This window comes from Glycine max, chromosome 18, assembly GCF_000004515.6.
Source record: "Glycine max cultivar Williams 82 chromosome 18, Glycine_max_v4.0, whole genome shotgun sequence".
Lineage (NCBI taxonomy): Eukaryota > Viridiplantae > Streptophyta > Magnoliopsida > Fabales > Fabaceae > Glycine > Glycine max.
In genome coordinates this window covers 36928812-37000900 of record NC_038254.2, presented here as the reverse complement: position 1 = coordinate 37000900, position 72089 = coordinate 36928812, and the positions used below count along the sequence as shown (strand labels likewise).

Here is a 72089-nt window from a genome sequence, read left to right as displayed (position 1 = left end):
AAATTATATATAATTAAAAAAATTAATATCATAATTGAAATTAACCAAAGTGTTCATATAATTATTTAGAATTTGTGCATTGAAAGCTTACTTTGATATTTGTGATTCAATATGATGTATGCTAGCTTATATATATAGAGGTAGTTATTTATATTAATAATTTATGTAAATAATATTGTAGAGTGTTATAGTATGATTCCAAAAATTATTAAGTGTTGGAGTTTGAGAATATTATAGTTAAATTTCATGAACATGTGTATGTTGTACCTTATGAATATCATTGGGAATGTTATGAGATGGTTGATGTGATGTTATGAGATGTTAAAGTGTGGACATGATATTCAATTGTGAATAAGTGGATGTGTTAACACTTTATGTTACATTAATTATATCGTGAGCTATGAATTATACAATAACCCGACCAATGTTTACGCGCAGTGTTAAAGAGAAAGTGTAGGTTCCTAGTTAGGAACCAATGTTAAATTGTAGCGCAATTGTGTTAAACATGTTTGAAACATGAGTGCGAGGTTGTGGTATTGTATAATTCATGAGCAGTGCTTATAAATGAAATATGTGATGAATTGTGGATTAATATGTTGCCTTGAGATTATAATATTGTTATTGAGATTGAGTAAAAGTGTAAAGTAGAACAAGTGTTGAATTGTGAGATACATGAAAACATGTGATTGTGGATTGTGACATTATGAGATGTGAAATTGTGAATGAGATTTGGTTGTGAATAAGTGTGTGATTAACTCTTGATGTGACATTATTTGTGTTATAAGCTGTGAATTGTACAATAACCCGACCAGTGTTATCTTGAGAAAAGTGTAAATGCACAGTGTTAAAGAGAAACTGTAGGTTTCCCTATTTAGGAACCAGGGTTAAAGAGAAAGTGTAGGTTCCTATTTAGGAACCAGTGTTAAATTGTAGCGCAATATGTTGTACGTGTTTAAGACACGAGTGTGAGGTCGTGGGTATTGTATAATTCACTAGCACTGTCTGTGTGCTAAAATGATTTTAGGGGTTGGACCTGAATCAGGAGGGAGAGGCCCTGACAGACTCTTCAGAGTGTAGGCCTTGGGGGTCACCGGGTTTGAGTGCTCCTTTAAGCCTATGCTGATCCCATATGGTTGGAGCATTCTCGCAAAACATCGTGACCCTGACTGGTCTCCCTATGATCTTACTTAGTGAGAGTGACCTGGCAAACCCATTGTGTGGTGTGTCTTGTTATGTACTCCTAAGCGCCCCAGGGTGGTTTTTCACTGACATGGTACCACATTGCATATAGGCTTGAGTCTTAGCATAACTGTCTCATGCGCTTGCTAATTGTTGATTATGAAATTGAGGTGTTATTATGTCTTGATCAGAGCGTGTGATTCTTGTGTAATGAGATTGATGATTGAAAAGTGTGATTGATGGATGAAAAGTGAACTTTGGATGACAAAGTGGTGGAATTACGTGAATTACGTGTAAGTAAGTTTTATTTGGTTTATATGACATGTATATCTAGTTGTCTTATTTCTCTATTAGTTAGGAATGTGATAACTCACTCCCGGTTTGTTGTGTGTGTTTGGATCCTGTGATGATCTTGAACTCTGTGTTCGGGGGAGCAGATAACTAGGTGAACTGCTTTAAGGGATATTGTGCTGAATGACGTCAAGACACAACGCTCTGACAGGATGTGACATTGGGGTATAGGGTTTTATAATAATTGTATGAAGTCTCAGACGGCCTTGTTTGAGCCGATGACTTTATTATTTATTTGGACAAGTTTGAATATGATGTAGAAGAAAGTGATTGTGAACCTTTTATCCCTTTGAAAGGCTTGTATTTAAAAATGTTTAAAAAAGGATACTTTTAATTAATATTTAAATTTTTATTCCTTTGTTAGTATATATGTGAGGGGTTGAGGGTGTTACCTTCCACCTGATAGTTCATCACATCAAGTAGACAAAATATATCATAAGATATAAGTCTCAAAGTTCATAAATGGAGAGAGCTACACGGTCAAAATAAGCAAACTAACCATGAATGCAGAAACAAATATTGAAATAAATAATACCACTATTATGTGTAGTGGAGCTTTCCAATTTTTGTACCTAACACTCGATTTTCTAGTTAACCAAGGCCAAAAAGACCACCTAAATGAGACTTGTCAACCACTTGAGAGCCTGTAGCAGATGCAATACTGTAATTAATGAAGCTTCATTGTAAGAACTGTGGAAAGCACCTGTAGCAGATGACGAGAGTGATGAGCAAAATGATGGCAACAGCGACGAAGTCTATTTCGCTGAAGCCTTTGGGAAGAGACGGCACCGCGAGGCGCCATTTGGTGGAGGAGATTCTAATTGTGGTGCCTAGGTACGCCGTCAAGCCTCTGGCAACGGTAACATTGGAAAGCACAAACCAAGAGAGAGCATCAATGAGTTCTTGACAAGTGTTAAACAGTATGACCTGGCAAAAGCTGAGGCTCTGAACATATTAAACATTGGGCCAGCTGCTGATTTTGAACTATACCCAATAAGTATCAATATTTTGATTTTCCAATTTATGTTACACCTAAGCATTTAGTTAGAAGTTTTTAGCTTTGCAATTTTTTAGCTATGACCACATTGTCAACAAATTATTTAAATAAATGCATACGATCTGTATGTCTATCAAATTGATATAATGTATCAAATTTTAAAATTCAAATTTAAATTGAGATAGACTAAATTTAAACAATAGGGAGAAATAAAAAACTTAAAAATAAATTATTGTGACATACAGGAGAAGTTATGTAGCTTATCATGAAAGAGAGTGAGTAGTTCCTAATATTCTCTTGTTCAAGAGTGAATACTTTTATAAGGGTGAATTTATGCATCAAAATATAACATGCTTGTCCCGAGTAAAATTTTAAAGTGAAGCTTCATCATCTTTGAATTCCAACATTGAAACGGTTGGGCTAGCCCATGCATTCTAGCTTTAATTGATGTACATGTGTGATGTTATAAAGTTGGAAAGCCTACACTACCCCTCTAAATCTACCCCAAAGTAACTTTTTAATAAAAATATTTATTTTTTATTTTAATATTATTTGTTAATTAATTGTATTACAAATAGTTGGATTGTTTCATTGAACTTGATTTACATCATGGAGGAGGATAAAAACAATGCATATATAAATTTAACCTACACTTCTTTTTAAGTTGTCAATTAATTAAAAATCCCTTTTTAAAATATTTATTATTTCCTATTAAAAATATCTATTATTAAAATAAAAAAATTAATATTTATCATAATTTATGATTTAATAATAATAATAAAATACACTCCCAATATATATACATATTATTTTCTATTACTTTTTTAATGCAAAGCTATATAAAAATGCATAGATATTGTATTAGTTGGTACTTAGTATTTATATTGCTGTCTCACTTGACCAAATTTTATATATTGTTCACCAAACAAGTAAAGTAAATTATATCTTCCCCCGCTATTGTTGGTTTGTATTCAATGTTCTGTTTGTTCCAACATATCACAAGTAAATTATATTGCTTAAAGGTTCTTGTGGCAAGTCACTTACTTCTTTCCCTCGAGGTGAGTTTCTTTTTGTTCCAGCATATCACAATCCTCGGCATTTTGGCAACTATTTGTTCCAAGTGATCCCAGATTGGATCATTTCCTCCCTCCCCTTCAAGATGATGATAATTCATAATATGAGGATTTTTACATTGGCGTTGTCTATGTTTTGTTTCTTTTTGTTCCCCATGATTGTAAGTATTTCCTCACTATTGACATTGTTATTCTGTAAATTGTACAGGATGTTTCTACTCTACAGCAGTTGGAGGATTGAGATGCTATGAGAATCGAAAGAATAAGATTATTGCAGTACCTGCCGAGGAAGAGGAAATTTGGGGTGCATTCTTCAAGGTAACGAGATGACATGAGTTTAAATATAATTATCGGTGCTGGTCTCAGTTCTCTTTGCAGAATATTCTTTTCATCTGTTTAGAACAGAGAATTAGTGATCAGTCCCAACAGTAATATAAGGTTAATGTCAGTTGAGACTGCATTAGGTACAAAGGGAAAATGTGAGGTCAGAGACAATAGAATAGGAGTTCATAAAAAGCCCACACATACAGCGAAAATTTCACTAAACAGAAAGTGTAGTGTCCAAAATGAATGGGTTAGACTAATTTAAACTTAAATCTTCATATCACTTTTGAAGGTAATCTTGGAGCTTAAGAAGTTAGAGTTGAACATGCATTATGTAACTAGGATTGCCAGTTGCAACTAAATTTCACCGAGGTAATAACATTGTAAGTTCCTAAGAGCAAAATTATAATCTAAGCAAGTTCGGTTAGGCTCTCAAGTGGTTGGCAAGTCTCGTTTAGGTGGTCTTTTTGGCCTTGGTTAACAAGAAAAACGAGTGTTAGGTACAAAAATTGGAAAGCTCCACTACACATAATAGTGGTATTATTTATTTCAATATTTGATTCTGCATTCATGGTTAGTTTGCTTATTTTGACCGTGTGGTTTTCTCCATTTATGAACTTTGAGACTTATATCTTATGATATATTTTGTCTATTTGATGTGATGAACTATCAGGTGGAAGGGTCAGCAGTCCTTGCAGGCACAGAGTAAAAGATCCATTTTCAAATAGAGTATCGTGTGATGCATTAATGGAGTAATGTGTTTATGTGCTTGTGACGGTAAGGCTTGCATGCGAGGCAATGTAAATACCTTTAATGATAACTATGAAAGAGTGTGACTGGTAGTATTGTTTATTATGGTGTTCATTAGCTAGGATTTTCTCTGTTTCTCTTGTACAATTGCGCTTTCTAATGTAATAAAAGATATGCTTCTGGCTTGAGATTCTCTAATATTGATTCTATGCAAAGTGTGTCCGTATATGATGATTGGTAAGCTTCCAGCTAGTAATAATTTAAGGGAAAATAGTACTTGGACACTCATGTTATAGCAAGGCAAGGTTGAGGAGGGCAGATTGCAATGCCAAGGTGCATCCCTAGTTACCAAACAGGTTATAGCCTTTCTAGTTAGGCTCTCAAATTGGCACCCTAGAATTGTGTTCTTATTAGAGGTGTTCATGTTAAACATATTTACCTACAGTTGAAGATGATAGGTACATATTAAAGACATTTACCTACAGTTAGAAGATGTAAGTAGAAGTTAATGACTTTTACCTACACGCTATACATAGTAGGTAAAACCTATAGTGACAGACAATTAGTCGTCATTATACGCCTCCTCAAAGTTGACGGAAGAAACGTCCGTAGGACAAAGTCTATCATACATTTACCTACGAATTTTTTTATTTATAGTGACAGTTTTTGTTCGTAGGTATGAGTCATTTTTCTTGTAGTATTGCAAAATAACAAATAACAAATGTGAAACCAAGGCATTAATGTACCCAAGGCATTAAAAATTACAAGATCATGTCATATTTTCTTTTTAGGCTGAACATTCATACATGTAATTTTTCTAGTATAAGAAATAAGTAAAACATATTAACAAATGCTAAAGATTTTGTTTATAAGAATAATTTGTTCAATAGTGACCAAATTTTGCTATCTTTATAATTTCTTAGTCACTGTCTCCAGTCTATTGATTCTCTATTCAAGATCCATTAACCCCTCAATAAATTGCCTTGATTCATTTTTCCCATTTCCATCTCCATAGTCTTCCTCCAAAGCCTCCATCTCATGGGTCAACAGTGTCTTGAGAAGGATTTCCAAATTGAACAGTTTTCAAAGGAGAAAATTAAGGTGAAACATCAGCATCATTACCATTTGTATTTGCTTTTCATACATGAGGTCCATGATGACAGAGTAGCTTTAGACTACTTTTTTGCCAAGTAATATTGGTTGCAACTTTTTAAAGTAATTTTGGGTATGCAGTAATTTTTCAATGCAATAGCTTTGGTGCTAGAGAATGCAATCACACAATCTGAAACTTCTTGATTCCAAATTGCGTAGGCACTCTCTATGTGGTAGGTACTTTTGTATATTACATTATTGCAAACAAGCATCGAAATACTCATGCATATAACAACCAAAACAATTTTCATTTATCCAAATTACTCTCACATGGTAACCAAGTTTCCTTTTTTGGATTAAAAGACCTAAACTTACCAACAAATTGAACATGATAAAGGGTGCCAAGGAAAATTGCCCCTAGTAGAGTCCAGGGAGAATCTCACACCGTCAATTTTCAATTGATTAAGCTTGTTCCACCTAAATAGCATAGGTTCTTCATTGGTAATCAGCCTAGGCTATGGTTGCTAATTTGTTAATCTCTCCTACACCCAAGTTTGGACCAAGTAGTAAAAGGGTGACCAAAGAGTTAACTACAATTCCAATTCTTCATTACCAGTCAAACAAACTATTGTTTTCTTCGATAGACCAAAATCATTTTATATGTTGGATAAAACTGTTGGTCACAAAGCTGATTCTTTCCAGCAAGATGAACAACAATAAGGAAAACAAACTTTCTCACCAAGCCACTAGGAGAGAAGCCAATCATTGTCAAGCAAGTTGCAAGGGATGTTTCATGCTCAATTTCACTCCTACTATTGACAAAAATCAATCCATGCTAATGTTTATATAAACCCCACTCTTTTCACTCCTTGGAGATTGTTGTTGTCCTGTTCTATGTATCAATTTCTTCTCCACCTTCATCATTTTCTAGCTTTGAAATGGGGTCAAGACAGGATCACCAACAGTTGCAAAACCCTCCAACACCATCACATCCTCCAAGGTGACATTTTTCTCACCCAAGGAACACAAAAAGGTATTTCTCTATGGACACAAGTTCTCAACAACCCAAAACACATGTTTTCAACCCAAGTGCTTCATAGTAAAAAATGAAAACATGTGTTTTGGGGTTGTTGAGAAGTGGTGTCCTGAGACAAATACCTTTTTGTTACCTTAAGGTGAGAAAAAAAATACCTTGGAGGATGTGATGGTGTTGGAGAATTTTCCAATAGTTCATGATCCCGTCTTCACCCCATTTCAAAGCTAGGAAACGATAAAAGTGGAGAAGAAATTGACACATACAATAGGAAAACAAGCTACAATGAATAAAAAGGATGGGGTTTATACATTAGCAAGGGTGGATATTCGTCGATAGTGGGAATGAAATGGAGCATGAAACATTCCTTGCAACTTGGTTGGCAGAGATTGATTTCTCTCCCAATGGCTTGGTGAGCAAGTTTGTTTTCCTTGATGTAGATAATCAGCTTTGCGACCAATATTTTAAGCCAACATATATATAAAATGATTTAGGTCTGTTGAAGAAAGCAATAGTTTGTTTGGCTGATGATAAGAGGTAACTCTTTGGTCACCCTTTTACTACTTGGTTCATATTTGGGTATGGGAGAGATTCTCAAATTTGCAACCACAGCCTAGGTTGATCAACCATGAAAAACCTATGCTAAGTAGGAGGCACCAGCTTAATCCCTTGAAGATTGAAGAAAGGAGATTTGCCCTAGATTCAGCTAGGGACTACTTTCTTTGGCACCCTTATGTTCAATATGTTGGATAAATAAAAATAGTTTTTTTTTGCTATATGCATGAGAGTTTCAGTGCTAGTTGTCCCACAAATGTATTACACAAAAGTACCTATCATATAAAGAGTGGCTATGCAATTTAGAATGCATCAAGAAGTTTTAGATTGTGTGGCTACAATCTTTGGAACCTAACGCATTGCATGGAAAAATTACTACATACCCATATCTAACAGGAATTTCTATTTTCCTGCTTGGCTTTTTTTGAGGGAGATGTCACCACACGTTATGCAAGATGGTGGAAGCAGTCAATACTGTATCATCATTGTGATTTTGCAAAAAATATTACTCGGTGAAAGAGCAGTTTATGCAATGATGCTGGTGTTTCCACCTGAATTTTCTCCTTTCAAAACTATTTTATTTGGAAATCCTTCCCAAGACACCGTTGAACCACTGATGGAGGCTTTGGAGGAAGATTATAAAGATGGAAATGGGATAAATGAATCAAGGCAGTTTATTGGAGGAGTATTGGATCTTGAAAAGAGAATCAATTGACTAGATACATTGACTTAGAAATTAAATATAACAAAATTGTGTCGTTGTTGAACAAATTATCTGCTTATAAACCAAACCTTTACCATTTGTTAATATGTTTTACTTATTTCTGATACTAGCATAATTAAATGACATGAATATTCAAAAAATCAAACTAGAACATGATCTTGTAGGATTTAGCAATATGTTTGTTTGTGTATGAAAGATATGTATTTTTATAATATCTTTCGAAATCAACCTATGCTTCGACATGGTATGCGTGCACACATGCACAAGCAAAATTTATCTATTATGTTAGTTGAAATTGGAGGTGATGACTCCACAAAAGTTAAGGAATACCAAAGAAAACAACTAGCGATGATAGTTTCCTTATTTCTCTATGTGCATAAGGGAAGAAAGGAAAGGGCACGGTTACAAAGAATTTGGTGATTTTCTGCATTCAAGGCCCTTGGTGAAGAGTCACATGTCATGACTCTTGGTGAAGAGTCACATCTCATGTTTGTTGCGCATCTATTCATACTTTCACTTCATATGAGTGGACACAAAATCTCATGAAAGGATACAATATTTAAATAATTTTGAAAATTTTACATAAACACCCACCATTTTCAAAATATATCTGAACCAAATGGTTTTAGATTAAACATACTCAAGTTAGTGCACAAATCACGTTCATCAATTAATCATACAACTTGATGAACAAAATATATCTCACCTTTTTTAACAAAACAACCAAATCCCATGATTCTGAAAATCACATGGTTTTAGATAAAAGTGAGTATTGGTTAAACAACTTAAACAACAACAAACATACAAATAGAGAATCAAGAAGATGAAAGTATAAAAAAAAATTGTACATAGTACAAACTAAATATCTGTCACCACAAGCAACCAATAAACAAACCAAAGATTTAGATTTAAGAATTATGTATCCCGAATTGGCTCACAAAATTCCAACTCAATCCAACATTTAATGAAGTCGTAAATGCAATTTTACTATGGCTGCACGTGAAACTACAGGAATAACAAAAACCCACTTCCTACTCTTAGAGAACTTGTTCAATGTACCTTCCTCCATTACTCACACCATTTGTTGAACATATGTACCTTTGGTATCATTTTATTACCTCTGTTGTTCAAGAGAAATCTGATTGATCTTTTAGATGTTTCAAACTTTTTAAAGTTAGTCCATAAGGAAGGAACTTTGTCAATGATTCAAGATAGAATCATTAACTTTCATCTACATCCATATTGTGTTTGTTCGTAGATATTAAGCATACATTCAATTTATGCACTTGTTTCATAAAAGGCCTACTATCAATCATCCAATAATTATAAAAATAATTGACAAGAAATTTCTTATTTGTTCCCATCATGTAGTTTAAAAAAAGTGTTAAACACGTACCTTTTAAGATGTGTCCCATTCAAATATAACCATCATACTTGTTTTCTAACGGGCTTTAGCAATGATCTCATCTTACCTATTGGTTGGGATTGATGTGTCCCCTTGTTTCTTGGTCTCAAATTAAGAAAATCAAACTAATTTCACCCCTATTTATTGATGTCATTCCTAAAACAATCTTCATTTAATTGTAATTCAATTTTTATGGAGTCATTTTTATTAAGGTATCAGGTTTGAATGGAGGACATTTTAAGAATAACCTTACTTTCTACTTGAGATTAGTAAAATTAAATGATTTCAACTAACTTTCTTAATCTATGGGAAGTAATTATTTTTGCTTATATATGAGACCAGAGAGAGTATTAATCTTTGACGTATATATATATATATATATATATATATATATATACTATAATTCCTTCCAATTCTGTGAATTTCAATTGGAAACTACAAAAGTTTATGTCATGGTGTTATGTTATTTTGTGTCTACATATTTCTAACTTAATAAATATAATATAGATATCGATATAAGTAATTAAATTCATTAAAAAAGACTAACCTAATTTATGTATAATGTGCAACCATATCTACTCATCATTCAAAAGTAAATAGCACAATATACGAAGATCTTTTATCCCTACCAAAAGCAACAACAAGGAATTTTTTCTGCAACTCAAAATTAATTTTCCTTCTAAACTGATATTAACACTGTAGATTTGTCAACAAAGGCGTACTTTACTAGTTAATAGACTTAATTGTACATTTGATGTCTTTACTTTATCGGTTTTCTTAGGAATGTTCATAAACTGATTTTATGAAATAACTTTTTGAATAAATCAAGCAAAAAACTGAAAATCAAATAAACCAAAAGTTGAACAAATTAAAATTTAATAAACCCATTTGTTTTGGATAAAATCAGATTTTGGATTTCATTTTAAAATTCAATTTAATCCAACCCAAACCAAATTTATACATAAATATATATATCTGATTAAAAATTTATATTAAAACTCAAGTTTACATTTTATTTTCTTCTATAGAGTATTTATAAAACTATTGCATAACTTATACATATAATAAAAATAAAAAAATTATAAACTTTACCAGTATAAAAAGTCATGTATGTCTAGTTTAGAATAAGGTATGACTCAAAATCCAAAGTTAATCATATAGAGAGAAATGTTCATTTTACTAAAGGATGTTCATACAAGACAAAAAACAAAAATCATTACACACTCTGGTTTTTCCATTAGTTTTCTCAGCAAATCAATGAGTTAAATTATAAGTGACCCCAACTTTTAAAGCTTATGAAGCCTATTTTGCAATGTTATCTCCCAAATTTGAGTATCATCTCTACTACAATACCAGTTATGAAAACAATGCACGAATTCTAAAATGCAACACTTAGCAGAAGGGTCAATTTGTAAAGTTCATATAGCAATTCAATTCTAATCCATATATAACATATTTTATATATATTCATATTCCCCAGGAGTCTACTTTTCAAATATAATTTTATTTTCATCAAACGGTATGTGAATCAAACAAAGTAAAAAACTGTGTGAAGTATGTCAAAGCTGAAATTTGTAAAACAGCATGTGTGCACAAACTTTCAACACCAAATAATATAGAAATAACTCTAAGAGCCCATACTCATGGAGGATAACCTCCCAAACCAAAATTGACATTAAAGAAAATAGAAACTCTCATTACCTTGAGAGATTTGAAGTCTTCTAGAGTTCAAGAAAATGCAAAACAAAATGGATTGATGAAAAACCCTTGTCTGCTAGAGCTCCCTCCTTGAACTTGATGTCCAAGGGATAAGATTTGAGTTGTAAAGGTGAGAACTTGACGTAGGATGACCATGAAGTTAGAGAGAAAACACAAGGCAAGAGATAAAAGCTCTCTTATATCACCTAAAATTCTAGAAGTGGCTGCGCATGAATGAGGACCAATGGAAAGTGTTTACATTTGTTGTATTGTAACCCTACATCTTGGAGTTTTGGGCCGGGCCCCATTGGCCCTTTAGGTTTTTGGGTCCAAATTTGTTTCATTAGGATTAATTAAAGTTTGATTATTCATCTTGCAAGAGACTTTAATCTTCTATCTTTCATTATATTCTACTCCTCCCCATTTCATTATAATTGTCATGTAAGAGAAAAAAAATTCAAAATGATTGTCATTTTAGCTTTTTAATGTAACATTAATCAACTTTTTTTTACTTATATTCTTAAAATATTAATGGTAGACAAAAAAAATCAATAAATGAATTAATGATGACCTCTAGTTTCCTGATGTATTAAAAAATTATTCTAGATTTCTATCGTTAGTTAAGTGATAACGTGTCTATTAGAAATTTTAAAATATAATTTCATGGGATTTGTGAAATCACCAATCTTTATTTAAAAACTAAATTACAATTTCTAATAGTTAAAACTCACCTAAACCAAGCCTTAGTGAGTTCATACAAATGCAAAAGTAAAATAAATCCACAAAGTTACTCACCCATGGTACACCTTCATGAATCCGCCTCCATTCCTAATATTCTGTATGTACCACCGAAGACATAGACCCACCTCTATGCTTAACACAATGTTGACCTCTCGTTCCCCTTTTTCAAAGTTTCAAAATGCTTCCCACTATCCTCGAACTTAGAAGTACAAATTTAATCTTTTTAGGCTAAATTAACAATAATTGTTTTTCCATGTAGAACCACTAACCATCTTTCATCACAAGTATCTTGAAAATAAAGTACCTGTTTAGCTTGTTTTCAGACGGAGGGAGTAATCTATTATTAGTTAGCTTTAATTAAGACAATTAAGGTTAATTAAATTCTAGTTAACTAATTAATAATTAGAAACATTAATTATATTAGGTCTTTGTCTATTTAAATTATTTATATTAGGCCTACACTAATTAATTAGTTGATTTGGTGTTCAAAACTCTAATTTCTAAGGTTTTGACTAAACTTGTTTCTTTTTACAAAATTGTCATAAATTGGTCGAATTACAACTCCTTACTTTGACTTTGGTTGACTGTTTTTGACATTTGGTGGGCTTAGCCTAAATCAAATCACTCTTAAAACCTTTACTTCAATTTCTAATTTATGAAATCTACTACCAAATCGACTCATCATTCAAAATTAAATAGTACATAGTATAGGAAGATCTTTGATCTATACCAAATAAAAAATTAGTTCTGATGGAATTCAAAATTTCTTTACCTTCAATTTTTTATCTATGATACCTTTACTTACAACTAAAAAAGATAACATAGATTTGGCCAACTTTTTTTACCCTTCACATATGCCCACACACAAAAAAAAATGCTGTCCCTTTTATTGAATTTGTACCTATATATCTGGCTCAATCCTGTAGCTTCCTCCTTGAGAAGGTAGGTTGGATTCATGTTACTTTTTTATGAAACCCAACCCTAAAAAACTTGGTCACAAACAAGTTGATTTTGATTAAGTGAATTGGTTCTGAACATCTAAATTTGTTTTAAATTTTTTAAAACTGAAGTTTTAAACAAGGACAAAATACAAATTATGAAAAATCACCATGAAGCTAGTCACTTAGTTGCGCATCATGAAAGTGTTATGGTGATGTTGCTTATCAATTAAGTACTTAATCTCAATAAGTCAACAATGACATTCGAAGAAATCAAAATACGTTATGGAGGGGATGTCCTATAGTCAATGTGTGGAGGGCAATAGAAAGAATTGGAAACCTTAATCTGATGCTAAGTGTAGAGAGTGAGAGAGAGAATGGGAACTTAGTAACTCATGAAAGACTTTGAAGTCTGAACAAGTTAGTGAATGTGTTATCACTAATATTTGAACTTTTAAATATAAAAAATATGTAAACATATAAACAACAATAGTAATTTTAAAGACATGTCACATCAATGGGTCTATGGGTTTGGTTCATGGGTTCAAAAATTAACACCCGTGAGCCAACTCATACTTGAATGAGTTTGAACAAGTTGGAGTTGACCTCTAGGCAAATGTACCTATACAAATAGTTAAAAATCTATGAAGAGTATCGTTACCACAACAACTTGTCTCAATGCCTAGAACTTTCAATTTATCCACTATTTAAATGAACAAAATTTCATTTGATTGATTTGAAATTTAAACTTGATTTTTTATCTACTAGATTAAACAATCTCTAAAAATAAAAAAGTTATATTTTTCATTAAATATGATTCAAATAGAGTTTGAGAACATTTATATTATTTAAACCATTATGACTCATGAAATACCCAAAACATCAATATCATATAATAAAAGAGGTGTTCTATCCCAATTTCATAGTTCATGGTTAAGGAGACATCATTTCTTCTTGTCCCCAATTTCTTGGAAAAAATATTCAGAATTTTACAACTTAGCACATATCCATAGAAAGATAAATCATAAAATCTTGATACATATAAAGCAAGCCTCTTATAAAATTAATATATTAAAACAAATTCCTAGGTCATAACACATCAACCATCCAATTTCAATTCCAAATAAAATCATGACTTTCCAATCACAGTGTATTCTCACATCATTCAAATGGTTGGATTGGCCACAAAAAACATTAAGAGTAAAAAAGGACACAATAAAATAGGATAGAACTTATAAGTTGATGATGTTTTTCGGTCGACAATGGTCAAGGCTATTTTTGGTCGATTCGAAGGCCATTTTTTGGCTGACATATGCTAGGTTTTTTGGTCGACATCAAGCTAGGGTTTTTGCCAAAGTCATTTTATGGATATTTTTTTGTTCAAATGGGCTAGGTTTTCGGTCAACGTTAGTCATTGTTATTTTTATGCTGACATCGGCTAAGTTTGTTTTCTGTTGATGGCAATTGAGGGTTTGTTCAACTGACGTAGGCCAAGCTTTTTCTCATCAACATTAGTAGGTGCTACTTTTTAACCGACGTCAAGCAAAAAAATATCACCAGCTATGTCATCCAAAAAAGTCCAAGCCGGCGTTTGCCAAAAAATTGCCCAAACTGACATTCGATCAAAAATAGTCTCGATTGATGTCGATAAAAGAAATTAATTGAAAATGGCTTTTGAATTGTTCAAAAGCAAGTAAAACTTGGAAATTCCGCAGCACGGGATTAACTTAGGTCGAACTCAGAAATATGATTCAATATCATTCCTATGTTCATTCGCATATAAATAGAAATGGGGAAATTTTTTTGAATAGTTTGTATGCGACTATAAAGGAATGCGAAAACACACAAAAACAGGGATGAAGAAAAAAAAATAGAGCAACAATACAAGTGAAGTTTAATAGCATCAATCCAATTTACCAAGTTACAAGATTGGCCTCCTAGAAGTCTTCTGACCATTAAAAGGTCCCTTTCTTCTTGGGAATCAATTTCTTCACTTGATTCTTCCTCTTTTGCTTCTTCACTTTCACTAGAGGAAGGTGAAGTAGTAATCTCATCTTGGCTACTTGGCCCTTCATAATCATGGTTTTCTTTAGTTGCCAAACGGTCATGTAAAAGTTTCCATGAAAAAGCCAAGACTTTATTCGAAGAGTTGCACTTCCAAACAGACTTAAACACATTTTCATCTTAATCAACATTTATGAGATTCACACTAGTTCTAATATTACAGACTGAGGCTACAAAAAGTACTTGACAATTATATGTTTTTCTTATTGAGCCTTTTTTGTTTCTCAACTTGTCTTCCAACTATTTATTCAAGAGAAGAAAAAGAAAAAGAAAAGACGCCTTTTCCTTCAATTTTTCCGAGGTGATCGACAACTTGGATTTCAATTTTTCCGACTATTTATTGGAGTAAATCGGCTTATAAATATACCTAGAAAAAAGTCAGATAGTAAAGAAATCACAATTGAGACTATTAATTAGTAAAGTATATGTATATGGTTAAAAGATCTTCATTGTTAATCATTCAATTACTAGTATGTGGCACACTCTTTTTCCTAGGATTCTTTAATTGCTCAAACCTCTGCCATGTGAAGGTGAAAACTACAAATTTTAGCCAAATAGGTACAAATTCAATAAAAGAGACATCACTTTATATTTTGTGCCTAAAGGATAATAAATATAATAATTAAGAAAAATATCCTACTTTAATTTTTTTGAGTTTAAGGTAAACGTTTGGAAGGAAAAAACGGAAGGAAATGTAATTTTCGATAACATAAGAAATAAATTTTTTAATTTGGTAGAAGAATAAAAAATCTTCTTATATTGTGTTCTTTACTTTTGGAAGATGAGTCAACTTGGTAGCATGTTATACTTAAAGTATATTTGTCTTTTTTAATAAATAGTTTTCCAATAAGACCCTAAACACAACCATAGGTTCCAAATAATGGCCTAAATTTGGTTAAAAATTACTGATCCATGTTTGAAACAATGTAATACATACTCAAACAAACACTTATATATAGTGTCTCACCCGAATTTCAATATAAATAATAAATAGTTAGTGAAAAAAGTGTTGCACACATTCCTTGAACCACCATAGGCACTACAAGAAAAGACCTTATACCTACAAACATGAATTAGTGTAGGTAAACTTTAAAAATACTTTATCACCTACCATTGTTTAATGTAGGTTAAATCCAAAGACTTATACTTACAGTTTTTAGTATAGGTAAATCTTGGAAAAATATATAAAAAAAAATTACCTATAACTATGTAGCGTAGGTAAAACATTATAAAAACTTATACCTACAACTAAATTGTAGGTAAAATAAAAAAGATTTTTACTTACAAATGGATGGATAGTGTAGATAAATTAATGAAATTTTAAGATACTATTAGTATTTAATTTGAATTTGGTGTTTACTCTTATTTTAATTGCCATTGCCGGCTTCTGCCCCTTCTTCTCCGCCTTTTGCTACACTGAGTTTGTCGTCGACATGCCCGTCGCCGGCGGTGCCTTCAGCTACCTACGCGTCACCTTTGGTCCGTGCTTTCCAATGTCATCGTCGCCAGAGGCTTGACGGTGTACCTAGGCACCACAATCAGAATCTCCTCCGCCAAATGGCGCCTCACGGTGTCGTCTCTTCCCAAAGGCTTCAAGGAAATAGACTTCGTCGCTGTCGCCGTCATTTTGCTCATCACTCTCATCATCTGCTACAAGTGCTTTCCACAGTTCTTACAATGAAGCTTCATTCTCTGTCTTGAGACTCTTGTGTTATTAATTACGGTATAAACCTTAGGGTTTTCTCATTCCTATTTTCTACAAATTCTCCTACAAGGCTAGAAATTTTTCTGAGCAAATATACCAGATTTTGATTTTGATTCTTTTAGCATGCAACTCTATATTAATGATACTGCATTGTAATGATCACATCTGCAACTTACTGTAATACGGCGCAGCTTAGGCATTTGAATGCTTTTTGAATCACTGTATTTGGCATATTTGGTTTGGCCGTTAGCCAATTCAATGCGTGGATATATATCGCACACCTACACAAACACACCTACACTGGAGATATATATCAGTTATGGCTTTGTGTTCAGTTTTTCTCAATCTTCATCTTCTGCTTTTTGTTTGTTTCACCATAGAAGCATTAGCTGTGGCAAAGCCTTCAATAGCTAGTTACCTTAGCCAGGAGATACTGGCAGAGCAAGAAGCTGATAGAGTGCATGGATTACCAGCGCAGCCTCCGGTGAAGTTCAACAATATGGTGGTTATATCACTGTCAATGAAACTCAAGGAAGAGCATTGTTCTATTGGTTTTTCGTGGCCACTCACAAACCAGAACAAAAACCCGTTCTCTTGTGGCTCAATGGAGGTACTTTTCTTTTAGTAACCCAGCTCTTCATGTATATATTTATATTGCAATCATTTTTATTTAGTGTTCACTCTCATGACTAATACATGATAACTTAACGAAAGGTAAAGGTAATTTCTAATGAATTTATCTTTTAAATCTTATAGGCTGGTTTAATCTTTATCTTTTGATTTTAACATGTATTAAAAGGAATAGAGAGAGATGAATTTCAAGATAATTTATGGAAATGAAGGGAAGATAGTAGTTATTTCACACTTAAATAATAGGGATGCTGATTGTAGTCAAGCATTTAATTTTTCTTGATGTCAAGAATCACAAACCAGAAGGTCAGGAATTGAGTGCAGCAGGAGTAAACATTGATAATCACATGAATGAAGGCAGTGGCTGGATTAACTCAGCCTAACAATGCAAAGCCTATTGCTGATTCCAGTTTTTCCAAGGCTAAACCAGAAGATTCTTTGGACTCACAATTCAAACCGCCAGAAGCTTCACAACTAGTTTTTGTCTTCACTATTTTATTCTTGTTTGGTTGCTCAAATTAAATGCATTGTTCTAATTTTTTAACATTGCTATTTTTCTTTGTAGGGGAAAACACACCCAACTCAATTTTTTTTGCTTTTGATGTCCACCCCAACCCAATTATGTGTGTTTAAGCTGTATTAGCAGTGTGATTTGTTATATTTTGTGAAAACTGGGAATTTCATTCTGTAATTGTCTATTTGTGTACTGGGCTGGCTTTATTGCAGAAGCAAAGGAGACACTCTCTTGTTTTGTTACGGGCTTTTCTCTCACTCTGGTGTCTTACATATGAAAATGTATGTTTTGTTTGTTTTCAAAATTAATACACTAATTTCAATTGAACCTTTCTCTTTTATATTGGGATATGATTGATGTTTAATAGCTTTGTCACAGCTTAGAAGGCAATGCTGGTGCACTCACAAATTTTGAGGTCCTTGATTTCTTACGAGCTAAAGGAGCTTCAAAGGATCCAACAAGAGTTATTGCCAAAGTAGCGCAGTCTGAATACAAGGTTAGATTTGATTTTTCTAATAAATGGGATAACTTGTAAGTTTTATTGGTAGATGAATGTTTTGTATATCTAGCAGGTTTATGATTATTTGGTTGACACTGCTGCCTCTGTTCAAACATGAGAGAGCATCAATGAGTTCTTGACAAGGGTTAAACAGTATGACCTGGCAAAAGTTGAGGCTTTGAACATATTAAACATTGGGTCAGCTGCTGATTTTGAACTATACCCAGTAAGTATCAATATTTTTATTTTCCAATTTATGTTACACCTAAGCATTTAGTTAGAAGTTTTTAGCTCTGCAATTTTTTAGCTGTGACCACATTGTCATCAAATTATTTAAATAAATACATACGATCTGTATGTCTATCAAATTGATATAATGTATCAAATTTTAAAATTCAAAATTCAAATTTAAATTGAGATAGACTAAATTTAATCAATAAGGAGAAATAAAAAACATAAAAATAAATTAGTGTGACATACTTGATACAGGAGAAGTTATGTAGCTTATCATGAAAGAGAGTGAGTAGTTCCTAATATTCTCTTGTTCAAGAGTGAATACTTTTATAAGGGTGAATTTATGCATCAAAATATAACATGCTAGTCCGAGTAAAATTTTAAAGTGAAGCTTCATCATCTTTGCATTCCAACATTGAAACGGTTGGGCTGGCCCATGCATTCCAGCTTTAATAGACGTACATGTGTGATATTATAAAGATGGAAAGCCTACACTACCCTTCTAAATCTACCCCAAAGTAACTTTTTAATAAAAATATTTATTTTTTATTTTAATATTATTTTTTAATTAATAGTATTACAAATAGTTGCATTGTTTCATTGAACATGATTTACGTCTTGGAGGAGGATAAATGCAATGCATATATAAATTTAACCTACACTTATTTTTAAGTTGTCAATTAAAAATCCCTTTTTATATAGCTTTTAAAATATTTATTATTTCCCATTAAAAATATCTATTATTAAAATTAAAAAATTAATATTTATCATAATTTATGATTTAATAATAATAATAAAATATACTCCCAATATATATACATATTATTTTCTATTACTTTTTTAATGCAAAGCTATATAAAAAGGCATAGATATTATATTAGTTGGTACTTAGTATTTATATTGCTGTCTCACTTGACCAAACTTTATATATTGTTCACCAAACAAGTAAAGTAAATTATATCTTCCCCCGCTATTGCTGGTTTGTATTCAATGTTCTGTTTGTTCCAGCATATCACAAGTAAAATTATATTGGTTAAAGGTTCTTGTGGCAAGTCACTTGCTTCTTTCCCTCGAGGTGAGTTTCTTTTTGTTCCAGCATATCACAATCCTCAGCATTTTGGCAACTATTTGTTCCAAGTGATCCCAGATTGGATCATTTCCTCCCTCCCCTTCAAGATGATGATAATTCATAATATGAGGATTTTTACATTGGTGTTCTCTATGTTCTGTTTCTTTCTGTTCCCCATGATTGTAAGTATTCCCTCACTATTGACATTGTTATTTTGTAAATTGTACAGGATGTTTCTACTCTACAACAGTTAGAGGATTGAGATGCTATGAGAATCCAAAGAATAAGATTACTGCAATACCTGTTGAGGAAGAGGAAATCTGGGGTGCATTCTTCAAGGTAACGAGATGACACGAGTTTAAATATAATTACCGGTGCTGCTCTCAGTTCTCTTTGCGTAATATTCGTTTCATCTGTTTAGAACAGAGAATCAGTGATCAGTCCTAACAGTAATATATGGTTAATGTCAGTTGAGACTGCATTAGGTACAAAAGGAAAATGTGAGGTCAGAGACAATAGAATAGGAGTTCATAAAATGCCCACACATACAGCGAAAGTGTCACTAAACGGAAAGTGTAGTGTCCAAAATGAATGGGTTAGACTAATTTAAACTTAAATCTTAATATCACTTTTGAAGGTAATCTTAGAGCTTAAGAAGTTAGAGTTGAACATCCATTATGTAACTAGGATTGCCAGTTGCAACTAAATTTCATCGAGGTAATAACATTGTAAGTTCCTAAGAGCAAAATTATAATCTAAGCAAGTTCAGTTTGGCTCTCAAGTGGTTGACAAGTCTCATTTAGGTGGTCTTTTTGGCCTTGGTTAACAAGAAAATCAAGTGTTTATGTGTGATGCATTAATGGAGTAATGTGTTTATGTGCTTGTTGTGACACCCTCTACTCCACACATATATGTACTAATAATAAAAGGAATAAAAAAATTAAACTTAATTCAAGTTTTTAAACATATTTAAATACAAGCCTTTTAAGAGGGTAGCAGGTTCACATTCACCTTCCAAACATTATCATAAAACTTTTCTAAATAAATAATAAATTCACTTTGGCTCAAACAAGGCCGTCTATAAAACCCTATACCCCAATGCCACATCCTATCAGAGCGTTGTGTCCCGACGTCCTTCAGCACATGGTTCCTTAAAGCAATTCACCTAGTTATTTGCTCCACCGTACACAGAGTTCAAGATCATCACAAGATCCAAACACAAACAACACACAGGGAGAGAGTTATCACATTCCTAACTAATAGAGAAGCAAGACAACTAGATATACATATCATATAAACCAAATAAAACTCACTTGCACATAACTCACGTAATTCCGTCACTTTGTCATTCAAAGTTCACTTTTCAACCATCAATCACACTTTTCAATCATCAATCACATCACACAAGAATCACACACTCTGATCAAGACATAATAACACATCAAATTCATAATAAACAATTAGCAAGCGCATGAGACAATTATGCTAGGACTCAAGCCTATATGCAATGTGGTACCATGTCAGTGAAAAACCACCCTGGGGCGCTTAGGAGTACATAACAAGACACACCACAGAATGAGTTTGTCACGTCACTCTCACTAAGTAAGATCATAGGGAGACCAGTCAGGATCACGATGTTTTGCGAGAATGCTCCAACCATATGGGATCAACATAGGCTTAAAGGAGCACTCAAACCCGGTGACTCCCAAGGCCTACACTCCGAAGAGTCCGTCAGGGTCTCTCCCTCCTGATTCAGGTCCAACCCCTAAAATCATTTTAGCACACAGACACTGCTCGTGAATTATACAATACCCACGACCTCACACTCGTGTTTTAAACACGTACAACATATTGCGCTACTATTGCGCTACAATTTTGGGTATGCAATAGTTTTTCAATGCAATAGCTTTGGTGCCAGAGAATGTAATCACACAATCTGGAACTTCTTGATGAATTCCAAATTGCATTGCCACTCTTTATATGGTAGGTACTCTTGTATAATACATTGTTGCAAACAAGCATTGAAATACTCATGCATATAACAACCAAAACTATTTTCATTTATCCAAATTACTCTCACATGATAACCAAGTTTCCTTTTTTGGATTAAAAGACCAAAACTTACCAACAAATTGAACATGATTAAGGGTGCCAAGGAAAATTGCCCCTAGTAGAGTCCAGGGAAAATCTCACACCCTCAATTTTCAATTGATTAAGATTGTTCCACCTAAATAGCATAGGTTCTTCATTGGTAATCAGCCTAGGCTATGGTTGCTAATTTGTTAATCTCTCCCACACCCAAGTTTGGACCAGGTAGTAAAAGGGTGACCAAAGAGTTAACTACAATTCCAATTCTTCATTACCATTCAAAGAAACTAATGTTTTCTTCGACAAACCAAAATCATTTTATATGTTGGATAAAATTGTTGGTCACAAAGCTGATTTTCTCCAGCATGATGAACAACAATAAGGAAAACAAACAAGCCACTAGGAGAGAAGCCAATCATTGCCAAGCAAGTTGCAAGGGATGTTTCATGCTCAATTTCACTCCCACTATTGACAAAAATCCATCCATGCTAATGTTTATATAAACCCCACTCTTTTTACTCCTTGGAGATTGTTGTTGTCCCCACTCTTTCTTTTTACTCCTTGGAGATTGTTGTTGTCCTGTTCTATGTATCAATTTCTTCTCCACCTTCATCATTTCCTAGCTTTGAAATGAGGTCAAGACAGGATCACCAACAGTTCCAAAACCCTCCAACACCATCACATCCTCCATGGTGACATTTTTCTCAACCTAGGAACACAAAAAGGTATTTGTCTAAGGACACAACTTCTCAACAACCCAAAACACATGTTTTCAACCCAAGTGCTTCATAGTAAAAAATGAAAACATGTGTTTTGGGGTTGTTGAGAAGTGGTGTCCTAAGACAAATACCTTTTTGTTACCCTAAGGTGAGAAAAAAAACACCTTGGAGGATGTGATGGTGTTGGAGAATTTTCCAACAGTTCATGATCCCGTCTTCACCCCATTTCAAAGCTGGGAAACGATAAAAGTGGAGAAGAAATTGATACATACAATAGGAAAACAAACTTCAAGGAATAAAAAGGATGGGGTTTATACATTAGCAAGGGTGGATATTCGTCGATAGTGGGAATGAAATGGAGCATGAAACATTCCTTGCAACTTGGTTGGCAGAGATTGATTTCTCTCCCAATGGCTTGGTGAGCAAGTTTGTTTTCCTTGATGTAGATAATCAGCTTTGCGACCAATATTTTAAGCCAACATATAAAATTATTTAGGTCTGTTGAAGAAAACAATAGTTAGTTTGGCTGATGATGAGAGGTAACTCTTTGGTCACCCTTTTACTACTTGGTTCATATTTGGGTATGGGAGAGATTCTCAAATTTGCAACCACAGCCTAGGTTGATCAACCATGAAAAACCTATGCTATGTAGGTGGCATAAGCTTAATCCCTTGAAAATTGAGGGTAGGAGATTTGCCCTAGATTCAGCTAGGGACTACTTTCCTTAGAACCCTTATGTTGGATAAATAAAATTAGTTTTTTTTTTGCTATGTGCATGAGAGTTTCAATGCTAGTCATCACACAAATGTATTACACAAAAGTACCTATCACATAAAGAGTGGCTATGCAATTTAGAATGCATCAAGAAGTTTTAGATTGTGTGGCTACATTCTTTGGAACCAAAGGCATTGCATGGAAAAATTACTACATAACCATATCTAACGGGTAATTCTATTTTCCTGCTTGGCTTTTTTGAGGGAGATGTCACCACACGTTATGCAGGATGGTGGAAGCAGTCAATACTGTATCATCATCGTGATTTTGCAAAGAATATTACTCGGTGAAAGAGCAGTCTATGCAATGATGCTGGTGTTTCCACCTGAATTTTCTCTTTTGAAAACTATTTTATTTGGAAATCCTTCCCAAGACACCGTTGAACCACTGATGGAGGCTTTGGAGGAAGATTATAAAGATGGAAATGAGATAAATGAATCAAGGCAGTTTATTGGAGGAGTATTGGATCATGAAAAGAGAATCAATAGACTAGATACATTGACTTAGAAATTAAATATAACAAAATTGTGTCGTTGTTGAACAAATTATCTGCTTATAAACCAAATCTTTACCATTTGTTAATATGTTTTACTTATTTCTGATACTAGCATAATTAAATGACATGAATGTTCAAAAAATCAAACTACAACATGATCTTGTAGGATTTAGCAATATGTTTGTTTGTGTATGAAAGGTATGTATTTTTATAATATCTTTCGACATCAACCTATGCTTCGACATGGTATGCGTGCACACATGCACAAGCAAAATTTATCTATTATAAGAGTTGAAATTGGAGGTGATGACTCCACAAAAGTTAAGGAATACCAAAGAAAAAAACTAGCGATGATAGTTTCCTTATTTCTCTATCTGCATAAGGGAAGAAAGGAAAGGGCACGGTTACAAAGAATCTGGTGATTTTCTGCATTCAAGGCCCTTGGTGAAGAGTCACGTTCATCAATTAATCATACAACTTAATGAACAAAATATCTCTCATCTTTTTTAACAAAACAACCAAATCCCATGATTCTGAAAATCACATGGTTTTAGATAAAAGTGAGTATTGGTTAAACAACTTAAACAACAAAAAACATACAAATAGAGAATCAAGAAGATGAAAGTATAAAATAATTGGAGATAGTACAAACTAAATATCTCTCACCACAAGAAACCAATAAACAAACCAAAGATTTAGATTTAAGAATTATGTATCCTGAATTGGTTCACAAATTTCCAACTCAATCCAACATTTAATGAATTCGTAAATGCAATTTTACTATGGCTGCACGTGAAACTACAGGAATAACAAAATCCCACTTCCTACTCTTAGAGAACTTGTTCAATGTACCTTCCTCCATTACTCACACCATTTGTTGAACATATGTACCTTGGGTATCATTTTATTACCTCAGTTGTTCAAGAGAAATCTGATTGATCTTTTAGATGTTTCAAACTTTTATCTACATCCATATTGTATTTGTTCGTAGATATTAAGCATACATTCAATTTATGCACTTGTTTCATAAAAGGCCTACTATCAATCATCCGATAATTATAAAAATAATTGACAAGAAATTTCTTATTTGTTCCCATCATGTAGTTTAAAAAAAGTGTCACACACGCACCTTTTAAGATGTGTCCCATTCAAATATAACCATCATACTTGTTTTGTAACGGGCTTTAGCAATGATCTCATCTTCCCTATTGGTTGGGATTGGGGTGTTGAAGACATACCTACCTTTTTCAAGGTGTGATGATTGGAGAGGCCAATTCAAAAATAAAGAAATACCTGATAAATTGAGTGTGATGATATTGCAAGAATGAACAAAAACCAAATTAAAAAAGTGCAATTTTCCAAGGTATGCATATAAAACACTAACCATTAGGCTCGACTCATCGCTAACAATATATGTAGATATTTGATGGAATATAGTGTACAATGAATTTGGTGACTCCTTTATTTTTATTTTTTTGTTTTGTAGTGTTTTTCTTCATTCAGATTGGTTTTATTAATAGATCATCTCATCCCTTTTAGTGAAGATATTTAACCTTTTAATGATATGCATCCCTTAAACCTTGGTGAAGACTCACATCTCATGACCCTTAGTCAAGAGTCACTTCTCATGGCTTTCGATGAAAAGTCACTTCTCATGTCTCTTTATGATGAGTTGCATCTATTCATACATACACTTTATATGAATAGACACATATTTTCATGAAATGATACAATCTTTCATTAATTTTGGACATCTTTCATAGATTATACTCCTCTATACTCATATATAAGCAAAAAAGTCCCCTTGTTTCTTGGACTCAAATTAAGAAAATATAACTAATTTCACCCTATTTATTGATGTCATTCCTAAAACAATCTTCATCTAATTGTAATTCAATTTTTATGGAGTCATTTTTATTCAAGGTATCAGGTTTGAATGGAGGACATTTTAAGAATAACCTTACTTACTACTTGAGATTAGTAAAATTAAATGATTTCTTAATCTATGGGAAGTAATTATTTTGGCTTATATATGAGACCAGAGAGAGTATTAATATTTGACGTATATATATATATATATATATATATATATATATATATATATATATATATATATATATATTTTCTGCATTCATTATTGCTGATCTCTTAATTCCTATCTGTCCGTTTGTATCCTTTCCGCTGATCTCTGGTATCAGAGCCTGATGGGGAAGTAGGAATAGTGTCCGTAAGGACGTATGTTAACAAATTTTATGGATCTGAAACCTTGTATAGTATGAGTAATATTTTATTTTAATTTGTACAGTACATGCTTGAACAGTACTTCCTGGAAGTACAGCAGTCTAATATTTTAGTTGAATGGTACTATAGCAGTAAGACTTGTGGTGGATAAAGGGCAGTAAGGCTAAGGTGTACTGTTTAACCAAAATATCAAGACATAATATACTGGTGGCTATAGGATTGCCGTTCAATCTATTTTCCACAAAAAAAAGAGTTTTTTCTTAAAAATAATTCAGATCCAGAAAATTTTGTTACGTATTTACTTACGGAAATATTTCTATGGAACCAAATGAGGGCGAAGATATTAGAGGATTTTATAATCATGTCTAGACTCCTGCGTTCTTTTTTACGTATTTCCTTTCGGTCTAATTCCTCTTCATCAACTTCTTCCAGAAATTCAAACTTATTAAGTGATCAAGATAACCAGACCCAAGAGGTCGCCCCTAAACACAATCTCTTCGATGAGGAAGTCCGATTCGAAGATATCAATCAAAACATGGATGACTAGAACATCCCAGAAATCCCTCAGGATCAACTATACGTTCCTGAAACAATGAAAGATAAACACAACTTTGATTATATAATCAAAACAGTAGAAAACAATATTCCTCTAGGGCAAGACATACGGGAAGAATTCCATTTACTTTCAAAAAATTCAATTTATGAACATAGTCGAAAGTATAAATATTTACACATCGGCTGTGTACAAGTAGCCATCAAGCCCTTAATAGACATGGGCATAGATGCAGCAATGTTAATGTGTCTAAGAGATATTAGGCATAATAAATTTGAAGACTCCTTAATTGGAACAGTCGACACCAGCCTAGGACAGGGTCCAATATATTTTAATTGTTATCCAAACAAAATAGTGAGTCTAATCGACAGAAACATTCTTGACTCTTTGTTCTTAAACATCCACTTTCATGGCCTTGACATGAAAGAAGGATCAATCCCAGCGGCTCTAATCTATAGGATCCAGTACAAGGTCATGAACACTTGTGCCTCTAGAGTCCTGTTGCAACCACAAAAAGGAGAAACAACCTTATTTATTACAGATATGACAAAAGCCAACGTCTCTTTAAAAAGAATAATAAAATGGGATGAAGTAACTCTCCCCAAAAAATAGGTCATGGAGAAGGCCACACCGTCTGATCCCCGACCCGCTCCAATTATTGAGGACATTAAACAGGATAACTCCGGAAAGGTAGAAATAACCTTCAATAGGAGAAATTCCTTCTCATCAAGGATAGAAGCCTCTAGGTCTGAATACGAGTCAGCCAGAAGGTCTTTTTCAGTTAGAACCCGTTCAATACCAGTAGGACTAACCAGATCTGAGTTACATAACCAGTTCCCTACTGTAAACCTCCAAGGACTAGATACCACTTCTAGCATACCAAGAACGACCTACAACCAAGATCAGGAGGACAACCAAAAGTCGATCCAATCCCCAACATACTCTTCTATGGAACCTTATGATGTTATCTGACAACTTTAGCATTGATAAGGAAACCCTTAGGAAAGATTTTTATTCTCCGGCGAATGAGCCTCAAAGGAGATGGTTTTTCCAGAATTACAGGGGTACAAACAGAAAACAGATCCAAGACAAGTTCTACGAATTTGTCGAAAGAGTCAAAGTTAATGTCCTTTTCTTTGATTGGTTCCATGCTTACAACATCAAAAAAGATATAGATTACCCATGGAAGCAAGACATCATAGGTGATCCATCAACAAACGTTATAAGCAACTGGCAAGTAAGAGATGGTGAGATGATCCAATCGGAATTACCTCCCACGACCAAATATCAACTCCCGAATATCAAAGACAGTAACAACAAACCTGTAATGGCAACCCCATTTAAAACAAGATATTAATGAGGAAGTAACCTCTGAAGATATTAAAGGCCTAATGGAACAGGAAAACTACAATAAATATTTACAAATTTTAGGAGAAACCATTAAAACTAAGGTAGTTCCTAAGCAAAAATCGGTTGAAGAAGCCTCTCCAAGTATTCCCATTGAAAAACCACTGTTCTAACCTTTCAAAGTTAGTGAGAAAGCTAAGCGAAAGATTAGAGATCTTAGGAAAACTAAATCCTTAGTTGAAGGAGTAGGTGACAATCATAGTGAATTACTACACCAATAAATATTTACAAATTTTACCAGAAACCATTAAAACTAAGGTAGTTTCTAAGCAAAAATCGGTTGAAGAAGCCTCTCCAAGTATTCCCATTGAAAAACCACTGTTCAAACCTTTCAAAGTTAGTGAGAAAGCTAAGCGAAAGATTAGAGATCTTAGGAAAACTAAATCCTTAGTTGAAGGAGTAGGTGACAATCATAGTGAAATACTAAACAAGATTGGTAGTTTACTTAAGGTCATTCCGGAAACTCCCCAAACCTCGAAAAATACTTCCAAAATGGTAACAAGAAGTACCTCCAAATTAATTAATGTCATTAATGAAGATAGTGACCAAAACTTAAATAACACAAATGAGACAGGATCAGTGTCAGAAAAGAATATAAATCCAATTAATTCCAAACATTGGAAAACACCTTCCAAATTATATTATCAACGTCCAACTGCCCCTGACCTTCTATTAGAAGAAAGAGGAGAAAACAATTTCAAGAGTTTTAGTGCAAACAACATCTATGAATGGAACATAGATGCACAAACGGAGTATAATATCATGAATACACTCCAACATATGACCATGGTAGCCAAGGCTTACCAAACCTCCCACGAATATTCAGAAGAGACTATTATAGACATCTTAGTGGCAGGATTTTCTGGACAACTGAAAGGATGGTGGGATAATGATGATGATAAAGAGATTCCTGACGCTGTCAATACCTTAATTTTAACAATAGCTCAACATTTTATTGGAGACCCATCCTTATGGAAAGATAGGTCTGCAGAATTATTATCAAACCTTAAGTGTAGAACCTTAGCAGATTTTAGGTGGTACAGAGATACTTTCCTAACTAGGGTTTACACCAGAGAAGATAGTCAACAACCATTCTGGAAAGAAAAATTTCTAGCTGGTGTTCCCAAATCATTAGGAGACAAGGTTAGGGATAAAATTCGTAGTCAATCTGCCAATGGAGACATTCCATATGAAAACTTAAGCTATGGTCAATTAATTTCCTATGTACAAAAGGTAGCCTTAAAAATCTGCCAAGATGACAAAATTCAGAGGCAATTAGCCAAAGAAAAAGCTCAAACAAAGAGAGATTTAGGTTCCTTCTATGAACAATTTGGCTTACCAGCCTGCCCAAAACAAAAAAAGAAACAAACCTCTAGGAAAGAAATCCAGGATCATAAACCAGCCAATAGAAGAAGATTTTCAAAAAGAAGATACTCTCAAAAACCCTCAACTAGTAAGGAAATAGAAAATCCTAAACAAAAAATAAAATAAAAAATAACATGCTACAATTGTGGAAAACAAGGCCACATTAGTAAGTATTGTAGACTAAAGAAAAAATTAAGAAACCTTAACCTAGAACCCACAATCGAAGAACAAATAAACAATTTACTCATAGAAACTTCGGAGGAAGAAACAAAAACTGAAACTTTATCCTCCGTACTTTTTGACAAAAATTTAAACTTAATCCAACCAGATGACCAATTATCATCGACGGATGATGATGATAAGCAAATCAATACTCTAACAAGAGAACAAGATCTCTTGTTTGAAGCAATTAATTCCATCCCTGACCCCCAGAAAAAGAAGGTTTTTCTGGAAAAACTCAAGAAGACCTTAGAAGTAAAACCTAGACAAAAAGATTTTATTACAAACAACAAGTTTGATGTAAGTAACATGCTCAAGAGATTATAAAATTCTTCAACCAAACCAACGACTATCCAAGATCTCCAAATAGAGATAAACAATCTAAAAAGAGAAGTAAAAGAACTTCGCCAACAACAAGAAATTCATCAGATCATTCTTTCTCAGCTTGAGGAGGAAAGTGATTCTGAAAATACCAACAGTGATGAAAATCAACCAGAAAATTTAGAAGACGATATGTTTATGGGATTAATCAACAAGATTAAAATCCAAAAATTCTACATAAACATAAAAATAATTATTAATGATTTTGTTCTAGAAACAATGGCCCTATTTGACATAGGGGCTGACTCAAACTGTATTTTAGAAGGATTAATTCCTACAAAATTCTTTGAGAAAACCTCAGAGAAACTTAGTACAGCAAACGACTCAAAATTAAAAATTAATTTTAAGTTATCAAATGCAATTATTGAAAACCAAGGTCTTAGGATTAACACAAACTTTCTTCTGGTAAAAAAACCTCAAGAACGAAGTAATCCTAGGAACGCCCTTCATAAGAGCTTTATTTCCCATCCAAATATCTAATGAAGGAATAACTACAAGTTATTTAGGAAGGAAAATTATATTTAATTTTTCTACTAAACCAATTTCCAGAAATATAAATCTTATAGAAAATAAGATTAATCAAATTAACTTCTTAAAAGAAGAAGTATCGTTTAATAATATCCAAGTACAACTAGGAAAACCCCAAATAAAGGAAAAAATCCAATCTTTATTAAGTCATATAGAATCAACTGTTTGTTCCGAATTGCCACATGCATTTTGGGACAGAAAGAAACATATTGTTGATCTTCCTTATGATAAAGATTTTAGGGAAAAACAAATTCCCACAAAAGCCAGACCAATCCAAATGAATGAAGAACTCCTTCAATATTGCCAAAAGGAAATTAAAGATTTACTTAATAAAGGTTTAATTCGGAAAAGTAAAAGTTCATGGTCTTGTGCGGCTTTTTACGTCAACAAACAGTCCGAGATTCAGCGAGGAACACCCCGCTTAGTCATAAATTACAAACCGATAAATCAAGCATTACAATGGATCAGGTATCCTATTCCAAATAAGAAAGTCCTACTTAACAGATTAAATTCTGCAAAAGTATTTTCAAAATTTGACATGAAATCCGGATTCTGGCAAATCCAAATCCAAGAATCGTATAGGTACAAAACGGCGTTTACTGTACCATTCGGGCAATATGAATGGAATGTAATGCCATTCGGACTGAAGAATGCCCCTTCAGAATTCCAAAAAATCATGAATGATATTTTCAATCCTTATTCAAAATTCGTCATTGTTTACATTGATGATGTTTTAATCTTCTCCCAAGATATTGATCAACATTTCAAACACCTCCAGACTTTTATCCATATCATTAAACAAAATGGATTGGCAGTATGCAAATCAAAGATCAATCTTTTCCAGACACGGATACGATTCCTTGGGCACAATATATACCAAGGCACAATCATCCCTATAGAAAGATCAATAGAGTTTGCCAGCAAATTCCCTAACCAAATCTTGGATAAGACCCAGTTACAACTAATTCTGGGGTGCCTAAATTATGTAGGAGAATTTGTCCCTTATCTAAACAATATTGTCAAACCATTACATGATAGACTGAAAAAGAATCCGCCTCCTTGGTCTGACCTCCATACTCAAACAGTTAAAGAAATCAAAGTCAAAGTCCAATCCATAAAATGTCTGTATCTTCCCATTCCACAGGCATTCAAAATTGTTGAAACTGATGCATCAGACATCGGTTACGGTGGCATCCTCAAACAGCAAGTACATGGTCAAGAACATGTCATTGAATATACTTCAAAACATTGGAATCCTGCACAATTAAAATATTTTGAAGTATATGCAGGATTCCAATGTTTTGAAGTACATGGTCAAGAACATTTTAATTGTGCAGGATTCCAATGTTTTGAAGTATATGCAATGACATGTTCTTGACCATGTACTTGCTGTTTGAGGATGCCACCGTAACCGATGTCTGATGCATCAGTTTCAACAATTTTGAATGCCTGTGGAATGGGAAGATACAGACATTTTATGGATTGGACTTTGACTTTGATTTCTTTAACTGTTTGAGTATCGAGGTCAGACCAAGGAGGCGGATTCTTTTTCAGTCTATCATGTAATGGTTTGACAATATTGTTTAGATAAGGGACAAATTCTCCTATATAATTTAGGCACCCCAGAATTAGTTGTAACTGGGTCTTATCCAAGATTTGGTTAGGGAATTTGCTGGCAAACTCTATTGATCTTTCTATAGGGATGATTATGCCTTGGTATATATTGTGCCCAAGGAATCGTATCCGTGTCTGGAAAAGATTGATCTTTGATTTGCATACTGCCAATCCATTTTGTTTAATGATATGGATAAAAGTCTGGAGGTGTTTGAAATGTTGATCAATATCTTGGGAGAAGATTAAAACATCATCAATGTAAACAATGACGAATTTTGAATAAGGATTGAAAATATCATTCATGATTTTTTGGAATTCTGAAGGGGCATTCTTCAGTCCGAATGGCATTACATTCCATTCATATTGCCCGAATGGTACAGTAAACGCCGTTTTGTACCTATACGATTCTTGGATTTGGATTTTCCAGAATCCGGATTTCATGTCAAATTTTGAAAATACTTTTGCAGAATTTAATCTGTTAAGTAGGACTTTCTTATTTGGAATAGGATACCTGATCCATTGTAATGCTTGATTTATCGGTTTGTAATTTATGACTAAGCGGGGTGTTCCTCGCTGAATCTCAGACTGTTTGTTGACGTAAAAAGCCGCACAAGACCATGAACTTTTACTTTTCCGAATTAAACCTTTATTAAGTAAATCTTTAATTTCCTTTTGGCAATATTGAAGGAGTTCTTCATTCATTTGGATTGGTCTGGCTTTTGTGGGAATTTGTTTTTCCCTAAAATCTTTATCATAAGGAAGATCAACAATATGTTTCTTTCTGTCCCAAAATGCATGTGGCAATTCGGAACAAACAGTTATTCTATATGACTTAATAAAGATTGGATTTTTTCCTTTATTTGGGGTTTTCCTAGTTGTACTTGGATATTATTAAACGATACTTCTTCTTTTAAGAAGTTAATTTGATTAATCTTATTTTCTATAAGATTTATATTTCTGGAAATTGGTTTAGTAGAAAAATTAAATATAATTTTCCTTCCTAAATAACTTGTAGTTATTCCTTCATTAGATATTTGGATGGGAAATAAAGCTCTTATGAAGGGCGTTCCTAGGATTACTTCGTTCTTGAGGTTTTTTTACCAGAAGAAAGTTTGTGTTAATCCTAAGACCTTGGTTTTCAATAATTGCATTTGATAACTTAAAATTAATTTTTAATTTTGAGTCGTTTGCTGTACTAAGTTTCTCTGAGGTTTTCTCAAAGAATTTTGTAGGAATTAATCCTTCTAAAATACAGTTTGAGTTAGCCCCTATGTCAAATATGGCCATTGTTTCTAGAACAAAATCATTAATAATTATTTTTATGTTTATGTAGAATTTTTGGATTTTAATCTTGTTGATTAATCCCATAAACATATCGTCTTCTAAATTTTCTGGTTGATTTTCATCACTGTTGGTATTTTCAGAATCACTTTCCTCCTCAAGCTGAGAAAGAATGATCTGATGAATTTCTTGTTGTTGGCGAAGTTCTTTTACTTCTCTTTTTAGATTGTTTATCTCTATTTGGAGATCTTGGATAGTCGTTGGTTTGGTTGAAGAATTTTATAATCTCTTGAGCATGTTACTTACATCAAACTTGTTGTTTGTAATAAAATCTTTTTGTCTAGGTTTTACTTCTAAGGTCTTCTTGAGTTTTTCCAGAAAAACCTTCTTTTTCTGGGGGTCAGGGATGGAATTAATTGCTTCAAACAAGAGATCTTGTTCTCTTGTTAGAGTATTGATTTGCTTATCATCATCATCCGTCGATGATAATTGGTCATCTGGTTGGATTAAGTTTAAATTTTCGACGAAAAGTACGGAGGATAAAGTTTCAGTTTTTGTTTCTTCCTCCGAAGTTTCTATGAGTAAATTGTTTATTTGTTCTTCGATTATGGGTTCAAGGTTAAGGTTTCTTAATTTTTTCTTTAGTCTACAATACTTACTAATGTGGCCTTGTTTTCCACAATTGTAGCATGTTATTTTTTATTTTATTTTTTGTTTAGGATTTTCTATTTCCTTACTAGTTGAGGGTTTTTGAGAGTATCTTCTTTTTGAAAATCTTCTTCTATTGGCTGGTTTATGATCCTGGATTTCTTTCCTAGAGGTTTGTTTCTTTTTTTGTTTTGGGCAGGCTGGTAAGCCAAATTGTTCATAGAAGGAACCTAAATCTCTCTTTGTTTGAGCTTTTTCTTTGGCTAATTGCCTCTGAATTTTGTCATCTTGGCAGATTTTTAAGGCTACCTTTTGTACATAGGAAATTAATTGACCATAGCTTAAGTTTTCATATGGAATGTCTCCATTGGCAGATTGACTACGAATTTTATCCCTAACCTTGTCTCCTAATGATCTGGGAACACCAGCTAGAAATTTTTCTTTCCAGAATGGTTGTTGACTATCTTCTCTGGTGTAAACCCTAGTTAGGAAAGTATCTCTGTACCACCTAAAATCTGCTAAGGTTCTACACTTAAGGTTTGATAATAATTCTGCAGACCTATCTTTCCATAAGGATGGGTCTCCAATAAAATGTTGAGCTATTGTTAAAATTAAGGTATTGATGGCGTCAGGAATCTCTTTATCATCGTCATTATCCCACCATCCTTTCAGTTGTCCAGAAAATCCTGCCACTAAGATGTCTATAATAGTCTCTTCTGAATATTCGTGGGAGGTTTGGTAAGCCTTGGCTACCATGGTCATATGTTGGAGTGTATTCATGATATTATACTCCGTTTGTGCATCTATGTTCCATTCATAGATGTTGTTTGCACTAAAACTCTTGAAATTGTTTTCTCCTCTTTCTTCTAATAGAAGGTCAGGGGCAGTTGGACGTTGATAATATAATTTGGAAGGTGTTTTCCAATGTTTGGAATTAATTGGATTTATATTCTTTTCTGACACTGATCCTGTCTCATTTGTGTTATTTAAGTTTTGGTCACTATCTTCATTAATGACATTAATTAATTTGGAGGTACTTCTTGTTACCATTTTGGAAGTATTTTCCGAGGTTTGGGGAGTTTCCGGAATGACCTTAAGTAAACTACCAATCTTGTTTAGTAATTCACTATGATTGTCACCTACTCCTTCAACTAAGGATTTAGTTTTCCTAAGATCTCTAATCTTTCGCTTAGCTTTCTCACTAACTTTGAAAGGTTTGAACAGTGGTTTTTCAATGGGAATACTTGGAGAGGCTTCTTCAACCGATTTTTGCTTAGAAACTACCTTAGTTTTAATGGTTTCTGGTAAAATTTGTAAATATTTATTGGTGTAGTAATTCACTATGATTGTCACCTACTCCTTCAACTAAGGATTTAGTTTTCCTAAGATCTCTAATCTTTCGCTTAGCTTTCTCACTAACTTTGAAAGGTTTGAACAGTGGTTTTTCAATGGCAATACTTGGAGAGGCTTCTTCAACCGATTTTTGCTTAGGAACTACCTTAGTTTTAATGGTTTCTCCTAAAATTTGTAAATATTTATTGGTGTAGTAATTCACTATGATTGTCACCTACTCCTTCAACTAAGGATTTAGTTTTCCTAAGATCTCTAATCTTTTGCTTAGCTTTCTCACTAACTTTGAAAGGTTTGAACAGTGGTTTTTCAATGGGAATACTTGGAGAGGCTTCTTCAACCGATTTTTGCTTAGGAACTACCTTAGTTTTAATGGTTTCTCCTAAAGTTTGTAAATATTTATTGGTGTAGTAATTCACTATGATTGTCACCTACTCCTTCAACTAAGGATTTAGTTTTCCTAAGATCTCTAATCTTTCGCTTAGCTTTCTCACTAACTTTGAAAGGTTTGAACAATGGTTTTTCAATGGGAATACTTGGAGAGGCTTCTTCAACCGATTTTTGCTTAGGAACTACCTTAGTTTTAATGGTTTCTCCTAAAATTTGTAAATATTTATTGTAGTTTTCCTGTTCCATTAGGCCTTTAATATCTTCAGAGGTTACTTCCTCATTAATATCTTGTTTTAAATGGGGTTGCCATTACAGGTTTGTTGTTACTGTCTTTGATATTCGGGAGTTGATATTTGGTCGTGGGAGGTAATTCCGATTGGATCATCTCACCATCTCTTACTTGCCAGTTGCTTATAATGTTTGTTGATGGATCACCTATGATGTCTTGCTTCCATGGGTAATCTATATCTTTTTTGATGCTGTAAGCATGGAACCAATCAAAGAAAAGGACATTAACTTTGACTCTTTCGACAAATTCGTAGAACTTGTCTTGGATCTGTTTTCTGTTTGTACCCCTGTAATTCTGGAAAAACCATCTCCTTTGAGGATCATTCACCGAAGAATCAAAATCTTTCCTAAGGGTTTCCATATCAATGCTAAAGTTGTCAGATAACATCATAAGGTTCCATAGAAGAGTATGTTGGGGATTGGATTGACTTTTGGTCGTCCTCCTGATGTTGGTTGTAGGTCATTCTTGGTATGCTAGAAGTGGTATCTAGTCCTTGGAGGTATACAGTAGGGAACTGGTTATGTAACTCAGATCTGGTTAGTCCTACTGGTATTGAACAGGTTCTAACTGAAAAAGACCTTCTGGCTGACTCGTATTCAGACCTAGAGGCTTTTATCCTTGATGAGAAGGAATTTCTCCTATTGAAGGCTATTTCTACCTTTCCGGAGTTATCCTGTTTAATGTCCTCAATAATTGGAGCGGGTCGGGGATCAGACGGTGTGGCCTTCTCCATGACCCATTTTTCGGGGAGAGTTACTTCATCCCATTTTATTATTCTTTTTAAAGAGACGTTGGCTTTTTTCATATCTGTAATAAATAAGGTTGTTTCTCCTTTTTGTGGTTGCAACAGGACTCTAGAGGCACAAGTGTTCATGACCTTGTACTGGATCCTATAGATTAGAGCCGCTGGGATTGATCCTTCTTTCATGTCAAGGCCATGAAAGTGGATGTTTAAGAACAAAGAGTCAAGAATGTTTCTGTCGATTAGACTCACTGTTTTATTTGGATAACAATTAAAATATACTGGACCCTGTCCTAGGATGGTTTCGACTGTTCCAATTAAGGAGTCTTCAAATTTATTATGCCTAATATCTCTTAGACACATTAACATTGCTGCATCTATGCCCATGTCTATTAAGGGCTTGATGGCTACTTGTACACAGCCGATGTGTAAATATTTATACTTTCGACTATGTTCATAAATTGAATTTTTTGAAAGTAAATGGAATTCTTCCCCTATGTCTTGCCCTAGAGGAATATTGTTTTCTACTGTTTTGATTATATAATCAAAGTTGTGTTTATCTTTCATTGTTTCAGGAACGTATAGTTGATCCTGAGGGATTTCTGGGATGTTCTAGTCATCCATGTTTTGATTGATATCTTTGAATCGGACTTCCTCATCGAAGAGATTGTGTTTAGGGGCGACCTCTTGGGTCTGGTTATCTTGATCACTTAATAAGTTTGAATTTCTGGAAGAAGTTGATGAAGAGGAATTAGACCGAAAGGAAATACGCGAAAAAGAACGCAGGAGTCTAGACATGATTATAAAATCCTCTAATATCTTTGCCCTCATTTGGTTCCATAGAAATATTTCCATAAGTAAATACGTAACAAAATTTTCTGGATCTAAATTATTTTTAAGAAAAAACTCTTTTTTTTGTGGAAAATAGTTTGAACGGAAATCCTATAGCCACCAGTATATTATGTCTTGATATTTTGGTTAAACAGTACACCTTAGCCTTACTGCCCTTTATCCACCACGGGTCTTACTGCTACAGTACCATTCAACTAAAATATTAGACTGTTGTACTTCCAGGAAGTACTGTTCAAACATGTACTATACAAATTAAAATAAAATATTACTCATACTATACAAGGTTTCAGATCCATAAAATTTGTTAACATACATCCTTACGGACACTAATATATATATATATATACTATAATTCCTTCCAATTCTGTGAATTTCAATTGGAAACTGCAAAAGTTTATGTCATGGTGTTATGTTATTTTGTGTCTACATATTTCTAACTTAATAAATATAATATAGGTATCGATATAAGTAATTAAATTCATTAAAAAACACTAACCTAATTTATGTATAATGTGCAACCATATCTACTCATCATTCAAAAGTAAATAGCACAATATATGAAGATCTTTTATCCCTACCAAAAGCAACAAGGAATTTTCTCTGCAACTCAAAATTAATGTTCCTTCTAAATAAACTTTCACCTTAAACTGAAAAAATTAAGTAGGAGAGAATGTCCATTAAAGAATCATAGGCAAAAGAATGTACTATACATATTAATCTATGAATGTACTATACATAATAGACTTAATTGTACATTTGATGTCTTTACTTTATCGGTTTTCTTAGGAATGTTCATAAACTGATTTTATCAAATAACTTTATGAATTAATCAAGCAAAAAACTGAAAATCAAATAAACCAAAAGTTGAACAAATTAAAATTTAATAAACCCATTTGTTTTGGATAAAATCAGATTTTGGATTTCATTTTAAAATTCAATCTAATCCAATCCAAACCAAATGTATACATAAATATATTTATCTGATTAAAACCTTATATTAAAACTCACGTTTACATTTTTTTTTCTTCTATGGAGTATTTATAAAACTATTGCATAACTTATACTTATCATATAAAAAAAATTTATAAACTTTACCAGTATAAAAAGTCATGTATGTCTAGTTTTGGATAAGGTATGACTCAAAATCCAAAGTTAATCATATATAGAGAAAAGGATGTTCATACAAGACAAAAAACAAAAATCATTACACACTCTCGTTTTTCCATTAGTTTTCTCGGCAAATCAATGAGTTAAATTATAAGTGACCCCAACTTTTAAAGCTTATGAAGCCTATTTTGCAATGTTATCTCCCAAATTTGAGTAGCATCTCTACTACAATACCAGTTATGAAAACAATGCATGAATTCTAAAATGCAACACTTAGCAGAAGAGTCAATTTGTAAAGTTCATATAGCAATTCAATTCTAATCCATATATAACGTATTCTATATATATTCATATTCCCCAAGAGTCTACTTTTCAAATATAATTTTATTTTCATCAAACGGAATGTGAATCAAACAAAGTAAAAAGCTGTGTGAAGTATGTCAAAGCTGAAATTTGTAAAACAGCATGTGTGCACAAACTTTCAACACCAAATAATATAGAAATGACTCTAAGAGCCCATACTCATGGAGGATAGCCTCCCAAACCAAAATTGACATTAAAGAAAATAGAAACTTTCAATACCTTGAGAGATTTGAAGTCTTCTAGAGTTCAAGAAAATGCAAAACAAAATGGATTGGTGAAAAACCCTTGTCTGCTAGAGCTCCCTCCTTGAATTTGATGTCCAAGGGACAAGATTTGAGTTGTAAAGGTGAGAACTTGATGTAGGATGACCATGAAGTTACAGAGAGAACACAAGGCAAGAGATAAAAGCTCTCTTATCTCTCCTAAAACTCTAGAAGTGGCTGCGCATGAATGAGGACCAAGGGAGAGTTTTTACATTTCTTGTATTGTAACCCTACATCTTAGAGTTTTGGGTCGGGCCCCATTGGTCCATTAGGTTTTTGGGTCCAAATTTGTTTCACTAGGATTAATTAATGTTTCATTATTCATCTTGCAAGAGACTTTAATCTTCTATCTTTCATTATATTCTACTCCTCCCCATTCCATTATAATTGTCATGTAAGAGAAAAAAAATTCAAAATAATTGTCATTTTAGCTTTTTAATGTAACATTAATCAACTTTTTTTACTTATATTCTTAAAATATTAATGGTAGACAAAAAAAAATCAATAAATGAATTAATGATGACCTCTAGTTTCTTGATATATTAAAAAATTATTGTAGATTCCTATCATTAGTTAAGTGATAACGTGTCTATTAGAAATTTTAAAATATAATTTCATGGGATTTGTGAAATCACCAATCTTTATGTAAAAACTAAATTACAATTTCTAATAGTTAAAACTCACCTAAATCAATTAAAGATGAGTTTTTTAAATCCTAGAACCTTGTTGTGTCTCACCTCAATTCTTTTAGAAGAATGATCAAATATATTAATAATTGGATGGGCAATAGACAGAAGAAGTGCCATAGCACCAAGCCTTAGTGAGTTCAAACAAATGCAAAAGTAAAATAAATCCACAAAGTTACTCACCCATGGTACACCTTCATGAATCTGCCTCCCTTCCTAATATCCTGTATGCACCACCGAAGACATAGACCCACCTCTATGCTTAACACAATGTTGACCTCTCGTTCCCCTTTTTCAAAGTTTCAAAACGCTTCCCACTATCCTCGAACTTAGAAGTACAAATTTAATCTTTTTAGGCTAAATTAACATTAATTGTTTTTCCATGTACAGATTAGAGTATTCGATACTGATGAAGCATTTGCATAAGATATTTATACTTCAAAGCCAAATATCAGATGTCTAACAGCTTCAAAATTCAGAAATAAATTATTTTTCAACACCAAATGGGAGGTGATGTAAATCTGTTTACAACATTTCAGATTAGGGGCATCTATCAGGTTCTAAAGCTGCTAAGCTAATATTAAAATTGAGATACATGCAAATCTGTTTACATCATTTCAGATTAGGGACAAATCTCAGTTGAGAATATTACTTAGTTAGCTAAAGTTTGGCCCAGTAACTGATGTATGTAACAGAAGGACAAGATAATGTCCACACAAACAGACCATCAAAAAAGAAATTAAGGAACAAAGTAGAGAAACTAATGCAAAAAGTCCTGCAAATAAAGAGGAAAGACACAAAGATGCTCAAATCAATTTCATTTCCATGAATTCAATATGATTAAGGTCAGAATTCAATTTTAGGATTCTACGAATTTGATACCAAAACCATTTCTCTGTGACTAGCAAATCCTAGCAACATGTATTATTTACCATCTGTAGATCACGACTCCCAGATGTACTCTCAACTAGATGGGGTCGTGCACGGATATCATAGATAACCGGCCTCTTAAACCACGGAATTAAGAAGTGAGTTCCTTCAGGATAGACCTGCACGTTAACCAACATATCAATTTTACTCCCAACACCAGAACAGAACGTAAACAATGGTTAGACACTTATAAGTGATAACAAATCAACTAAGAAGGTAAATAGCTCTTCTGAAAAACATCAAGCATAACACCACAATCATAATTAACCAAAGCACTACAATGCAGTAAATAGCAAAACATTTTCAATTTTTTTCTTCATATAATAACCTTGTCTTTGACACCAACTAGACAGTTGAAAACAATGGCTCGTTGACCCAAGAAACTATTCTCAATTTTTTTCTTCCTATACAAACAGTACCTGCAGATCCAAATAGCAATAGGGTTTTTGATTCCGAGAAAAATTCCATTGATGAGCTGAAGAAGCTCCTGAAAGAGGAATTAGAGGACGTTTCCATCTGGGGCGTCCCTCTCTTGAAGGATGACAGGACTGACGTGATTCTCCTCAAGTTTGTTAGAGCGCAGGAGCTCCAAACACTCTCTGATGGAGGAAGGACTTCAACATCAACGCCCTTCTGGATGAAGATCTGGGTGATGACTTGGAGAAGGTGGTGTTCATGCACAGACATGACAGAGAGGGCCATCCTGTTTGTTACAACGTCTACGGCGAGTTCCAGAACAAGGATCTCTATCACAAGCCCTTGTCCTCTCAGGATAATCGAAACAAGTTTCTCCAATGGCGTATTCAGTTGTTGGAGCGCAGTATTCGGCACCTCGAGGATAATGAAGAAGAAGCTATAGTGTTTCACGAAACGCACACTAGGGCTCAAGTGGTTCACGAAATGAGACACTAGGGTTTGCGTTTGAGAAGAAGAATGGGAATGAGGAAGGCACACTACCTAGCTAGGTATGTAAACTTTGGAAAAGAGGAAGGGGCGCGAGAAAAAAAAAGTTTACTCCACAGAAGAGGAAGGGGGGCGAGAAAAAAAAAAGAGTTTACGACGGTCCCTTTTTAAAGCCCGACTTTGAATATCTTATTTTAAAGACGGGTTTGAAAAACCGCCTTTGAAAAATGGAAGGACTTCAACATCAACGCCCTTCTGGATGAAGATCTGGGCGATGACTTGGAGAAGGTGGTGTTCATGCACAGACATGACAGAGAGGGCCATCCTGTTTGTTACAACGTCTACGGCGAGTTCCAGAACAAGGATCTCTATCACAAGCCCTTGTCCTCTCAGGATAATCGAAACAAGTTTCTCCAATGGCGTATTCAGTTGTTGGAGCGCAGTATTCGGCACCTTGAGGATAATGAAGAAGAAGCTATAGTGTTTCACGAAACGTACACTAGGGCTCAAGTGGTTCACGAAATGAGACACTAGGGTTTGCATTTGAGAAGAAGAAGGGGAATGAGGAAGGCACACTACCTAGCTAGGTATGTAAACTCTGGAAAAGAGGAAGGGGCGCGAGAAAAAAAAAGTTTACTCCACAGAAGAGGAAGGGGGGCGAGAAAAAAAAAAGAGTTTACGACGGTCCCTTTTTAAAATTTGCCTTTTCAAGTTTAGCCTTTGTTTCTAATGGGTGAAGGTATCTGCATCCATACTCTTTCAATCACTATTTGCGTATTGACAGGGGATATTTACTTTTCTTTTTTTATGGAATGGGATAAGCAAACTAGATGTTTATTATAATCACCTATTTTAATTTCTTCAATTCATTTAGTTTCAATGAAAGTTATAATGATTGTAATCTGGATCTTCATGCATTGATCTCAACTTTAGTATCAATGTGGACTGCGGAACATTATAAGGTTCAACTCTGCTTATTAAACTTGCCGGCTGTAGCATGGGTTTTCAGTGAAGACATCAAAATCACAAGAAAACTTAATTGGAAATTAGGGAATTAAACAAATCATGAAAAAATCACTTTTGTAACCAGTTATGACTTTTGTGATGAATAGGTTTAAGTGCAATAGTGCAGTATTTCCAAGATGTATCGCTTATTGTCTTATGATAGTGTGCTCAATGCAGAGGTGAGACCTGCCACAGACGAAGAACTTCCATCTCCATATATTGAAGAATTTCGGTAATTCTCTGAATTTTTTGTGATTGAAATATTTTATCTAATAATATGATGTTCCTTTACCAAAGTGAGGAGCTTCACACTCTATTCAGGGGCTGAACATACTGCTTCATGTTAACTTTCATTGACTTTATTTCTTTTTTCAAATAAATTTATCTCAGATACTTAGCTTATTACAAACACGTATGGTAGAAAAAGAATAAGACCACGTGCATTCTTTATTATACAATTTTTCTTCTAAATATTTAGTGGATTAAAAATTAAACTTGAAATTATGGATTAAAAGTTATAAGCAACAATTACAACTTTATTGTGTGACTAATTATGATTTATAAGTTTAACTTAATTTATCTCTAAATGTGATTAGAAGAGTGATTGCTCTTAGAGTGTTACTTTGTGTGTTTTTATGTTATGCCTATTTAAGTAAAAGGTCTGAATTTTGTAAAAGCAGTTTTTGATGTATTTTTTATTTGCTTGCTAGTTACTACTTTGTGTAGATGTTAACATTTCCATGTTGCATTACAGGTGATTGCTTCATGAACTGGCAAGAAAAGGATTCCTGCCATTGATATCCACTTGAACGATGGTGATAAGTGGATGTGTGCTGGCCATGAGGTGCGTGTAATGGACACTCCTGGTCACACCCAAGGTCACATTCATGCCCTATTTGCTTTAGTAATTCTTCTTAATATTGTAAAGTATTAAAAAAATCTGGTTTCCTTTATGTGGTTCATTTTTCTAGTGTTCTTTTTATTTATACCGTATGCAGGCCATATAAGCTTCTATTTTCCTGGATCTGGGGTAATTTTTACCGGAGACACTTTTTTCAACTTATCATGTGGCAAGCTCTTTGAAGGAACCCCACAGCAGGTTGTTTTAAATTGTACTTGTCCCTTTTTTCTTTTTTTTTTCTTTTAAGGTTTGAGATTTCTATCCAGTAATAGGTTGTTGCATCTTCGCACGTGTCTTATTTTTATATCTTGTTTTATCCCCTTGCTAGAAGTGTTTGATGTTGGATCGAGTGGCCTCAGAATAATTAAGAAGGGGGGGGGGGTTGAATTAATTGTTCCTAAACCTTTACTAATTAAAAAATTACTCTTTCAAGGCTTTTACTAAATTGTTAAGAGAATGAGGAGTAGAAGAGAAACTTAACAGAAAGTAAGTAGAAGAGAAACTTAACAGAAAGTAAAAGCGGAAATTAAATGCACAGCGGAAAGTAAAAGAGTAGGGAAGAAGGAAACAAACATACAAGAGTTTTTATACTGGTTCGGCAACAACCCGTGCCTACATCCAGTCCCCAAGCGACCTGCGGTCCTTGAGATTTCTTTCAACATTGTAAAAATCCTTTTACAAGCAAAGATCCACAAGGGATGTACCCTCCCTTGTTCTCTTTGAACCTAGTGGATGTACCCTCCACTAGAACTGGTCACAAGAGATGTACCCTCTCTTGTTCTCAGTCAAACCCAAGTAGATGTACCCTCTACTTGTACCACAAAGGATGTACCCTCCAATGTGTTGAGACAAAGATCTCAGGCTGTTAAACCTTTGATACTTTGTGAATGGGGATACAAAAGAATTCTCAGGCGATTAGTCCTTTGAACACTTTTGTATTAGGGAAAGGGAAGAATCAAAAGAATTCTTTGACTGTGTCATTTTGAATTCTTTGACAAGGGAGAAGGGAGACACAAAAGAATTCAGGTGGTTAGTCCTTCGTTCTTTTGGAAAAGGGAGAAGAGAGACACAAAAAGAATTCAGGCGGTTAGTCCTTGGCGAATTCTTTTTGGCAAAGGGAGAAGAGAATGAAAAGATGAATAGCACAAGTTTTCAAGGTTTAGAAAACCAAAAAACTTCAGAAAGTTTTTGGTACAAAGAAGAAGAAGAAGTTCAAAGAGATTCAAGGCTTGTAAAGGATTGATTGGAAAAGTAAAAGTGTGAAAGAATGAATTGAATTGAAAATGCAAAACAAAGCCTTGCTTTTATAGACTCTTCATGTCTGGTCAAGAAGACCATTTAGAAGAGTTATAACTTTTAGAAAAACTTAAAATCAATTTGAAAAAGTCAAAACCTTTTTGAAGAGTTACATCTTTTGATTTATCAGAAACAGTCACTGGTAATCGATTACCAAATTAGTGTAATCAATTACACAAAGCTTTCAAGTGAAAGGATGTGACTCTTCACATTTGAATTTGAATTTCAACGTTCAAGGGCACTAGTAATCGATTACCAAAACATTGTAATCGATTACAGCTTTTTGAAAATAATTGGAACGTTGTAAATTCAGTTTGAAAAATTTTTCAAACTCATTTTGCTACTGGTAATCGATTACAACAATACGGTAATCGATTACCAGAGAGTAAAAACTCTTTGGTAAAAGGTTTTGTCAAAAATTCATGTGCTATTCAAAGTTTTGAAAAAATACTTTTTAATACTTATCTTGATTGAGTCTTCTCTTTATTCTTGAATCTTGAGTCTTGAATCTTGATCTCGATTCTTGAGATCTTGAACCTTGAATCTTGAATCTTGATTCTTGTCTCTAGACTTTCTTCTTGAGTTCATGAATTCTTCTTGATTCTTATCTTGAACTCTTAAATTGTTTTTGGTTCACTTGAGTTCTTCTTTGATTGATCTTTGAGCTTTTTGTCATCACCTTTGTCATCATCATTATTATCATCAAAACACCTTTGAATCACCTTTGATTCACCATGAAGCTTTGCTTCTACAATCTCCCCCTTTTTGATGATGACAACTTCTGAAATCAAGAAATACACACACACACTTTTTCCTAGTCGATCACTCTCATAAATTCTCCCCCTTTGTTTTTGAATTTATGCTTATCTTAAAATTAAATTAATTACTCATGTGAGTTCTTGATTTAATCTCATTTCTCTCCCCCTTTGGCATCAACAAAAAGCCAAAGTGCGTATCAAAATTTAAGTATGCAAATATAACTAAACATTCATACAGCAACCATGAAAAACTATCAATCAAATCATGAAATAAGAACCATGAAACAACAATCATAAATAGATTAATTATGAAATCCACATAGTCAAATAACATACTTGTTCAACCATACCATGCAAATAAGGAAATAGTAAATTGTTCAAATACCATAATAATATAGCCAAAATACATGAGAATAGAAAACAGTCAAACAAGATATCATAACTATTCATCACACTAAAAATATAATACTCCATAGAATGTCATATAATCCAGAAAGTCATTCATAATATTCAAATAAAACATATATGAAAAAAAATATAAAACACAATATCAAATGTAAGTACATACCACTAGTCATATATTATTAAAGTAATTATGTTTAAAACACACAATCATAAATAACCAAGAGCAAGTCAATATAATCATCATGTTTAGTCATACTAAGCAAGTATTAAAAGAAATACTAAGTGTTCAAATGTCATAAAAACATAGCCAAATACAAGTTAAAAAAAAACAAAATATAATTATAATCTAAATCTATTATCAGAGAATCAAAACTTAATTCTAAGTAACAAAAATTAGTTATGAACACATACATGGTAACTAATTACTTATCTCAATTATTTTAGCATATTAATATAATTTTGACAAAAATCTAATCATGTCAAATTATATAAAAATGAATAAACATACAATAAATGTATTCATACAAGAGAGAAAAACTTATAAAAATAAAACAAGATAATAAATCATCCTCACATTATAATAGAAGCATATGTGCATAAATAACAAATAAGTCATAAGTCATCAAAACACAAATCATTTGTCTAAGTTACTTGCATCTAGAAATTCTAATTCTCTTCTAATGGTGTAGAAAGAGTCTTTAGTTAGTGGTTTTGTGAAGATGTCTACAAGTTGGTTTTTAGTATGTACAAATTTTAAAACACAGTCACTTTTTTCCTAAGACTAAGTGCTAATTGACTATCAACACATACCAAGATGAGTTATTTTTAACATAGATTGTTTCATCACATCAAAATAATTTTATTTGAAATAAAATATAATAGTTTTGAAAAGCATAAAAAATATTTTGAACAATCAATCAAGTAATTCAAATACATCAAACAAGAATTATACAAGGATTGAAGGATATAGATAACAGGCATCATCAAACATTCAGATTTGTTAAAGATAATTTAAAAACTTAGAAAGTTCAAAGAACTCAATCAATCATGTAATCATTATTTTCTCTGAAACCTACATGCTCAATATCTTTATCATGCTCATGCTTGATAACACATTTTTCAGAATCAAAAAGATACTTTATATATGAAAATTCTTATAAGAATAAATAAATATATCATAATGGATTTAAAAAAAAAAATTATGAATGAACCTTAGCAAGTAATTCACATGTCATATTAAAAATTATGCAAGAGATATAAAACCATACATAACCATTCATAAATGACTAATCACATATCACATCAAAAATCATGCATAATCATTTTAAAAATATATATTATCAAAATAATAAACATAACTTTTAAGCACAATCAATCGTCAAACATTTCAAATTAATTAAATTTAATTAATAATCAACTAACTATACACAATATTTTAAAAAATTCAAATTTCAAAAATTTTAAATTTCTAATTTCAACTTCTAGTAACTTCCTTTTTCAACTTCCAACTTCCAATAACTTCCACTTTCATTTTCCAACTTCTAGTAACTTCCAACTTTCAACTTTCAACCATACCATCCATAACTGATATATATATATATATATATATATATAGGCTCTAAAACTATATGTGTTTTTGTTCTTGAGTTGCAGATATAGAATTTCCTTTGACAGGGTGAGTTTTCTGCATTTTTTATTTTTCTTCATTTATTTTGATAATGTTGACAGGGCATTGCTTGATTCATTTGGTTCAGCTTGTCAGTTCAGGACCTCACTGGCTTGCCACTCTTTTCTCACTTTTTTAAGTTATAAAGATATTTACATGAAAAATCTCAAAGTTTCTTTCATTTAGTTTATGTTATTGTTTGGTAGGCATGCTAATTTAACTTAATTTATTGCTTTTCTCAACATGTTCCTTTCTTTAAAAGTGTTTTAGTCTCTATCTCAGCTGCATGCCTGCATGTTTTTTTGTTGTGGTATTATTGGTTAATAGATATTTGTCATATTTTTAGCAGTATAATGGATGAACAATTGAGGATACTAAAAGTCATTGTTGTGCAAGGCCAAAAATTAGTGATCCGGGATTCAAGAGCAATGACCCTTATGTTGTTGTCAAGCTAGGGAATCAAGTAACTTGGGTTTACATTTCAGTTTTGTCTTATATCTTTTTTATGTCAACATTATGTAGCGTTTTTAAAACATCTGAACGTTGAAATGATTCACTAATTATCATGTATATCAGACAGCAAAGACCAGGGTCCTTCATTTTTGCTTGAATCCTGTCTTATTTATTTGCATTTGTAAATATACACTTTTGTTTGTTGACGATTCATTTTGCATTTTGGAAAGAAAAAAAAAGCTTGAGATTGAAAATTTAGGACTTGTTAGTTAACAGGTCAGGGTCAGACCTCTACCTATTTTCTTCTATGTATCAATATGATAACCTAATAAGTAAAATGGTAAACAATAAGGGTGTAGTAATTAACTCACCACTTGTATCTTTGTGAGTTTGGCCACATTCAATTTGCAGCCAAAGATAACCATTACCACATTACTAACCGGTTTAGTGGTATATATCTCCTCCCAGACAATTTACATGCATTTTATTATAACATATTGATAAGTTTTGTGGCGAAATATTTGAAATGGTGAGTTAAATTAGGTTGTAACTATGTTGGTTTTTGGATAGGAAGTATTTGATAAAGATTTTTTGAAGGCTGATGACAAGATGGGAAATAGTTTTCTAAACCTTCAACCATCAAACTCTGCAGCCAGATAAAGATTTTTAAAGGTGTACTTATCATATTTTCAATTAATTTTCTAATTATATGTACTTATCATATCTTGATTTAATTTTTAAAATAAGTATATGTACTTGTCATATTTTTAATAATGTGTTGTTAAAATATAAATTTATATATAAATAAATTGTTAATATTAATTTAATATAGATAAATTAATAATGAAGTTTCTACATCGGTGCTTACGTGATAGACGTCGTGTTTAATGCTTTCTACATCGGTCGTATCACAACAGCCGTCGTAGAACACGTGATAAACGACATCGTGTTTGTGCCAGCAATGTCGTAGAAAAAAAGCTTTCTACATCGGTCGTAAAATGACCGTCGTAGAACACGTCATAAACAACGTCATGCCTTCGACAACAACGATGTAGAAAGCAATACTTTCTACATCGCTGCTGTGGTAGGCACGATGTTGTTTATGACGTGTTTCTAAGACGGTCATTGTACGACCGATGTAAAAACTCATCCTTTACAACGACATTCGTTTCAAAGACGCGCGCCCACCGTCTTTGAAAACTCATTTCCACCGATGTAAAATGCTGTTTTTCTAGCAGTGCCTACACTAATTAATTAGTTAATTTGGTGTTCAAAACTCTAATTTCTAAGGTTTTGACTAAACTTGTTTCTTTTTACAAAATTGTCATAAATTGGTCGACTTACAACTCCTTACTTTGACTTTGATTGACTTACAACTCCTTACTTACAACTCCTTACAACTTTTTACAACTCTTAAAACCTTTACTTCAATTTCTAATTTATGAAACCTACTACCAAATCGACTCATCATCCAAAATTAAATAGTACATAGTATAGGAAGATCTTTTATCTATACCAAATAAAAAATTAGTTCTGATGGAATTCAAAATTTCTTTACCTTCAATTTTTTATCTATGAAACCTTTACTTAAAACTAAAAAAGATAACATAGATTTGGCCAACTTTTTTACCCTTCACATACGCACACACACACAAAAAAATGTTGTCCCTTTTATTGAATTTGTACCCTGTAGCTTCCTCCTTGAGAAGGTAGGTTGGATTCATGTTACTTTTTTATGAAACCCAACCCTAAACAACTTTGTCACAAACAAGTTGATTTTGATTAAGTGAATTGGTTCTGAACATCTAAATTTGTTTTAAACTTTTTAAAACTGAAGTTTTAAATAACGACAAAATACAAATTATGAAAAATCACCTTGAAGCTTGTCACTTAGCAGGTGCATCATGAAAGTGTTATGGTGATATTGCTTAACAATTAAGTACTTAATCTCAATAAGTCAACAATGACATTCGAAGAAATCGAAATACGTTATGGAGGGGATGTACTATAGCCAATGTGTGGAAGGCAATAGAAAGAATTGGAAACCTTAATCTAATGCTAAGTGTAGAGAGTGAGAGAGAGAATGGGAACTTAGTAACTCATGAAAGACTTTGAAGTCTGAACAAGTTAGTGAATGTGTTAGCACTAATATTTGAACTTTTAAATATAAAAAATATGTAAACATATAAACAACAATAGTAATTCTAAAGACATGTCACATCAATGGGTCTATGGGTTTGGTTCATGGGTTTAAAAATTAACACCCGTGACCCAACCCATACTTGAATGAGTTTGAACAAGTTGGAGTTGACCTCTAGGCAAGTGTACCTATACACATAATTAAAAATGTATGTAGAGTATCGTTACCACAATAACTTGACTCAATGCCTAGAACTTTCAATTTATCCACTATTTAAATGAACAAAATTTCATTTGATTGATTTGAAATTAAAACTTGATTTGTTATCGACTAGAATAAACAATCTCTAAAAATAGAAAAGTTATATTTTTCATTAAATATGATTCAAATAGAGTTTGAGAACATTAAATATTATTAAAACCATTTGTATTTCGAAAATACCCAAAACATCAATCTCATATAATAAAAGAGGTGTTCTATCCCAATTTCAAAGTTCATGGTTAAGGAGACATCATTTCTTCTTGTCCCCAATTTCTTGGAAAAATATTCTGAATTTTACAACTTACCACATATCCATAGAATGATAAATCATAAAATCTTGATACATATAAAGCAAGCCTCTTATAAAATTAATATATTAAAACAAATCCCTAGGTCATAACACATCAACCATCCAATTTCAATTCCAAATAAAATCATGACTTTCCAATCACAGTCTATTCTCACATCATTCAAATGGTTGGACTGGCCACAAAAAACATTAAGAGTAAAAAAGGACACAATAAAATAGGATAGAACTTATCAGTTGACGATGTTTTTCGGTCGACAATGGTCAAGGCTATTTTTGGTCGATGGCAAGGCCATTTTTTGGCTGACATATGCTAGGTTTTTTGGTCGACATCAAGCTAGGGTTTTTGCCAAAGTCATTTTATGGATATTGTTTTGTTCAAATAGGCTAGGTTTTCGGTCAACATTAGTCATTGTTATTTTTATGCTGACATCGGCTAAGTTTGTTTTTTGTTGATGGCAGCTAAGGGTTTGTTCAACTGACGTAGGCCAAGCTTTTTCTCATCAACATTAGTAGGTGCTACTTTTTAACCGACGTCAAGCAAAAAAATATCACCAGCCTATGTTGTCCAAAAAAGTCCAAGCCGGCGTTTGCCAAAAAATTGCCCCAACTGACATCCAATCAAAAATAGTCTCGATTGATGTCGATAAACGAAATTAATTGAAAATGACTTTCGAATCGTTCAAAAGCAAGTAAAACTTGGAAATTCCGCAGCACGGGATTAAGTTAGGCCGAACTCAGAAATATGATTCAATATCATTCCTATGTTCATTCTCTTATAAATAGAAATGGGGAAATTTTTTTGAATAGTTTGTATGCGACTATAAAGGAATGCGAAAACACACAAAAACAGGGATGAAGAAAAAAAAAATAGAGCAACAATACAAGTGAAGTTTAATAGCACCAATCCAATTTACCAAGTCACAAGATTGGCCTCCTAGAAGCCTTCTGACCATTAAAAGGTTCCTTTCTTCTTGGGAGTCAATTTCTTCACTAGATTCTTCCCCTTTTGCTTCTTCACTTTCACTAGAGGAAGGTGAAGTAGTAACCTCATCTTGGCTACTATAAATTTCTTGGCCCTTCATAATCATGGTTTTCTTTAGTTGCCAAACGGTCATGTAAAAGTTTCCATGAAAAAGACAAGACTTTATTCGGAGAGCTGCTCTTCCAAATAGACTTAAACACAATTTAATTTTAATCAACATTTATGAGATTCACACTAGTTCTAATATGACAGGCTGAGGCTACAAAAAATACTTGACAATTATATATGCTACAGTAAACACTTGAGAAAGCACACTTTTCTCTGTCTAATTGAACTAGCAACAACCTTTGCCTCAACTGTTCTAATAGTGTATCTTCCAAAAGAAAAAGCCAACATTTTGTAAATATATATGTATACCATGTTATGAAAAATAAAAAACCCTTTTCCTCATGACCATATCATATCCAAAATGAGCATTTTGATGTTAAATTTTTATGTGATAAAAAATTGTACATTTAAAATAGTGGGAATTAAATTATAGAAAAAAAGTGATGAATCGATGAAATTCAAAAAATTTAAGGGTGTACATCAATTGGATTGGATTGATTTTGAAGAGAAAATTGTTTCAATCCTATGTTTTGCTTATTGAGCCTTTTTTTGTTTCTCAACTTGTCTTCGAACCATTTATTCAAAAGAAGAAAAAGAAAAAGAAAAGACGCATTTTGCTTCAATTTTTCCGAGGTGATCGACAACTTGGATTTCAATTTTTCTGACTATTTATTGGAGTAAATCGGCTTAAAATATACCTAGAAAAATTCAGATAGTAAAGAAATCACAATTGAGACTATTAATTAGTAAAGTATATGTATATGGTTAAAAGATCTTCATTGTTAATCATTGAATTACTAGTATGTGGCACACTCTTTTTCCTAGGATTCTTTAGTTGCTCAAACCTCTGCCATATCAAGGTGAAAGCTACAAATTTTAGCCAAATAGGTACAAATTCAATAAAAGAGACATCACTTTATATTTTGTGCCTAAAGGATAATAAATATAATAATTAAGAAAAATCTCCTACTTTAATTTTTTGAGTTTAAGGTAAACGTTTGGAAGGAAAAAAAAGGAAGGAAATGTAATATTCAATAACATAATTTTTTAATTTGGTAGAAGAATAAAAAATCTTCTTATACTGTGTTCTTTACTTTTGGAAGATGAGTCAACTTGGTAGCATGTTATACTTAAAGTATATTTGTCTTTTTAATGAATACAGTTTTCCAATAAGACCCTAAACACAACCATAGGTTCCAAATAATGGCCTAAATTTGGTTAAAAATTACTGATCCATGTTTGAAACAATGTAATACATACTCAAACAAACACTTATATATAGTGTCTCACCCGAATTTCAATATAAATAATAAATAGTTAGCGAAAAAAGTGTTGCACACATTCCTTGAACCACCATAGGCACTACAAGAAAATTGCCTTATACCTACAAACATGAATTAGTGTAGGTAAACTTTAAAAATACTTTATTACCTACCATTGTTTAATGTAGGTTAAATTCAAAGACTTATACTTCCAGTTTTTAGTATAGGTAAATCTTGGAAAAGTATAAAAAAAATTACCTATAACTATGTAGTGTAGGTAAAACCTTATAAAAACTTATACCTACAGCTAAATTGTAGGTAAAATAAAAAAGATTTTTACTTACAAATGGATGGATAGTGTAGATAAATTAATGAAATTTTCAGATACTACTAGTATTTAATGTGAATTTGGTGTTTACTCTTATTTTAATTGTCATTGTCGGCTTCTGCGCCCTCCTCTCCGCCTTCTATTACACCTAGTTTGTCGTCGACATGCCCGTCGCCGACGGCGCCTTCAGGTACCTCCGCGTCACCTTTGGTCCGTGCTTTCCAATGTCACCCTCGCCATAGGCTTGACGGCGTACCTAGGCACCACAATCGGAATCTCCTCCGCCAAATGGTGCCTCACGGTGCCATCTCTTCCCAAAGGCTTCAAGGAAATAGACTTCGTCGCTGTCGCCGTCATTTTGCTCGTCACTCTCGTCATCTGTTACTGGTGCTTTCCGCAGTTCTTACAATGAAGCTTCATTCTCTGTCTTGAGACTCTTGTGTTATTAATTACAGTATAAACCTTAGGGTTTTCTCATTCCTATCTTCTACAAATTCTCCTACAAGGCTAGAAATATTTCTGAGCAAATATACCAGATTTTGATTTTGATTCTTTTAGCATGCAACTCTATATTAATGCTGCTGCATTGTAATGATCACATCTGCAACTTACTGTAATACGGCGTAGCTTAGGCATTTGAATGCTTTTTGAATCACTGTATTTGGCGTATTTGGTTTGGCCGTTAGCCAATTCAATGCGTGGATATATATCGCACACCTACACAAACACACCTACACCGGAGATATATATCAGTTATGGCTTTGTGTTCAGTTTTTCTCAATCTTCATCTTCTGCTTTTTGTTTGTTTGACCATAGAAGCGTTAGGTGTGGCAAAGCCTTCAGTAGCTAGTTACCTTAGCCAGGAGATACTGGCAAAGCAAGAACCTCATAGAGTGCATGGATTACCTGTGCAGCCTCCGGTGAAGTTCAACAATATGGTGGTTATATCACTGTCAATGAAACTCAAGGAAGAGCACTGTTCTATTGGTTTTCCAAGGCCACTCACAAACCAGAACAAAAACCCGTTCTCTTATGGCTCAATGGAGGTACTTTTTTTTTACTAACCCAGCTCTTCATGTATATATTTCTATTGCAATCGTTTTTATTTAGTGTTGACTCTCATGACTAATACATGATAACTTAACAAAAGGTAAGGGTAATTTCTAGTGAATTCATCATTTAAATCTTATAGGCTAGTTTAATCTTTATCTTTTGACTTTAACATGTATTAAAAGGAATAGAGAGAGATGAATTTCGTGATAATTTATGGAAATGAATGAAAGATAGTAGTTATTTCACACTTAAATTATAGGGATCCTGAATGTAATGAAGCTTTTAATTTTTCTTGATGTCAAGAATCACAAACCAAAAGGTCAGGAAGTGAGTGCAGTAGGAGTAAACATTGATAATCACATGAATGAAGGCAGTGGCTGGATTAACTCAGCATAACAATGCAAAGCCTATTGTTGATTCCAGTTTTTCCAAAGCTAAACCAGAAGATTCTTTGGATTCACAATTCAAACCGCTAGAAGCTTGACAACTAGTTTCTGTCTTCACTATTTTATTCTTGTTTGGTTGCTCAAATTAAATGCATTGCTCTAATTTTTTAACATTGCTATTTTTCTTTCTAGGGGAAAACACACCCAACTCAATTTTTTTTGCTTTTGATGTCCACCCCAACCCAATTATGTGTGTTAAAGTTGTATTAGCAGTGTGATTTGTTATATTTTGTGAAAACTGGGAATTTCATTTTGTAATTGTCTCTTTGTGTACTGGGCTGGCTTTATTGCAGAAGGAAAGGAGACACTCTCTTGTTTTGTTACTGCCTTTTCTCACACTCGGTGTCTTATAGATGAAAATGTATGTTTCTACCATTTTTGTTTGTTTTCAAAATTAATACACTAATTTCAATTGAACCTTTCTCTTTTATATTGGGATATGATTGATGTTTAATAGCTTTGTCACAGCTTAGAGGGCAATGCTGGTGCACTCACAAATTTTGAGGTCCTTCATTTCTTACGAGCTAAAGGAGCTTCAAAGGATCCAACAAGAGTTAATGCCAAAGTAGCGCAGTTTGAATACAAGGTTAGATGTGATTTTTCTAATAAATGGGAATACTTGTAAGTTTTATTGGTAGATGAATGCTCTATATATCTAGCAGGTTTATGATTATTTGGTTGACACTGCTGCTTCAATTCAAACAAGAGAGAGCATCAATGAGTTATTGACAAGTGTTAAACAGCATGACCTGGCAAAAACTGAAGTTCTGAACATATTAAACATTGGACTAGCTGCTGATTTTGAACTATACCCAGTACGTATCAAAATTTTGATTTTCCAATTTATGTTACACATAAGCATTTAGTTAGAAGTTTTTAGCTCGCAAGATATTATAAAATCAACCTATGTCGAAGCATAGGTTGATGTCGAAAGATATTATAAAAATACATACCTTTCATACACAAACAAACATATTGCTAAATCCTACAAGATCATATTGTAGGTTGATTTTTTGAACATTCATGTCATTTAATTATGCTAGTATCAGAAATAAGTAAAACATATTAACAAATGGTAAAGATTTGGTTTATAAGCTAATAATTTGTTCAACAATGACGAAATTTTGTTATATTTAATTTCTAAGTCAATGTATCTAGTCTATTGATTCTCTTTTCAAGATCCAATACTCCTCCAATAAACTGCCTTGATTCATTTATCTCATTTCCATCTTTATAATCTTCCTCCAAAGCCTCCATCAGTTTTTCAACGGTGTCTTGGGAAGGATTTCCAAATAAAATAGTTTTCAAAGGAGAAAATTCAGGTGGAAACACCAGCATCATTGGATAGACTGCTTCCACCATCCTGCATAACGTGTGGTGACATCTCCCTCAAAAAAGCCAAGCAGGAAAATCGAAATTCCCGTTAGATTTGAGTATGTTGTAATTTTTCCATGCAATGCCTTTGGTTCCAAAAAATGTAGCCAAACAATCTAAAACTTCTTGATGCATTCTAAATTGCATAGCCACTCTTTATGTGATAGGTACTTTTGTGTAATACATTTGTGTGACAACTAGCATTGAAACTCTCATGCATATAGCAAAAAAAAAACTATTTTTATTTATCCAACATATTGAACATAAGGGTGCTAAGGAAAGTAGTCCCTAGCTGAATCCAGGGCAAATCTCCTACCCTCAATTTTCAAGGGATTAAGCTTGTGCCACCCACATACCATAGGTTTTTCATAGGTTTTTCATGGTAGCTAGGCTGTGGTTGCAAATTTGAGAATCTCTCCTATACCCAAATATGAACCAAGTAGTAAAAGGGTGACCAAAGAGTTACCTCTTATCATCAGCCAAACTAACTATTGTTTTCTTCAACAGACCTAAATCATTTTATATGTTGGCTTAAAATATTGGTCGCAAAGCTTATTATCTACATCAAGGAAAACATACTTGCTCACCAAGCCATTGAGAGAGAAATCAATCTCTGCCAACCAAGTTGCAAGGAATGTTTCATGCTCCATTTCATTCCCACTATCGACAAATATCCACCCTTGCTAATGTATAAACCCCATCATTTTTATTCCTTGTAGTTTGTTTTCCTATTGTATGTATCAATTTCTTCTCCACCTTTATTATTTCCTAGCTTTGAAATGGGGTGAATACGGGATCATGAACTATTGGAAAATTCTCCAACTCCATCACATCCTCCAAGGTGTTTTTTTTCTCACCTTAGGGTAACAAAAAGGTATTTGTCTCAGGACACCACTTCTCAACAACCCCAAAACAAATGTTTTAATTTTTTACAATGAAGCACTTGGGTTGAAAACATGTGTTTTGGATTGTTGTGAAGTTGTGTCCTTAGACATATACCTTTTTGTGTTCCTAGGGTGAGAAAAATGTCACCTTGGAGGATATGATGGTGTTGGAGGGTTTTGCAACTATTGGTGATCCTGTCTTGACCCCATTTCAAAGCTAGGAAATGATGAAGGAGGAGAAGAAATTGATACATAGAACAGGACAACAACAATCTCCAAGGAGTACAAAGAGTGGGGTTTATATAAACATTAGCATGGATGGATTTTTGTCAATAGTGGGAGTGAAATTGAGCATGAAACATCCCTTGCAACTTGCTTGGCAATGATTGGCTTCTCTCCTAGTGGCTTGGTGAGAAAGTTTGTTTTTCTTATTGTTGTTCATCTTGCTGGAGAGAATCAGCTTTGTGACCAACAGTTTTATCCAACATATAAAATTATTTTGGTCTATCGAAGAAAACAATAGTTTGTTTGACTGGTAATGAAGAATTGGAATTGTAGTTAACTCTTTGGTCACCCTTTTTCTACTTGGTCCAAACTTGGGTGTGGGAGAGATTAAAAAATTAGCAACCATAGCCTATGCTGATTACCAATGAAGAACATAAGCTATTTAGGTGGAACAAGCTTAATCAATTGAAAATTGACGGTGCGAGATTTTCCCTGGACTCTACTAGGGCAATTTTCCTTGGCACCCTTAATCATGTTCAATTTGTTGGTAAGTTTAGGTCTTTTAATCCAGAAACGGAAACTTGGTTACCATGTGAGAGTAATTCGGATAAATGAAAATAGTTTTGGTTGTTATATGCATGAGTATATCGATGCTTGTTTGCAACAATGTATTATACAGAAGTACCTACCACATAGAGAGTGGCTATGCAATTTGGAATGCATCAAGAAGTTTCAGATAGTGTGATTGCATTCTCTGGCACCAAAGCTATTGCATTGAAAAATTACTACATACCCAAAACACATGCACATAAACACATTACTCCATTAATGCATCACACAGTACTCTATTTGAAAATGGATCTTTTACTCTGTGCCTGCAAGGACTGCTGACCCTTCCACCTGATAGTTCATCACATCAAATAGACAAAATATATCATAAGATATAAGTCTCAAAGTTCATAAATAGAGAGAGCCACACGGTCAAAATAAGCAAACTAACCATGAATGTAGAAACAAATATTGAAATAAATAATAGCACTATTATGTGTTGTGGAGCTTTCCAATTTTTGTACCTAACACTCGATTTTCTTGTTAACCAAGGCCAAAAAGACCACCTAGACGAGACTTGTCAACCACTTGAGAGCCTAACCGAACTTGCTTAGATTATAATTTTGCTCTTAGGAACTTACAATGTTATTACCTCGGTGAAATTTAGTTGCAACTGGTAATCCTAGTTACATAATGGATGTTCAACTCTAACTTCTTAAGCTCTATGATTACCTTCAAAAGTGATATGAAGATTTAAGTTTAAATTAGTCTAACCCATTCATTTTGGACACTACACTTTGCGTTTAGTGAAATTTTCGCTGTATGTGTGGGCTTTTTATGAACTCCTATTCTATTGTCTCTGACCTCACATTTTCCCTTTGTACCTAATGCAATCTCAACTGACATTAACCTTATATTATTGTTGGGACTGATCACTGATTCTCTGTTCTAAACGGATGAAAAGAATATTCTGCAAAGAGAATTGAGAGCAGCACCGGTAATTATATTTAAACTCATGTCATCTCGTTACCTTGAAGAATGCACCCCAGATTTCCTCTTCCTCAGCAGGTACTGCAATAATCTTATTCTTTGGATTCTCATAGCGTCTCAATCCTCCAACTGATGTAGAGTAGAAACATCATGTACAATTTACAGAATAACAATGTCAATAGTGAGAGAATACTTACAATCATGGGGAACAAAAAGAAACAGAACATAGACAACGCCAATGTAAAAATCCTCATATTATGAATTATCATCATCTTGAAGGGGAGGGAAGAAATGATCCAATTCGGGATCACTTAGAACAAATAGTTGCCAAAATGCTGAGGAGTGTGATATGCTGGAAAAAAAAAAAGAAACTCACCTCGAGGGAAAGAAGCAAGTGACTTGCCAAAAGAACCTTTAAGCAATATAATTTACTTTACTTGTGATATGCTGGAACAATCAGAACATTGAATACAAGCCAACAATAGCGGGGGAAGATATAATTTACTTTACTTGTTTGGTGAACAATATATAAAATTTGGTCAAGTGAGACAGCAATATAAATACTATGTACCAACTAATACAATATCTATGCCTTTTTATATAGCTTTGCATTAAAAAAGTAATAGAAAATAATATGTATATATACTGGGAGTATATTTTATTATTATTATTAAATCATAAATTATGATAAATATTAATTTTTTAATTTTAATAATAGATATTTTTAATAGGGAATAATAAATATTTTAAAAGCTATATAAAAAGGGATTTTAATTAATTAACAACTTAAAAGGAAGTGTAGGTTAAATTTATATATGCATTGTTTTTATCCTCCTCCATGATGTAAATCAAGTTCAATGAAACAATGCAACTATTTGTAATACTATTAATTAAAAAATAATATTAAAATAAAAAATAAATGTTTTTATTAAAAAGTTACTTTGGGGTAGATTTAGAGGGGTAGTGTAGGCTTTCTAACTTTATAATATCACACATGTACATCTATTAAAGCTGTAATGCATGGGCCAGCCCAACCGTTTCAATGTTGGAATGCAAAGATGATGAAGCTTCACTTTAAAATTTTACTCGGGACCAGCATGTTATATTTTGATGCATAAATTCACCCTTATAAAATTATTCACTCTTGAACAAGAGAATATTAGGAACTACTCACTCTCTTTCATGATAAGCTGCATAACTTCTCCTGTATTAAGTATGTCACACTAATTTATTTTTAAGTTTTTTATTTCTCCCTATTGTTTAAATTTAGTCTATCTCAATTTAAATTTGAATATTGAATTTTAAAATTTGATACATTATATCAATTTGATAGACATACAGATCATATGTATTTATTTAAATAATTTGTTGACAATGTGGTCACAGCTAAAAAATTGTAGAGCTAAAAACTTCTAACTAAATGCTTAGGTGTAACATAAATTGGAAAATCAAAATTTTGATAATTACTGGGTATAGTTCAAAATCAGCAGCTGGCCCAATGTTTAATATGTTCAGAACCTCAACTTTTGCCAGGTCATGCTGTTTAATACTTGTCAAGAACTCATTGATGCTCTCTCTTGTGTGAACAGAGGGAGCAGTGTCAACCAAATAATCATAAACCTGCTAGATATACAGAACATTCATCTACCAATAAAACTTACAAGTATGCCCATTTATTAGAAAAATAAAATCTAACCTTGTATTCAGACGGCGCTACTTTGGCAATAACTCTTGTTGGATCCTTTGAAGCTCCTTTAGCTCGTAAGAAATCAAGGACCTCAAAATTTGTGAGTGCACCAGCATTGCCCTCTAAGCTATGACAAAGCTATTAAACATCAATTATATCCCAATATAAAAGAGAAAGGTTCAATTGAAATTAGTGTATTTATTTTGAAAACAAACAAAAATGGTAGAAACATACATTTTCATCTGTAAGACACCAAAGTGAGAGAAAAGGAAGTAACAAAACAAGAGAGTGTCTCCTTTGCTTCTGCAATAAAGCCAGCCCAGTACACAAACAGACAATTACATAATTAAATTAACAGTTTTCACAAAATATAACAAATCACACTGCTAATACAGCTTAAACACACATAATTGGGTTGGGGTGGACATCAAAAGCAAAAAAAATTGAGTTGGGTGTGTTTTCCCCTACAAAGAAAAATAGCAATGTTAAAAAATTAGAACAATGCATTTAATTTGAGCAACCAAACAAGAATAAAATAGTGAAGATAGAAACTAGTTGTGAAGCTTCTGGCGGCTTGAATTGTGAGTCCAAAGAATCTTCTGGTTTAGCCTTGGAAAAACTGGAATCAGCAATAGGCTTTGCATTGTTATTCTGAGTTAATCCAGCCACTGCCTTCATTCATGTGATTATCAATGTTTACTCCTACTGCACTCACTTCCTGACCTTCTGGTTTGTGATTCTTGACATCAAGAAAAATTAAATGCTTGATTACAATCAACATCCCTATAATTTAAGTGTGAAATAACTACTATCTTCCATTCATTTCTATCAATTATCACGAAATTCATCTCTCTATATTCCTTTTAATACATGTTAAAATCAAAAGATAAAAATTAAACCAGCCTATAAGATTTAAAAGATAAATTCACTAGAAATTACCCTTACCTTTCGTTAAGTTATCATGTATTAGTCATGAGAGTGAACACTAAATAAAAACAATTGCAATATAAATATATACATGAAGAGCTGGGTTAGTAAAAAAAAAGTACCTCCATTGAGCCATAAGAGAACGGGTTTTTGTTCTGGTTTGTGAGTGGCCTCGAAAAACCAATAGAACAGTGCTCTTCCTTGAGTTTCATTGATAGTGATATAACCACCATATTGTTGAACTTCACCGGAGGCTGCGCAGGTAATCCATGCACTCTATCAGCTTCTTGCTCTGCCAGTATCACCTGGCTAAGGTAACTAGCTACTGAAGGCTTTGCCACACCTTATGCTTCTATGGTCAAACAAACAAAAAGCAGAAGATGAAGATTGAGAAAAACTGAACACAAAGCCATAACTGATATATATCTCCGGTGTAGGTGTGTTTGTGTAGGTGTGCGATATATATCCACGCATTGAATTGGCAAACGGCCAAACCAAATACGCCAAATACAGTTATTCAAAAAGCATTCAAATGCCTAAGCTGCGCCGTATTACAGTAAGTTGCAGATGTGATCATTACAATGCAGCAACATTAATATAGAGTTGCAGGATAAAAGAATCAAAATCAAAATCTGGTATATTTGCTCAGAAAAATTTCTAGCCTTGTAGGAGAATTTGTAGAAGATAGGAATGAGAAAACCCTAAGGTTTATACTGTAATTAATAACACAAGAGTCTCAAGATAGAGAATGAAGCTTCATTGTAAGAAATGTGGAAAGCACTTGTAGCAGATGACGAGAGTGATGAGCAAAATGACGGCGACAGCGATGAAGTCTATTTCATTGAAGCCTTTGGGAAGAGACGGCACCGTGAAGCGCCATTTGGCGGAGGAGATTCCGATTGTGGTGCCTAGGTATGCCGTCAAGCCTCTGGCGACGGTGGCATTGGAAAGCACGGACCAAAGGTGACGCGGACGTAGCTGAAGGCGCCCCTGGCGACGGGCATGTCGACGACAAACTCGGTGTAGCAGAAGGCGGAGAGGAGGGCGCAGAAGCCGGCAATGGCAATTAAAATAAGAGTAAACACCAAATTCAAATTAAATACTAGTAGTATATTAAAATTTCATTAATTTATCTACACTATCCATCCATTTGAAAGTAAAAATCTTTTTTATTTCACCTACAATTTAGCTGTAGGTATAAGTTTTTATAAGGTTTTACCTACACTACATAGTTATAGGTAATTTTTTTAATATATTTTTCCAAGATTTACCTATACTAAAAAATATAAGTATAAGTCTTTGAATTTAACCTACATTAAACAATGGTGGGTAATAAAGTATTTTTAAAGTTTACCTACACTAATTCATGTTTGTAGGTAAAGGTGTTTGTAGGTATAAGGCATTTTTCTTGTAGTGCCTATGGTGGTTCAAGGAATGTGTGCAACACTTTTTTCGCTAACTATCACTACTAAAAAAATAGGCTTTCTACATCGCCCTATTAACATTGGTTATTGCTAAAACCGATGTTAACAAAAGTGCGATGACATTTTCGTAATTAAATGGAGTTACTTAACATTGATTATAGCAAAACCGATGTTAACTACTTGATGTTAACATCGGTTATTTAAAAAACCGATGTTAACATGATGTTAAGATGAATATGGTAACATCGATTTCGGCAAAACCGATGTTAACTTCATAGAGTTAACATCGGTTTTGAGAAAGCCGATGTTAAGGAGATCATCGGTTTGTTAAAAAACCGATGTAATGTATTTGATGTTAACATCGGTTTTTACAAAATCGATGTTAACTATATTCAGTTAACATCGGTTATCCATAAAAAACCGATGTTGTTATGTTTATAAGTTAAAAATTGAGATTTCACAAGCCGCGCGCGCTCGAAAACCTTGCCCTCCCTCTTCTCTTTGTCACTGTGAAATCGCTCTTCTCTTTCTCCTCCCGCTTGAAAACTGTCGGAAACCGCTCCCTCGACACCCACATTGTCCTCGCTCGAACCCACAGAACCCCCTACACTGTCGGAAAACCCACATTGTCCTCGCTTGAACCAACAGAATCCCCTACACTGTTCTTGGAAGTCTGGCTCAAAGAAAACCCAACATACACTATTGCTACTAGAGTGCTGAAACAGTCGTGGGTGCTCAAAGCTCAAAGCTTTCTCCGCGAGGTACGTAGGTCAACTTCGTCTATGCTAAGTTTCCATGGGTGTTCATGTTTTATTGATGATAATAATGATAATAATAATAATAATAATAATAATAATAATAATAATAATAATAATAATAATAATACGTCTTCAGTTGCAGTATTGCTGATTGAGGTACGAGGAAAGCTTAATGTTTTGTGCCATTTTGTTAGATCTCACTGCCATTGTCACTGTTAGGGTTCGAGGTAAGCTTGGTCTCTTTTTCATTTGTAGTTTACTTAGGAAACATGTTGAAGTTTGTCTCTGTTAAATCTATAGACTGCTTGGAGCACCAGTAGAGATTACTAGTGATAAGGATCCTGTTATTGTGAGTAATTTAGCTCACTATCTCATTATTTTGCATTAAACAGGTTCATAACAAGTTATTGACACTTCTTACAATTATTCTAGAGTTTGGGGCACTTGTTTGGTATGTCACAAATATTCCAAATGCCTTCCATATAAATTTGTTTGATATATAACTTATATTCTGGTGTCTGCACGCATTAAGTTACCATAGCATAAAAATGATGTGGCATAAGCAGGAGTAAACTTATTTTAGGGAAATTTGTAACATAGATTCAATTATATGTAGGACTAGGGTCAGATATAGTCATAAACAAATTGTCTTTTGGTTATTTGGTAGTAGATCACTACTTTTGGAATGTTTTTTTTTTTTTGGTCAGCAAAAATAATATATATTGATATATGAAGGAGTATCAGAGGTACCAAAAATACAAGAGTATGTAAGTAAGGCTGGTAAATCCTCATATCAGGCTTCATACAAACTGATAGGAGCTTACTAGCCTACTACAAAGCGGCAAAAATTACAAAACCGCAGCTGGTGTTACCCTAGTTTATAGAAAACCAGTTGGTAGATTGCTAAACCAATAGTTGAAATGCATTGTAAAATTTTCCTCCATTGTTCTGAACCATGTCCATGCCAAAAACAGTGCATCTTCCAGCAAGTTACTGCCATTGAATGGAGCATTCGTGCAAATAATCTTATTTCTATGCTGCCAAATAGACCAATTTAGAGTTACCCACCAACACTTCCACCTATTGTATTTCTTCCCACCTTTCATCCCATTATTGTGCTGCAGAAAGTGGAGCCTTGGATTTATAGGATAGGCCCCCGAGGTGCCTATCCATGATAGGGATTCCCACCAAAAATGTTGTGTTTTTCTGCAGTCAAAGAAGAGATGAGATGCAATTTCCTCCTTAATACTGCAGAAAGGACACAGGCTGTCATTTATATCAATTTGCCTTTTTCGCAGATTAGACTTAGTCGGTAATCTATCTCTAGTTAACCTCCCTGCAAAAATTGATGCTTTAGCTGGGATCATTGGCTTCCATAAGTCCTTGAATATATCATCCATGTTTCCCTCCTCTGAGTTCCTTTGCAGCAGAATGTAGGCACTCCTAGAAGAATAGTATCCATTGGATTCAGGTTTCCATACCCAGCTGTCTGCTGCATGTTGTTGGAGTGCAGTGTGAGATATATCTTCCAAAAAACCTACAGTCGAGGCTACCTCATTGTCAAATAGGGGCCTTCTCCAAGAGAGGTTCCATTCCCATGCTGAATCTGTGAAGCTCCCCATTTGCAGAATTAATTTTTGTTGCTGGCGGGATATCTGAAATAGCCTAGGGTATTTCAGCATTAGTGGTTGACCAATTCCAATCCAGCAATCCTCCCAGAAATGAATTTAATCCCCACGGCTCACCCTCCATACTGTTCCCTGTTGAAGTACATTATTGAATTGTTGGTCATGGGTCACCGCCATCAAATCCTGCCACCACACTGACTAATTGTTGACCCTTTTAGCATCCACTAGTGATCTCCACCCACCATACTTAGAAGCCAATATTCTGGCCCACAGCTCCTTGCTTTGGTGAAACAAATCCCATTTCAACTTCCCGAGAAGAGCTTTGTTGAAGGTCCTTATGTCTTTTATACCCAGGCCCCCTTTTTGTTTTGGGAGGCAGATAGTTTCCCATTTGACCCACGCTATTTTCCTTTGCTCCGACCCTCCTCCCCATAAAAAGCTGCGCTGGATTCCAATGAGATTATCTGCTACTTTTCTGGGCAACCTGAAAAAAGATAGAAAATAAATGGCGATCGATGATAGGATGGACTGAATAAGGGTCACTCTCCCCCCAAAGGATAAATGGCGCTGTTTCCATCTAGCTAGCTTCCTCTCCCCCCAAAGGATAAACTGCTTTTGGAATGTGTTTGGTTTCTTTGCTTGTGCTAGCATTTCAACCACTTCCCCCATGGTTGGTCTCTCCACACTTTTTTCCTGAACACATAGCATGGCCACAAAGTATACCTACTTTGCTTCATCTAAGGGAATGTGACATAGCCTCCCATCAAATGATACAAAATTAATTTTAATTAACTTTGAAGAAACATAAAAGAAAAAAGTTAAATAATTTAGTTGAGCCAGTTCAAGAGCCCATGATCAGAGTATGAGTATGCTCAAATTCAACTTTGCCAGCCAAACATTCAAGTTCGAATTCAATAGAATTGATCTTTGAATTAAGCCAAGCTAAGTTAGTGAGTTTTCACTAAGGCAAGCAAAGCCATATTGTCAATGGTGTTGTTTCCCAACCCTTCTTGCTTGCTACTTCAGATAATAAAATATAAGTTGATACTGCAGACACATATTTGCTAAATACTAGAAATAGAAAAAAAAAACAATAATTTCAGTTCACATCTTATAAAAGATTCTAAAACATTTAAATATGAAACTCACACCATAATTTGGCAACATCCAGTGTCACATCACAGAATTTACCAGATGACTAAACTAAAAAACTTTTAAGAAATGATGTCTTACTGAAGAAATGCTCAGAGAAATCTATCCTTCTCTTTTAAAAGTTCAGAAGTTTCCCTGTTGCCATTGATATTAGGTAATGGCAAAGAATAGGAACCAACACTAACTTGCTCTTGAAGAGTTGAATAAATATCCAAGATCGTGTCTAGAAGAAATTTATAAGCTCCATGAAATGAGACGAGTATATTGCTCATTATGTAGGGGAGTCTATTTTAAGCAAAGGACACACGTTATTACAATATAAATGTAACACCACCTTATGGCACCTGAACAATTGCTTTCTCATTATTGGATGACGAAATCTAAGGATATTTATGAACCTCAGCCATCCAATACAAATGCATGAAACTCTTGAGCATTTTATAGAATTGAAAATTAGCTTTTGCTTTGTAGTTACCATCAGTTGCAGATTTTTCACAGCTAGTAGCCACGGTTATTAAACACACATTTGGTTTATGCTTATCCAACATAAATTTCCATGTGTTTAGTTTATAACTTTTTTTGGAGTACTCCAGTTATTGATACCCAGATTGGTATTATTATGTTTTCTTTTTTTATTTTTAATCCATTTAGAGAACCGCCAATCCTTACTCATACAACTTCATTCTCTTTCATAATAAATTTTTAATAGAAAAGCATGCAGAGCAAGGTAATATATTATAATAAATGAAATGATAAAAAGTTTGAAAAGAATAGCCTTGTAATGAAAGCATTACTGAAGAAAGAGTTTTCAATATAGATGTTTCATTTTGTTGGTGGGTTGATTACTGATGAAGCCTTAGACTGGGCGCCCTAGAATCAATATACTGACAAAGATTCAAATGCTTTGGAGCCTGATCTGCAAAACCAAAATGACTAAAACACTTCATAATTTACCCAAATTTTCTCCTCTTTTGGTGATTCAGTCGAGAGATCAACTTTTTCTTATGGAAAACTAGTATCTACTAAATCTGAAGACTGGCTTGATGAGCTTGAACACATTGTTATTATGTTGAACTTAGTTCATATATGCAACCAATTTTAGATCTGTTGATAAGGTAGTTCTATCAATGCAATTGACATATTTTACATAACCAAAACAACTCCGAGATTGCCCTTGCGGCTATGAGAAGTGAGAACTAATGAAGTATCTTTCTAAGTAGAAGACTGGAAAAAGCTTTCCCTTCTCAACCTGGTTTCTCTTGCCCCTAAACTTCTTAAGATTAGTTTATTGCTGAAGATTGATTCATGCTTGCTGAAATCAATTTCTTACACTGAGAATGCTTTAAGAAATGGTTTCCTCAATCTTGTGCCAATTGCCAATAGCTTTGAGCTCCTCATAATTAGATTTGGTGTTGTTCGCTGTAGCTCCTTTGATGTAATTAGAATTTAGAACACACACAGAGCTAGAATTAGCTCCTGCCCTCTGAAATAATCTTTAAACTTAGACATGTTTGTTTTGACTAATGCACTTGATAAGAAAAATCAGGAATAGATAAAAATACTACTCAAGTAGATTAGTTGGGCTATATGCATTTCATATCCATTGCTTGTTAAATAGCAGCCATGGTACTATAGCATAGTGGGTTTCCCTCTAAACACCATTTTATGGCTATGACTTTTTGATTTTCTGAAGGCATCCAATTTGTTTTTTTTTTTTTTGCATAGCAAAAATCTGGTCCAGTTCCTGTACCCACTGATGAGGTTTCCTTAGTGGGGCAGGCACTTCACACCTTCCTTGCTTGGTCAACACATCTGGTCAAGTCTTTATCACAGCAGGTACTTATTGTCCTTACTATATGGGTCTTATTGGGAAACTGTATTTATTAAAGAAGACAAATATACTTTAAGTATAACATGATACCAAGTTGACTCATCTTCCAAAAGTAAATAACACAGTATAAGAAGATTTTTTATTCTTCTACCAAATTAAAAAAATTATTTCTTATGTTATCGAAAATTACATTTCCTTCCTTTTTTTCCTTCCAAATGTTTACCTTAAACTCAAAAAAATTAAAGTAGGAGATTTTTCTTAATTATTATATTTATTATCCTTTATGCACAAAATATAAAGTGATGTCTCTTTTATTGAATTTGTACCTATTTGGCTAAAATTTGTAGCTTTCACCTTGACATGGCAGAGGTTTGAGCAACTAAAGAATCCTAGGAAAAAGAGTGAGCAACATACTAGTAATTCAATGATTAACAATGAAGATCTTTTAACCATATACATATACTTTACTAATTAATAGTCTCAATTGTGATTTCTTTACTATCTGAATTTTTCTAGGTATATTTATAAGCCGATTTACTCCAATAAATAGTTGGAAAAATTGAAATCCAAGTTGTCGATCACCTCGAAAAAATTGAAGTAAAAGGCGTCTTTTCTTTTTCTTTTTCTTCTCTTGAATAAATGGTTGGAAGACAAGTTGAGAAGCAAAAAAAAGGCTCAATAAGCAAAACATAGGATTGAAACAATTTTCTCTTCAAAATCAATCCAATCCAATTGATGTACACCTTTAAATTTTGTGAATTTCATCGATTCATCACTTTTTTCTATAATTTAATTCCCACTATTTTAAATGTACAATTTTTTATCACATAAAAATTTAACATCAAAATGCTCATTTTGGATATGATATGGTCATGAGGAAAAGGATTTTTTATTTTTCATAACATGGTATACATATATATTTACAAAATGTTGGTTTTTTTCTTTTGGAAGATGCATTATTAGAACAGTTGAGGCAAAGGTTGTTGCTAGTTCAATTAGACAGAGAAAAGTGTGCTTTCTCAAGTGTTTACTGTAGCATATATAATTGTCAAGTATTTTTTGTAGCCTCAGCCTATCATATTAGAACTAGTGTGAATCTCATAAATGTTGATTAAAATGAAACTGTGTTTAAGTTTGTTTGGAAGAGCAGCTCTTCGAATAAAGTCTTGGCTTTTTCATGGAAATTTTTACATGACTGTTTGGCAACTAAAGAAAACTATGATTATGAAGGGCCAAGACATTTATAGTAGCCAAGACGAGGTTACTACTTCACCTTCCTCTAGTGAAAGTGAAGAAGCAAAAGGGGAAGAATCTAGTGAAGAAATTGACTCCCAAGAAGAAAGGGACCTTTTAATGGTCAGAAGGCTTCTAGGAGGCCAATCTTGTGACTTGGTAAATTGGATTGATGCTATTAAACTTCACTTGTATTATTGCTCTATTTTTTTTTCTTCATCCCTGTTTTTGTGTGTTTTTGTATTCCTTTATAGTCGCATACAAACTATTCAAAAAAATTTCCCCATTTCTTTTTTTGGGAAAAATGTAAATTATATTAAACCCAAAAATGATACAACAATAAACGGGGCATATCCCGCAGCTAGAGAAAATAAAAAATCTCCCTAATACAAGAAAGCCTATATCAAGATGCTAAAAAAATGAAACAAGTGCGCTTGTCTATACATAAGAAACTTAATCTTGCTAATAACCTCTATTACAGAAAATTGATAATCTTCAAAAATCAGCTTGTTCCTAGACAGCCAGATGCAGTAGACTATAATTGTTATAGCCAGACAATGTAATTTTCCTTGAACACCTGATGTGGATCTGCCCCTAATTAAAGAGTCAGTAATGCGCTGTAAAGAAGTGAAATGCCTACGAAAAGGAGCCAAATCACGAATGTGAGCCCAAACTTGGAGAGATTTCCTACAAGAAAAGAACAAATGAACATTTGACTCAGCCTCATTTGAACATAAAGGGCAGAGGGAACCCTTGTTCAAAAAAGCAACTTTGTCAAGAGTAAGAAGCCGGTTTCTTTTAGCAAGCCACAAAATGAAAGACATCTTAGGGGGGATTTCTGAGTTCCATATAACAGAACACCAACTAACAGTAGGCTTGACACCTCTAATGTATTCATAGACTTTGCCAACAAGCAATTGTTCATTGGTGCTCCAAGATTGAATCCTCTTGTTGGCCTCTTCCGTACTTAGCTCTTTGGAGATAATAAAGTCCCTTATTTGAATGATTTTCTTTATCAAAACTTAATTTGATGAAGAAGTATTGTAATTCCACACACTAGGTGCTGCGGAATGAACATAGGAATGATATTGAATCATATTTCTGAGATCGACCAAAGTTAATCCCGTGCTGCGAATTTCCAAGTTTTACTTGCTTTTGAGCGATTCGAAAGTCATTTTCAATTAATTTTTTTTTATCGACATCAATCGAGACTATTTTTTATCGGATGTCAGTTAGGGCATTTTTTTGGCAAACGCCGGCTTGGACTTTTTTGGACGACATAGGCTGGTGATATTTTTTTGCTTGACGTCGGTTAAAAGCCTAGCATATGTTAGCCAAAAAATGGCCTTGGCATCGACCAAAAATAGCCTTGACCATTGTCGACCGAAAAACATCATCAACTGATAAGTTCTATCCTATTTTATTATGTCCTTTTTTACTCTTAATGTTTTTTGTGGCCAGTCCAACCATTTGAATGATGTGAGAATAGACTGTGATTGGAAAGTCATGATTTTATTTGGAATTGAAATTGGATGGTTGATGTGTTATGCCTAGGGATTTGTTTTAATATATTAATTTTATAAGAGGCTTGCTTTATATGTATCAAGATTTTATGATTTATCTTTCTATGGATATGTGGTAAGTTGTAAAATTCAGAATATTTTTTTCCAACAAATTGGGGACAAGAAGAAATGATGTCTCCTTAACCATGAACTATGAAATTGGGATAGAACACCTCTTTTGTTATATGAGATTGATGTTTTGGGTATTTCATGAGTCATAACGGTTTAAATAATATAAATGTCCTCAAACTCTATTTGAATCATATTTAATGAAAAATATAACTTTTTTATTTTTAGAGATTGTTTAATCTAGTCGATAAAAAATCAAGTTTTAATTTCAAATCAATCAAATGAAATTTTGTTCATTTAAATAGTGGATAAATTGAAAGTTCTAGGCATTGAGACAAGTTGTTGTGGTAATGATACTCTACATACATTTTTAATTATTTGTGTACGTACACTTGCCTAGAGGTCAACTCCAACTTGTTCAAACTCATTCAAGTATGGGTTGGGTCACCGGTGTTAATTTTTAAACCCATGAACCAAACCCATAGACCCATTGATGTGACAAGTCTTTAAAATTACTATTGTTGTTTATATGTTTACATATTTTTTATATTTAAAAGTTCAAATATTAGTGATAACACATTCACTAACTTGTTCAGACTTCAATGTCTTTCATGAGTTACTAAGTTCCCATTCTCTCTCTCACTCTCTACACTTAGCA

The 72089-nt window shown here is 33.4% G+C and overlaps 3 protein-coding genes and 1 pseudogene across 3 annotated transcripts; 2 read left to right on the top strand and 2 right to left on the bottom strand.

Annotated features, from left to right (window-relative positions):
• Positions 1-18046: 18046 nt before the first annotated feature.
• Positions 18047-20281, top strand: LOC100820143 (uncharacterized; annotated as a pseudogene).
• Positions 20282-55491: 35210 nt separating this feature from the next.
• LOC100819608 (uncharacterized) lies at positions 55492-57617 on the top strand. Its single transcript, XM_003551315.1, has 4 exons — positions 55492-55499; positions 55607-55724; positions 55801-55953; positions 57528-57617. Exons 1-4 carry the CDS (start codon positions 55492-55494, stop codon positions 57615-57617), a joined length of 369 nt encoding a protein of 122 aa, XP_003551363.1.
• Positions 57618-59277: 1660 nt separating this feature from the next.
• LOC100819072 (uncharacterized) lies at positions 59278-61092 on the bottom strand. The gene is made up of 4 exons (XM_041011803.1): positions 61082-61092; positions 60857-60974; positions 60628-60780; positions 59278-59289 (listed from the first exon to the last, which is right to left on the bottom strand). Exons 1-4 carry the CDS (start codon positions 61087-61089, stop codon positions 59278-59280), a joined length of 291 nt encoding a protein of 96 aa, XP_040867737.1. The 5' UTR covers positions 61090-61092.
• A 3742-nt stretch (positions 61093-64834) lies between these two features.
• LOC102669320 (uncharacterized) lies at positions 64835-65578 on the bottom strand. Its single transcript, XM_006603381.1, has one exon. The coding sequence runs from the start codon at positions 65576-65578 to the stop codon at positions 64835-64837; it is 744 nt and encodes a 247-aa protein (XP_006603444.1).
• Positions 65579-72089: the final 6511 nt, after the last annotated feature.

Excerpts from the sequence above, each read along its gene's own strand:
- LOC100819608 (XM_003551315.1), top strand. Across the intron at positions 55,725-55,800 it reads TAGCGCAGTTTGAATACAAG|GTTTATGATTATTTGGTTGA; the intron begins GTTAGATGTGAT and ends TATATCTAGCAG. Across the intron at positions 55,954-57,527 it reads CTGATTTTGAACTATACCCA|GGTGAGAAAAATGTCACCTT; the intron begins GTACGTATCAAA and ends TTGTGTTCCTAG.
- LOC100819072 (XM_041011803.1), bottom strand. Across the intron at positions 60,781-60,856 it reads TAGCGCCGTCTGAATACAAG|GTTTATGATTATTTGGTTGA; the intron begins GTTAGATTTTAT and ends TATATCTAGCAG.
- LOC102669320 (XM_006603381.1), bottom strand. The coding sequence starts at position 65,578 with ATGGGGAGCTTCACAGATTCAGCATGGGAATGGAACCTCTCTTGGAGA.